Below are 72,089 nucleotides of genomic sequence, written 5' to 3'. Positions count from 1 at the left end.
TTGTGTGTGTGTGTGTCTGTGTGTGTGTGTGAGAGAGAGAGAGAGAGACCAAATGTAATTTTGAGCAATATTTATACAAAAAGACCAAAATGCCTAAATTGCATGGTACATGACTAACATGAGGGATCTTAAATGACAACGACATAAAAGTAGTTACACGAGGGGCCAAATCTAATAACTTAGTTTAAATAAGGGACCAAACTTGCAACAAACATGATATTTGCACCAAAGTTGCTTGGGGTGAGCAAAATCGAACTCGAAAACCCAAAAACCAATAAAAACTGACAAAATTGAAACTGAAATTGGAATAGAAACCGAACCGAATATTTAATTATATATATAAAAAAAATACACATTATATATGTATTATATATTAGCGTTGTAAGACACAAACATTTAGTAGATCAAGTGGTTGAGGCGCTAAATGCATTAAGCAAACCACCAAGGTTTGAATCTTGTCGTCTATCCCACATCGACCCTCACATGAAACTTACCCCTTCTTCATCTATGATATAAGTCAATACCAACTTATCAATTCTCAAAGTTAGGTTTGGAGTCAGTTTGAGTTTAAACTCGAAACCGATCTGAAAAAACCAAAAAAAACCGAGAACTTATACCAACAGTTTGGGTTCTAATTTTTTAAGAGCCGATAAGTTGGTTTTTGGTTCGGTTTTAGCCAAAACCGAGCTTAGCTCATACTCAACCCTAAAAAGTTGCTCTAAACACCCCAGGTTTATTTCTATTTTATTGTAACACATATCATATAATATTCCTCTATGGTAGGGTAGTACATGTTTGGATTTGGCCTTTTAAGTTGCATTATTGTCTAATCTACTTTTGGGACTAGGATTAAACTACTAAAAATTGTTTTTTAACCCGAGGCTAGGCTATAGTGGAGTTGCTTTTGAGTTTTGACGTTTATTGTTTCAAAAGTGCGTAATTTCTGTTTTACACAATTAAATTCTGGCGACTATTATCTCATCGAGTTATGAAAATTCTAAAATCGTTGTTTAGGTAAACTCCAATCTTAATACTAGAATTTATATAATATTAAACTATCTAAATTATAACCATCAGTTAAAACTAGAGAAAGAAACTTATTTCAATATGATTTTCCCCAAAATTGTTAATGTGGTTTGTCATTTTGTTAGATCGGTCTTAAAAAAATCTGCTGGAAGAAAAAAATAATATTATATCAAGGTTTTATTGTGGCTTTAGCCTTTGTTCAAATTGAAATGGCTAATTTTCATTTAGTTTTTTTATATGGCTGTAAATAAATAGCACGAACACGAACAAGAGTTTGGTTATGTTCGTTCGTTTAAGTTAGTCGAACAAACAAACAAACACGAACGAATAAACAAACGAGTTTTCTTGATCATATTCGTTCATTTAACAAATTAACGTGTTCATGTTCGTTTATTTATGTTCGTAAACATGCTGAATGAACATAAACAATCGGAGATAAACATACACAACTGAACATATATATGCTTTTTCATACAACTTTTTTTTATTTAAATAAAAAATATATTATTAAATAAAAAATGGGCTAACACGCCACCTCCCCACCCTACCCCACCGCTTTCTCCATTTTCCATCCATAGTTTGTATGATTTGTTTGTAGGTTTTGTTGCAAATCTCTCATCTCCGATAAGAAGCATCCCCATGTAAATACCTCTCAGTCTCACATCCTATTATACACTCTCCCTCCCCCCCCCCCCCCCCCCCCCCCCCCCAATATCCCTTTGTGTAACGAAGTGATTAATAAACATCATCAACTAACAAGGAGAGAATCAATTATATATAGTATATATGTAACATTCATAAAATTCTAAAAATTTTAAAACTTTTAAAAATTTACTCAAAACCATCATTGTTTACAAATTGTTTTCAAAATAAGTTCAACATCATAAAAATCCCAAAATCGTGAAATAAAACCTGAGGAGGTTCACGATCACGCCTTCGCCTTCTCGTGGTCCTCTAAAGTGCCTGAAACATAATCCAAAACTGTAAGCCCAAAGCTAAGTGAGTTCCCCTAAAATACCAATACATAACAACCATCACAAATATAATAACATGTAATTGGTCCACAACTAACAGATTGGATTACCCTTGAGCCCCCAACATAAGTTTGTCTTGCCCCTGGGCCCACAACTTATGCTTGCCTTGCTCCCCGACCCTCATTAAAAGTCTGGCATGCCATACCCGGCCCTCAGCTCGTATCTGGAATGCCCATGAGCCCTCTGTATGAGTTTGGCATGCCCTTTATGGCCCTCAGCTCATATCTAGTATACTCCAGGGTCTGTTGGCTACAACACAGAGTAGTACAACCTCAACCCAACCCACACCATATGTGATATGTCGACATATAACAGGTAATATCATATTCAGATAACATGAGTACCACAGGTAGTCCTACAGATTTACCAAACTAGCATGCATATCTACTCCATACTCAACATACAATATCAGGTTACCAAACCAATGGGTCGGCCTTGGTGCCTTCGACCTGAAAGTATAGTGAGGAAGACTCACCTCACAAGTTGGACAGAGCTGGTAAGGTATGACTCCGAATCTTAGCTCCTGACTCAAATGCCTATAACCACCATGTGACCAATTCCATCAAAACCCAAATACCCAAAATACCCTTAAAAGTCAAACTTGGTCAACCATTGTCAAAGTCAAAGTCAACGGTCTAGGTCAATAGTCCATGTTGACCCAACACGTCGTGTGCACTAATAAACACGTCATGTTTCTGTAGCAATCAGATGGTTGGGAAACCCCCCGCCAACACGTCGTGTTTTCCTGAGCTTAACACATTCAGGTGTTCCTACGATTCTAGGGACTCCAAGACTCATATCTAAACGAAAATGCCATAAAAAGGATAAAGTTTCCAACTTTATCCTTTGGGGCTACCCCAAGTCTTCAAAAACCCATCCACAAGGCTTGAAGATTCAAGAGATTAACCAATAAGCACAAAAACCTTGAGATCTGAAACCTAACCTTTCCAAAATAGATTCTAGCACCAAAATTGACCTAAAGGTTGGTGCTTTATAAATTCATGTCCAATGCATTTCTTGAACCCAAAATGGGTCAAAAAAGGAAAATATGACCTAAACTCCATGCATGGCATCAAAACTTGGCTAATGACCAGATCCAAGCCACTACAACGTCACCTTGACCTAGAGAGCGGGTGGGTTGAGGCGGAAGGAGAACACACCCATGGTAATCTAATCCGATGACTGTGGACCCAGTATGCATTCTTGTATATGTTATGTTGTGTGTGATATTTTGGGGGAACTCACTAATCTTTGTGCTTACCTAGTTGTTCATGCTTTCAGGTTCTATCACTGATTGTGGCAAGGCGAAGGCATGACCATACACACTCATTAGCAGCATTGAGGATTTTGCATTTATTATATTACTCCGATTTTCGAAAAATGTAATTTGGAATAAATGGTTTTCTTAAAATGGATTTATAATTGTGAAGTTTTACCTTAATAAAAATGAATTTTTTTTGTTGTGAAAATGGAATGTTACAAGTTGGTATCAGAGGGTGGAGGCTGCCAAATGAGGCAACCTTAGAAGCTAGTGTCCTTAAATAGGGTACCAACCCTGAAATTAAGGTTTTAGGCCCAAATGGCTGCCATGTCGTGGCAAACATATTGTCACATCGTGGCCAATCGTGGATGCGCGTTTCTCATCAATCGAGTGCCACGCCATGGCACTCCCAATGCCACGCCATGGCCAGGCCAATTAAACAGATATAAATAGCTAGTACTCAAAAATAAATACGTGGAAATAGGATGTTACGGGTACTTTGGTGAATGATTTATTGAAGTATTCTGGAAATGGTGATTGGTTAAGAGTATCCAAGGGTGCTCTTATGGTTATGAAAGGGAAGATGAATCATGGGATTTATATCCTGGAAGGCATGACGATCAGGGGAACGATGACTATATCCCAATCCATGGATCAATATGATGATGAAAGAAAGTTGTGGCACCATAAGTTAGGACATGTGAGTAAGAAAGGGTTGTTTATTGGAGATGTCATTGTAAACGTTACACTTGGTGAAGCTTGTGTTCAAGAGATACAATGCATGGTGAAGTTTAATTTGATTCAACACTCGAGGAATGAGATCCTCAAGTGTGTTCACTCAGATTTATGGGGTCCCTCTCCTATGAAGTCTCATGGTGGATGTTAATAATTTGTGACTTTTATCGATGATTACTCAAGAAAGACATGGATGTACCTTCTAAAGACAAAGGACCAAGGTGAAGTGTTTAGACGGTTCAAGGAGTGGAAGACCATAGTTGAGAAACAGACCGGGAACCATGTCAGGTCACTCACAACGGAAAATAGGTTGGAGTTCTGCAAGGCTTCGTGTGACAACTTCTGCAAAATAGAAGGTATAGTGACGTATCGCACTGTACAACTAACACCATAGCAAAGCGGAGTGGCAAAAAAGATGAACCAAACACTGGTGGAGCATGCTCAATGCATAAGATTTTCTGCTGATTTATCAGAGTAATTCTAGGCCGAAAAAGTCAACATTGATTGCTATCTGGCAATTACATCTCCATCAACTGCAAATGATTATAAGAATCCTCAAGAGGTGTGGTCTGGGAACCCCTTTGAGAATTCGGGTTTATAAATGTTTGGATGCCCTGCTTATGCTTATGTGAATGATGGTAAACTGGAGTCAAGAGCAATGAAGTGCATATTTCTAGGATATGCATCTAGAGGGAAAGGTCATCGTTTGTGGTGTACAAAAGAAGGAAAGACGCCAAAATTCATTATTAGCATAAATAAGACCTTTGAAGTTGTTGCGTAACAAGATATGAGGTGGTATAAGTGTTGCGGGGAACGATCAGGATGCTAGCCAGAAGGTGGAGTTTGAAACATAAACCCACATAGTTTTGTGATAAATATGGAATAACAGGGTGGCATGGATCAACATAGACGTGAGGAGTCCTTTGAACAACCCAGGGAAGAAGCATCTGGTGATGTTGATGCCAGGAAAAACTACTTGAAGAAGCTTATGGAGAATGAGTTTGTGATGGACAACTTAGGAGCTGAAAAGAAGATAGAATGGATGGAGATTCGGATATATATATATATATATATATATATATATATATATATATATATATATATAAAAGAGCAGGATGGTTATACTTTTTTCACTGTATTGATAAAGTATTGCGATTGTTCTATTGTGATCAGTCCAAACTTGTTGGTACTTTTTTGGTGGTCCTAAGAAATAAGGGAAAAGCTCATTAGGAAGTGATCAAGTGGATCTTGCGACACTTAAAGGGAATGCTAGATGTTTGTCTGGTGTATGGTGCAAATGCACGACATACAGACTTGGTTGGATTGATAGACTCAGACCATGAAAGTGATCAAGAGACAAGAAGATCATTGGATCATTGGAGGGTGTCGTTTAGAGTTGTCTTTTGAAGGTGGAGAAACGTATCATATTCTATGACAGGTTATGCATTCAAAGGTTCGGTACAAAGGAGAATCTGGAAGACATGGTGAAAAGGATGTTGCCCAGAGAGAAGTTCAAGATTTTCTTGGACTTGGTTGATGTTCATAGGAGGTAAGCCCCTTCGAGGCTTGATGGCAGGAAGGGAGAGGAAGTTCTTGTTTAGGGTGGAGTTCATAGGATGCTCAATTCAAGATGGATATTGTTAAATGTGACTCGAGCATTTGGAGCATTCTCATGGATCATTTAGAGTACTTAGAACTCAATGTAACATTTGAGATTCATGGAGCATGTAACAAAGGAACGGATCATATGATATGGATTTGGATCATATGAAAAAGGAATGGATCATTTAAAAGGGGATTTAGAGCAACTTGGAGTGGCTTGGAGTGACTTGGAGCAACTTGGAGCAACATGGAGCAACATGTTCCAACATGTTGAGCCAAGTGAAGATGTTAAGCCAAGTAAAGATGTTGGACCAACATGGAGAATTTATGTCACCTTTGGGAGATGTTGAGGCAAGCATAAAGGATGTTGTGCCATCCTTGCACTAGATGGGCCAATATCATACATGTTGCACCATCTTGGTTTCTTTTTGATCCATGATATTTATGATAATCCACTTATGCTATGAAGTCCATCTTATGATGCTCAGAAGTTGGTGATGCTCAAGGAATACACCATGTTGTGCCACTAGTATTCATGATGCACCACTTGTGCATCATGATGCTCCACTATGGCTCAAGGTGGTCAATCATGTGTGTTGCTGATACTCATGTGTTGTATGTCATGGATGAATGTTCTAGAAAATGTTACATGGCGGATTATGATTGGTTGACACCATTCATAGGCCTATGGTACAATGGGTTTGGCTCATTATGGATTTAGGTCTGATCCATTAACTATAAATAGGGTGTATGCTTTGCCGTTTGAAGTGTCTTGTGTCTTGTATCCTTAGTGAGTAGACGATTATCTGTTGAGTTATACTTGTAAACTCTGTTTAAGAACTCTGTGAATAAACTCTCTTCATGCCTGTGGACGTAGGTCACCTTGACCGAACCATGTAAATATTGTGTCTTTGTGTGCTTTTAGTTTCGTGTGTTATCCACAATCTGCATTATTTCCTAATATGGGACATCAGAACTTGGCAAGTGGCATTAGATTTGTTCTAAGTCTTGACAAGTATCGTCTGATTTCCTAACAATATATATATATATATATATATATATATATATATAGTTAGGTTCATATATGAACCTTAACTACTGTGTGATTGTATGACCAGATTTGAACCATTGATCTCCACAAGGGTATGATCGACATTTTCCTTTTATCTTATCTGTATATCCAAATTAAAATAGAGATATATATGGAAGCAACTCTATCAGACGTTTCGAAAGTTGATATATTTTCCATTGTTTAAATAGGGTTCCAATCGACATCTTTATTTGTCGCCTCCTTTCTTAATCATCTTTTGCAGTAGTTTGTTTGAATTTATCATACACACCCATTTCGAATTTCCTTTAAGAAAATTTCTCGTCGACAATGAAATCAACACCAACATATATGAGGGATTTTTTCGAATTATGTTTGGAACTAAAGGTATGCTTTTTTCTGCTTACTTTTTCTTTTATATTTTTTACATTACGTTAATTTAAACTAGTTTTTTTTTCTGATTATTTTATGCTCATATGAAATTCTTAAAGAATGGTATATTTAATCATTTATAAACCACCATGGTTTTTTAAAGATATGAAGTTTACATCGAAAATTCGTTGAGAAGATTGATACCAAAGTTTTTTTTTTAAGATTTGTGATGAGCCACATATATTCTTAAAGAATGTTGAATTTTTTTTAAAGTGTGGTAGATGTTTATCCCTTTATTGTGATTGAAATGACTTTCAAATATTTATCCATTCTATAAGATTTTTCATAATTAACTTGAATATTTGTGCTTATCAATTTATATTGATACTAAATGTATTGTGTGTTCAATTGATTTTGTCTAGAACATAAAATTCTTGTAGAATAAAAGAATTTTCTTTGTATGTAGTTTTAGTTTGTACAGATTATTCATTCAGAATTAACATACAGATTAATAAGCATTGCATGGGACACAAGAAAACAGAGTATGAGAAGTTGGTAGTGGATATAGAGGAACCCCGTTATCTTACGATCCAAGGATGCATGAAACCACATTATGTTAATGTTGGTGTTCAAAGAAATGCAGTTGAGGAAAGGAAGATATTGTGTAAGATTTGCAATCAGTTGACTGATCATGACATGTGGAATTGTCCATAAAGGAAGATATGATGTGATTGAATTTTAATTTCATTTGCAAGTCATTTTAGTTTTTCATGTTTATGAGAATTTGTTTGCATATTGGAATATGTTTGATTTCATTGAATAAAATGATTACAATTATATATATTTTCATCAAATGTTGGAATATATTTACTTTCAACTCTTTTCTTATTAACAGATAGTCAATATTTCATTCAAGAGTTTCATTCTATAAGAATAGTCATTTATTTTTTGGAAAATGTCCATGTAAATGTAATAATATTTATTACTTAAAACCATATAATTATAAAATATTCTTAGAGATTATTCATGTAAATGTAACATACTATTATTAGACATTGTTCATGTAAATGTTACATCGTGTAAATGCATTAACAGTTGAAAAAATTGTTAGACTAATACCCAAAAATTTCACTTGTTTTTTCAACCATAACTTCAATAAATCGTCATTTTTTGTTCATACCATAAATTCAAAAGAGTAAAAAGTTCCATCAACTAAAGGCATGCATAAGCTAAAACCAAAGACAGACAAAAACTAAGACCAATGACAAACATAAACTAAAATCAAACCAAACAAAATAAAAACCTAATGTTTTGAAAACTAAACCAACATTCAAAAGACTAACATTCTTCTGCAACTATACCCTTTTCAATCATTTTTTCACCTTCCTTTCTTCTTATCAAACTTCTTTCTTTTGTTCCTTGCCAACTCCTTTGCATCATCAAACAAAAAAAACATTTATGTAATATATCTAGCTTTGAAAAATTATCAACTTCCTTCAACAACATGTTTCTCAGTAGGTTGTGATCCAAGGTCATCAATCTGTACATATATTTGTACATCAACCTTGATAATACTCCAACATCTATACGCTTTATTCCTTTAGATTTTGTTTCCCACTTCCCTTCTAGATCTCCATTGTAGCACTACATGTGCCTCATTAGATATAAACCAGAAACCAATATTAGGAACTTCCCAAACCACTCTCATGATTTTAGCTTCCTTTCCGTACAAATCAAAATGCATTGGATGGTTTTGTGTCATCAAGTAGTTGCAAAAGAATCGTTGCTGCAACATAGATCAAATACAAATGTTAAACATAATTCATATACAAAAAGGTTCATATTTCTAAAAATATAATAATATAACTTCTTACCATCATTTGTGATATGCTTCCATATCTACTTTCCAATGTTCTGATACATTTCACATGATATATTCTACAAGAATACATTGTTATATAAGTTGTGCACAACAACAAACCAATGTACTAACTGATCAATGAATACATAATTAGCCTAACAACAAAAAATATTCCAATCAACCAACTCATCTCTGACATTAAATTTTGTAAGTAAGTGTTACGCTCAAAAACACTTTCCAAACTAATTGTAATATCATCGGTTCATCTGAACATCAAAGGCATTGTAATCAACCATTAATTCTTAAAACATTAAGTGTCCATGCAAGGAAAAATCTTTAAATAACTAATACTAATAAGCACCAACACCAAAAAACCAAAAATGCCCTTAACATTTTAAAAAACCAACAAACTTTTCCAAACCCTTACTTGTTCAAACCCTAAATTATTTTAAACTTAATTTCATACTCAATTCTCCAAGAATAAGGCTTCATTCTTACAGAATGAACTACATTTGACAAATTGCATTAGAATTCTTGAAGAATAAATCGAAAAACAAAATATAAGAAGAACCGAAACTAAGAATATAATAAAATCATCAACATTCTTCGCTAAAAAAGAAACAAACTTTTCTAAACCCTAACCTGTTCAAACCCAAACTTGTTTTGAACTAAATTTCATAAAAAAAATATCATACATTACGTTTTCATTCCTAAATAATGAACACTATTTGCGATACATCACTTGGATTCTTTAGAATAATCTGCAAAAGATTACCTGCCAGTGGTGGATCGACAAAATCATTGTCATTGTCATCGATTCGAAGTGGCAGAGTTGTTGTTTGTAAACTTTGATTTGAAGTTCACTCGTAATTGATTTGTTTTCGGGGAAATCGTATATTCATTTGATAAAATCATAAACATTCTTCCCTAATAATAATAAAGAATGATATTAAACAGTGGAACGAAAGAAACAGGGTTGTAGGAAAGTAACGTGTCAACTTCCATTTTTAAAATCCGACAATATTATCAGCTATTAAAGATATAATTTAAATCATAAATTAATAAATTCATCATTCATTCTAAACCACTTGATTATTTTTCACCTGACGGACCAAATTCAGTCCTACATTGACATTATATTTACCATTCATAATTAATCTTAACCCTATATATATATATATATATATATATATATATATATATATATATATATATATATATATATATATATATATATATATATCCGACAATATTATCAACTATTAAAGATATAATTTAAATCATAAAATAATAATTTCATCATTCATTCTTAACCACTTTATTTTTTTTCATCCGACGGACCAAATTCAGTCCTACATTCACATTATATTTACCATTCACAATTAATCTTAGCCATATATATATATATATATATATATATATATATATATATATATATATATATATATCCGACAATATTATCAACTATTAAAGATATAATTTAAATCATAAATTAATAAATTCATCATTCATTCTTAACCACTTGATTTTTTTCATCCGACGGACCAAATTCAGTCCTACATTCACATTATATTTACGATTCACAATTAATCTTAACTATATATATATATATATATATATATATATATATATATATATATATATATAAAGGTGATAGGCGTTTGTATATATTTTTTTTTTGTAAAATATGTTTTTGTATATATTTTTTTATAAAATGGATTTATATATATATATATATATATATACTTAATAAATATATATTTTTGTAACTAGATATTTCATATATAAAAAACTTTTTGAAAAAAGTTTTTATATAGAAAATATAAGATTTTTAAGTGAAAATATGTTTTTTTTTATAAATATGATTTTATAGAGAAAAAACATATTATAAACAATTATTTGAGAAAAAAAATTGTAAAGAAAACTAAAGTTAGGATTAATTCATAATAATTTGGGCAAAAATGATAAAGTTTGGACCAAATTTGTAACAAAGTTTAAAATCTGAGCCAAAAGTGTAAATTTGGACCAAATTTGTAATAAATTTTGAAATATGGGCCAAAAATGTAATTTTTGAAAGTTGGATGACATATTGGCCGGGATAAAGGGTTAAATTGAATACGATTACCAGTATTTGAGACTTAATTGAATAAAAAAATATATAGGGACTAAATCGATTATGAGACCAATATGTAGGGACTTTATTGTAATTTTCCCATTTCTTAATTTTAAAGGGTGGTATTTTTTCTGATTTTACCTCCGACCTCAAATTGACTTGGACCAGCCCTCGTTACCCATTTCTCGTAGGTACACTATCGTATTTAAATAAGTTCTTTATTGAGTGGTTATCTATTAAGATGTCAAAGTAAACCAAACGATGATGCAATATTTATTTTGAGTTATAATATAATATACCTATGGGATACTCTTAGGGGGTGTTTGGCTTAGCTTTTCAAACCCAAAAGTCCTTTTTGGAAAAGTTACAAAAAAGTCAGGATTTCCTGACTTTTCCAAAAAGTTCATTTTATTTATGTAAAAACTTTAAAAGTGGCTTTTAAAACTAGTTTGTCAAACATCTTTTGCTTTTTTTTCTTTTCCAAAAAGGACTTTTGGCTGTGAAAAGTTAAGCCAAACACCCCCTTAAGACTAGAAAGAAAAGGAGGTGCTAAGCTTACATTAACACCGTTCCTTGGGTCTCACGGAGCAACCATGACCATGCAGCCAACAAGAAGATAGAAGGAAGAGAAAGGGAAAAAAAAGGGGAAATGACTCTTGAGGGTAATTAACTTTTGCGTTTGTACTCATTTGGTCCTTTTTTTTGTATTCAATATACCATCGAACTTGTTGTTGGTGTTTACCATAGCCCTTTTGACCGACTTTTGACCTGTGATAGCCGGTCAAAGGGTTATAGTGAACACAAACAACAAGTTCGATGGTATATTGAGTACAAAAAAAAAGTAAAGGGACTAAATGAGAACAAATGCAACAGTTGGTTACCCTCCTGATTCATTTTCCCTTTACTCATTTACAACAAATCCCACGTCATCTTCTACTGATATTAATGACTATGAGATTCATTTTTGCTTCTCTTCAAAACATAACTCACCAAATGACATTATTCATCCATGTACAACTTTTTAATGCACTTGAATATTTATTAGGGGAATCTTGACTAAGAAGGCGCATTTCATGACTACATTTACATTTGCAATCAAATAATTTATTGTATCATGGATTCTAGACAAGTCTACAAACGAGTGGAATCACACGTGCTGTGATTTTTGAGTTTACTTAGCTTTAAGATCGAACTCATGGGATAAGATACAACATCAATATGTACAATATCATGCTGCTTTTGCATGATATTGTACATATTGATGTTGTATCTTATCCTATGAGTTCGATCTTAAAGCTAAGTAAACTCAAAAATTACAGCACTTGTGATTCCACTCGTTTGTAGACTTGTCTAGAATCCATGATATGATAAATCATTTGATTGGAAATGTAAATATAGTCATGAAATGCGTCTGCTTAGTCAAGATTTCCCTAATAAATATTCAAGTGCATTACAAAGTTGTACATGTATGAATAATGTCCTTTCGTAGGTTATGTTTTGAAGAGAAGCAAGAATGAATCTCATAAAGTCATTAATATCAGTAGGAGATGATGTGAGATTTGTTGTAAATGAGTAAAGGGAAAATGAATCAGGAGGGTAACCAACTGTTGCGTTTGTTCTCATTTGGTCCTTTTTCTTTTTTTTGTACTCAATATACCATCGAACTTCTTGTTTGTGTTCACCATAACCCTTTGACCGGCTATCACAGGTCAAAAGCCGGTCAAAAGGGTTATGGTAAACACCAACAACAAGTTCGATGGTATATTGAATACAAAAAAAGAAAAGAGACCAAATGAGTACAAATGCAAAAGTTAATTACCCTCAAGAGTCATTTTCCTAAAAAAAAATAGGTAGTAATTGGTATTTTCTAATTTGCTTTTTCTTTTTTTTTTTTTTTAAAAAAAATCAAACCTATTTCAATACTACTCCACAACTTTTACAAGGTGGTTATTTTTTTTATTAAAGATGCTTTGGCTGCTCACTAATTTTTACAAGATTAACATGTTTTCCCGACAAATACTTTGGTAGATTCAATAAAACAAACTGATGTGATTGCTAAACTCATCACCAAATGTTGATAAAGGAAGTGAGTGGAGAAGGGTATATAACTATATATTCCCTAGTGGTGGTCGGGATGCGGGGCATTTAATTAAGTTTTTAGAATTGACAAAAACATCCAATAAACCTTTTAATTTTAAAAGCTAGCAGTCTCGTTTTACATGTTATGTTTCATGTCTATCATCTAATTTAGTAATCAAAAGTGTATAAAAAATTAGTAACCAAAACAAACCCTTTGTTACTTGGTAGTTATTCAATTATATTAGCCCAGATGATGATTAAAAAACTCCTTTGAGACCGCTTAATCAATTTTAATTCATACGAATCGTATGCAACTAAAACACCATTTTATCGATTGATATTCAATATCATCATACGCTATTATTTTTTCTATTATACATGCGTTGTGGATGATAAATATTTTTAATATTTGATTGTTCTATCACATTTTATTAGTGTTATTCTTGACATTGACATAAAAGAAAAAAAAAAGAAAAAAAAAACTAATTTGAAACTTTTTGTTACAAAAGTTCTTTTCAAACTTTATGCAGATCATAATCTCATATTTTGTTAGATACTCAGATGCATTTATATAGGGTGAAATTGGTATGGTACTACTTATTTTTTATTTCTAAATTCTACTGTACCAATTATAGTTGGTATTAAAAAAATTTATCATTACCGTACCAACTTTTTTGGCTACCAGTAATTTTGGTTGATGCATGTTGCTAATGGTATATACCAACATGAATGCAGGGTTTTTGTGAATGAAGATTTAGTGTTCTTGAATATTGTGAAACATGGATAAGAGATTTTATGAATAAAAGCTTTGTAGTTATTGAGATTGAAATTTTGATCCCGAAAGATTTTATTAAGTTTTATCGTAAGTTTAAAAGTTAAAAATAGTTGAGAAAAATAAGACATACCAACATAGGTTTAAACTTTAAACTCTATTAATACGCTAAATACTAATATCAAAACTCTTAAAATCTTAAACTATATATATATATATATATATATATATATATATATAAGTAGGTTCATGCGAAAATATAAATATCTTGCGAAAACGTGAAAACATATTTTATCTTATAAAAATCAAACACAAGTACTATAAAAATTAAATTTATTAGCAATAAATTTAAGATAATAAGTTTACATTGGATTGTGTTATTATAATATAAATTTAAAGACAGTTTAACAACTATTTTTTTCACGTCCTTAACCATTGTTAAATTCATGTTTTCATAATAAAAATGTCCAAAATCATGTTTTGCTAATATGAAACAATTTCTCATGTATCATCGATTATCATCATGTAATTCAAAGTTTGAATGAATTATTGTCCAAAATATAAGGTTGAGGTGACACAATCTCATAGTTTTCTCTTGTTTTCGTGTTTTCGCAAATTATTTTCATTTTCCCATGAACCCTCTCATATATATATATATATATATATATATATATATATATATATATATATATATATATATATATATATATATATATATATAGAGAGAGAGAGAGAGAGAGGTAGGTTCAAATGTTTTTCATATCTATTGTGTGTTAGAATGCACAAATAGGAATTTAGTATTAATTATATGTATATAAAATGTTATCCATACTTATAACTCATTTTTATGGAAACTAATTAAATTCGTTATTAATGTCAACAATAATATTCGTTATTAATGTCAACAATAATATTCTTTTAAATTCATATCTAGAAAAATGAGAGTGTATTGCAGCAGAATGAGAGTGTATTCTAGTATAATACATTCTCGCTCTTCATATTCCATACAACTTTATTGTATTTTAAGTGATTGAGTGTTGAAACAAAGTACGAACTCATATATAAAACCTATATGCAAATTCATTATGAAAGAATGTTATTGCTGACATTAATAACGGATTTAATTAGTTTCCATAAAAAAAGAATTATAATTATGGATATCATTTAATATACATATAATTATGGAAATCATTTAATATCTATAATTATTTAATTAAATAATTATTTAATTTACTAAATTTCTATCAATGCATTCTAGCACACAATAAATAAAAAACAAAATAACCTAGCCCTATATATATATATATATATATATGCTTAGGTTATTTTGTTTTTACTAATTATTGTGTGCCAGAATGCACAGATCTGGACCATCGGATGAAATAGAATCAAATGTCATGATATGAGAGTCTATGATAACATATACCATATAATCACACAAATTTCAGCATAAGGACATTTTAGTCAATTAACTTATATTAAAAAAGAAAATTTTTGGATTTTTAGGGATAATTAATTACTTTATTTTTAAAAATCTGAATATTTTAAATATTCAGATTAATTAATTCCTTTATTTTCAGGGATAATTAATCCCTAAAAATCTGAATATTTTTAGGGATAATTTTCGGATTTTTTAGGGATAATTAATTCCTTTATTTTTAAAAATCTATATTTTGAATTTCACCGGCTCTTAACATATTTAGGGTTAGAAAATTCACGACACACTTCTTTCGACACCTTCATCAAAAATCAATCCTTTGACATGTTTATCAAAACCTTTAACCTCAAACCCTAACATCTCCCATGCATTCTTATATTTATTTCTTAATTGAGAGTTATTCCTCTGATTCACAGAATCTCTAAAGATGCATTTGGCATGAGATCTCACTCAAGAAGATTGAGATGGTCTTAAAAGCCACATGACATCTTTAAATTTAATTAAGTGAAAGGACCATATGAGAAGAGTTTTTGCCGAGAGCAGAAAATTTGCTAAATCCACTGAATCCATCATAGAAAAACCAATGGAATGCAACCCTTTTTCGACCCCAACCATACTGATCCACAAGCTAGAAGCTTATGACCCTCCAAATATGGACACCACTTTATACAACACCTTAGTCGGGGCTCTTCAGTACCTTACTTTCATGAAATGTGATATTGCTTTTATTGTCCAACATATATGTTTATTCATGCATGATCCTCATAAACAACGTCTACACACTCTTAAACACATTTTGCAATACCTTCATGAGACACCTGAACATGGCCTCCAAATACACATCTCCTCCCCAACAAGCCTTATATTATATTTTGATACCGATTGGGGAGGATGGCCGACCAACAGACACTCTACCCCTAGTTACTGTCTTTTCCTAGGTGACAACATTATTTATTGGTCCTCAACATGCTAGGGTGTTATCTCTCGATCCAACACGGCGATCGAGTACCGTGGGGCAACGAACACAAATAATAAGTCGTGTTGGGCTTATAAACCTCCTTTGTGAACCACATCGTCCCATTCCAATAGTTTATTGTGATAATATCATTGTTGTCAACATGTCTATCAATCCGGTTCGACATCAACAAACCAAACATATAGAGACCGACACTCATTTTGTCAGAGACAAAGTTGTTTTTAGCCATATCCGAGACGCCCACATACCATCAAGCTCCCATTACACAGACATATTCATTTAAGGCGTGTTTGACAAAAGTAGTTGTTAGCTGGAAGCAGGTAGTGGTTAGCTGGTAGCGGGTAGATGGTAGCGTGTAGCAGGTAACTAGTAGCGGAAAGTTGTAACTTTTATTTGTTATATGAATGTTTGACAAAAGTAGTTGAAAACTTTTGAAATATATAAAATTACATAAAATGACAATTGATTAAAAATAAATAAATATATAAATATATTTTTAAGGGTAATTATAGAAATTGATTTCAAAAGTTCATGAGCGTTTTGTTAAACGCTACATAAAGTAGTTTTTAGAATCGAAATGTTTTGTTAAAAACGCTCGTATTGTCAAACGAAGTTTTTTGTTTAAACTAGAGCATATTAATATTTTTCCAAAAATTATTATTATTTAATTTTTATATTCATATACTAATTAATTTATGAAAAATGACAAGAGATATGAAAAAGACGAAAATCCCCATTGTGGAAGAGGCACGTGGTATTTGATAGAGGAACTCAGGGACCACCACACCACCACTGTCGAAAGTTAGATAGAGGGTGTGGGACCCATTTCATCACTATAATCCTAATCCAATCTCAATAAATCCCAACTATAAATACTCCATATATATCTTCCTTCTTCACTTCCCTTAAGTAGGGTTTTGATCTCTCTATAACCCTCGAATCTATACGTATGTAGAGATATATAGAGAGAAATTGAAAAGTTTATCTAGAGATTATTACATATAAAGGTAGAATATGGATGCATATTCGTTGCATCTAGCTATGGCGGCACTAGTCGGAGCTTCATTTGTTGCTGTTTCGGCTTATTATATGCACCGCAAAACCCTAAATCAATTGCTGGAGTTCGCCAAAACTGTTGAGAAGGAGAGAAACGATGGCGAAGATGAATTGCTGCAGCATTACAGGAAGCAAAATAGTACTGAGAAGCCGTTGCAGAGGCGGAACCAGGGAGGTCGGATAAATGGATTTTATCGTCGGGGTTCTGCTTCCTTGCCGGAAATCACATCGATTTCTGGTGGTAGTGGTGGTCATGATGAGGATGCTATTCCAGCGGGGTTGCCAAGACTCCATACGCTTCGAGAAGGTAAGAAAGTGTTGGTGCTTTCACGTTTCTTTTTGTGCTTAATGTGTTATCAAAGCGTGAATTTGGTCGAACAGTTGATGAATGTTATTGTTCATTAACTGATTTCGCAGGCTTTTGATATTATTTTATAATACTAAAGTAAAATTGCTTCTTTGATATCATATGCCTCTGTCAATAGCTTTTGCATGAATAAAATGATACCATGTTTGCATATATCCTGGAGATGAAATTAACTGGGATGCTTTGTGTTGCTCTGAGATTTAAAATCTCCTGCTGTTAACGTTTATCAATCCTCAATGGTATATTCCAATATCCATGAAATGGCTGTGGGATTTTAGATTCGGATCATAGTAAAGTTAGGTTTTCCAATTACCCTTTCTTGCTCTTATTATCTGACTACCTTAAAGGTTTAAAAATTCTTCTTGAGGGATTAAAGAGCTTAACTCTGGAGACAAGGAAAACAAACACAATGTTTTCAGACATATATGAAATAGGAATACTTCAAGACTTTTTTAATAATCACAAAATCAGAAAAGAATATAAGAAGAAATACTGGAGTTCAGCTTTCTTATACTACACTGCTCTATTTATTGTAGGAAAATCTCCCAGCCACACAGGATTGGCAAAGAGAGCTGGACACTTACTTAGACCAACTTCTCCAAAGTCTCCAGTTGCAAGTGCAAGTGCTTTTGAAAGTGTTGAAGGATCCGATGAAGATGCTGATTTAAATGAAAGCATCAATCTAGATCCTACATACCTTCACACAAATGGAAACACTGTAAATTTTTATGAACTTTCCTCTTCTATCTTCCACTCTCTTATTCTGTTTGGATAACTTACAAGTTACAATCTATTTGGACATGAAACTACAGGGGGCAGAATGTGAGGGTGTTAATGCAAATGGTGAACAATTGCCAATTCCTGCATCTTCTATGATACGATCACACAGTGTATCTGGTGACCTACATGGTGTACAACCTGATCCTGTAGCTGCTGATATTCTTAGAAAAGAACCAGAGCATGAAACTTTTGTCAGACTTAAAATCAGCCCACATGGTATATACACTACTCAATAGTATACACATGTCTCTTTCTACTTCATATATGTGTGATGTGTCTACACCTAAGTGAGCTTATTCTTATTCTTTTACTTTTTACAATTACCACTATGATTATTTCAGAGACACCATCACCTGATGAAGCAGAAGTCTACAGGGCTTTACAAGTTTGCCTTGAAATGAGAAACAGTTATGTTTTCAGGGAAAGCATTGCTCCATGGGAGAAAGAGGTCATATCTGATCCAAGCACTCCTAAACGCAATCCAAATCCTTTTGATTATGTCCCTGAGGCTAAATCTGATGTAAGTTCTTCTAAACCAATTTATAAATTATAAATTTTTCTTGACATGACATATATTAATTGTGTTACTACTGCTACAGCATTACTTTGAAATGGAAGATGGAGTCATTCATGTTTATGCAAAGAAAAATTGTAAGACTAAAAGTAAAACCCATGATTTGTTATAAACATGGAGTATTGTAGTGTAGTGTAGTGTCTCTAATTGTTTTCTTTTTTCAGCAAATGAGAAGCTTTTTCCTGTTGTTGATGCAACAACCTTTTTCACTGATTTGCATCACATCCTTAAAGTGATTGCTGCTGGGAATACACGAACAGTATGTCATCACAGGCTTGGTCTCCTTGAACAGGTGGATATTATGAATTATTATTATGTTTTTCATTTATTTTTGTGGGATAAGTTATCATCTGACTTTGATATTCTTCTTCTATATATATATCAAGAAATTCAACCTTCATTTGATGCTAAATGCTGACAAAGAATTCCTAGCTCAAAAAAGTGCACCACATCGTGACTTTTATAATGTTAGAAAAGTCGATACTCATGTTCATCATTCTGCATGCATGAATCAAAAACATCTCTTGAGATTCATCAAGTCCAAGTTGAGAAAAGAACCTGATGAGGTAATAATCTTTTATCTGGTGTTCCTTCTTATTAAACCCTAAAACCCTAAATTTCTGTTTTCTGCTTTTTTGCAGGTTGTAATATTTCGGGATGGAACTTATCTGACATTAAGAGAGGTTTTTGAGAGCTTGGATTTAACTGGGTATTAAAAAAAAAACTTTTCTTTATCAATAAAAATGGTTATAAACTTATAATGAATTAGTCTTCTGATTATATTTAAAAATTGTTGATGCAGATATGACCTCAATGTTGACCTGTTAGACGTACATGCAGACAAAAGCACATTTCATCGTTTTGACAAATTCAATCTCAAATACAATCCCTGTGGTCAAAGTAGACTTAGGGAGATTTTCTTGAAACAAGATAATCTAATCCAGGGTACTAGGTTTAATTTTAACATTTCAATCTGAATAAAATATATATTTTTTTAAATTTTTAATAAACTATTTTTTCTCAGGCCGCTTTCTTGCTGAATTAACCAAACAAGTATTTGCTGATCTTGATGCAAGTAAATATCAAGTGAGATCCTCATCCAACTTCCTCTCTTTAATAATTTCATTTATAATTTATTATATATATATAATCTTGTTTTTAATAATGTTGGTTTTACAGATGGCAGAATACAGAATATCCATATATGGTAGAAAGCAAAGTGAGTGGGATAATTTAGCAAGTTGGATTGTAAACAATGAACTCTATAGTGATAATGTTGTCTGGCTGATTCAGGTACTTATTAAAATTCAAAACTAAAACCTCTCTCATCATCTTTTCATGCTTAGTTTCTGATTTATAAAACTTTTTTTTTTGCAGTTGCCTCGGCTTTATAACATATACAAAGAAATGGGAATTGTGACATCATTTCAGACAATTCTTGACAATATATTCCTTCCTCTATTTGAGGTTACAGTCGATCCAGGATCACATCCTCAATTGCATGTTTTCTTGAAACAAGTAATACTTATATTTTATCTTCTCTCTCTCTCTCTCTCTCTCTCTCTCTCTCTCTCTCTCTTTTAATCTTAATGATAAATTTCAGGTTGTGGGATTGGATTTGGTGGATGATGAAAGCAAGCCAGAAAGACGCCCTACAAAGCACATGCCAACACCTGAGCAATGGACCAATATCTTTAACCCTGCCTTCTCATACTATGTTTACTATTGTTATGCAAATCTCTATACCCTCAACAAGGTAACTATGTATCTACATATACATACATACATACATAAATACATACATACATACATACATACATGAAAGGTATGAATTCTGAGTATGTTCGATGTGATGCTGCAGCTTCGCGAATCAAAAGGCATGACAACCATCCGATTCCGCCCTCATTGTGGGGAGGTATGTTTTAATTTATCAAGTCGTTTTTTCTGCATCATGTAAAAAATAAAACATTTATATATATTTGTTTTATTTTATATAAGGCTGGTGACATTGATCATCTTGCTGCTGCATTTCTTACAACTCATAACATTGCACATGGGATCAATCTCAGAAAGTCTCCTGTACTTCAATACCTCTACTACCTTGCTCAGGTCAAACACAAAACTTATTTTCCTTTTTTTTTTTTTTTTTTGGTTTTTGGTTTATTATCTAATTTATATATATTGTGGTCAGATTGGTCTTGCCATGTCACCATTGAGCAACAACTCATTATTTCTGGATTATCACCGAAACCCTTTTCCAATGTTTTTCCTACGAGGCCTTAATGTCTCTTTATCAACTGATGACCCTTTACAAATCCATCTCACAAAGGAGCCATTAGTTGAGGAGTACAGTATTGCTGCTTCTGTAAGCATATACACTTTTCCCTTTTTGCCCTTTTCCCATCGTTAAACAATTTTTTTTTTTTTGTTTTGTAGGTATGGAAACTAAGCGCGTGTGATCTTTGTGAGATTGCGCGTAATTCAGTATACCAGTCTGGTTTTTCCCATGTTCTCAAGGTACAAATTGATTTTTGAAGTTATGGAAATGGGAATATGTTCTCAAGGGCGTTTATGTCTTTTTGCAGTCGCATTGGATTGGGCCGGAGTATTACAAGAGAGGACCAGATGGGAATGATATTCACAAGACAAATGTGCCACATATTCGACTTGAATTTCGTGACATGGTTAGTATGGTTCAAATTACATAATATATATATTTTTTATTGAAGTGAAAAAAAGATAACATGATTGAATTTTGATACCCAGATTTGGAGAGAGGAGATGCAACAGGTATATCTAGGGAAGGTGCGTTTGCCTGAATACATTGAGACTTAGCTTCCTTCTTCAATCACACGCCCTAAAGCTTAAGAGCTAATGTGAGGGGTCAACTCAGGAGTTCAGTGAAAGCTTTAGGTCAACACTAAGTGTAAACTGTAAATTATAACGTAATGTGAGGTTGTTAAGTACCACTCCAAATATAATTATATAAAAGCAAGATAAAATAATAATCTTAAAGATGATTTTGCGTTAATACACTTATGGTCTAAAGATCTGTTTAATCAGTTTTGAGTAGTAGTGCTATGAACATTTCATGATGTGACCATTTGCTTTCTTTTTTTATGCCTATTTGATTTGATGTATGTGGCAAAAACTAAAATTGCCATTTGCTTTTCTTTTTGTGCAAGTTTTTATCCCATCACTAAAAATAACCTAGAATAGTGAACATGTTTTGATTTGATGGTTGGGATTGAATTCGTGTTTGATTTACGAAAAAATAATGGAGGTAACAAATCCAAATGGAGATTGGGTTATATTATATGTTTAGAACATACAATTTCATGTGAAAAGTTGTGAAGTGTATTGCAAAATCTAGGTCAAAGCGACAATTTAAACCTCCAAATCACCATTAATTTTTATGAGTTTCAAGTCCATGGAATCTTGAACCCGATCATGATATTTACTTGAATGTAAACACAAATACTAAACGTTAAAATATGAAACTAATAGTTTGACAAATTAGTCCATACATATTCGAAATTCCATTAAGTAGTATATGCACAGTTTTTCACTCCTCCATAACTAATAAGGTCTAAACAAATGATTTACAATTCAAAATTAAGAATTCAGATTTCAGAATTCATTATTCAAACAAAAAACTTCATCACAAGACAGCAATTCAACAGTCTAAAAATGGTTTAGAATTCTAAATATTTTGGTTTCATAATACAACCCATAATTTACAAAGTGATAATGTTGTATTAAAAAGAGTGTCTTGTCAATAACCTAAATGCTTCCATGAGCTTACAGGTTTTGACCACAAAACTTTTTCCACAAACAGCCATCAACGGTTCTTGGACTGCAACACACAAAAAAACAAAAATGAGATATGCAAGATTATACTGCATTCGACACGCATTAGACTGGACCAGTGTCAATAGGACAAAAATTGCATCTTTTATCCCATCCAATTTTTTTGTGTAACAAACAAAGCATGAATAAATCAAATCAAAATCCAACCTCAAAGTTGCGAGACATTTCCTTCACCTGCTCAGCAATTTCTTGTCTCTTTTTTGCAGCTGCCAAAAAAACAAATCAAGTAATGAAAAACTTGGTTACATTTATACATGCTAATTTAATTGAAGGTGCATGAATCATGAATGTACCTATGCTTGACATTTCTTCCATTGACTTTGAAGTCTTCACTGCAAATCTTTGAAATGCTCGGCTGAAAAATCACACACAAATACCAATAACACATTGTCAACTTCGTGTAAGAAAAGTAGAATTACAAAGATAAAACATATTGTGTTTGATCACACCATGTAACTATATTTATGGTTGTTTTAAGAAGAATATGGAATTCAATAACAGAGCTTTTGTAATATTGTTCATGAACCAATACCATACCATACACAAGTCTCTCAACAATTGAAAAGATACATATGGAATTGACTTAATGGACTTAATAAAAAGTCATATGGCATTGTTCTCTATAGAACTTTCATCTATGTTCTTGTCATGTTTGAGTAATAAAAAGTCAGCATATACTTCCATACCTAAAACTCTAGACTCTTCATCTTTAAGGAGAACAACAAAAGAATATTTGGATATTTAATTGCAATATGAACCAACCTAGTCCTAAATTAATATAATCCTCCAAAACTATTACAATGAATTTGTTTTACCGTATTTTTGAAATCATTAGTATCTCAAATCGTACGAAAGTGAATTGAATACAAAGAGATTAACGCTATCTTTCAGAAGACAGAGAGAAAAAGATCACCTGTTGGCAAGACTGTCGACGAGGATCTCATTAACAAGGTAAGACATAACACGCTGCACAAAATTTCCTCCCGCCATGATCTAACACAGCCTCGCTAGCTGCCAGATAGATTAACGATGTTACAAATTGATGAAATCAAAACAAAAATCGTAGAAACTTGCGATTGGAAGATATATGAAACCTAATTCTTTCTTGATACGAAAATTGTACACAAACTACGGAATAAAAATCGAGTTAAGGAATGAATAGCAATAAGAATCTTCGAATTAAGGCAAAGGAGAAGGCCTATCAGATATTTGTTCACCTGAGATTTCCGATTGTTGAGCACAAAGGGCAATAGAATCCCTAGCTTCCAGAAACGTCGAGAGAAGGAGATGGAAAAACGGGTTAAAATCGGTTATTAGTTCGCTTATGTGTTTGTGACTAGGTTCGGGGTTGGGCCGATGTCCCATTAAGCGTTTTTTGACACTTGAGCTGCAAGGCATTGACTCCGGAAACATTTATTTATTTATTTTTAAGAACAAATTTTCCAAATAATTGAATATTTATTTATTTATTTTTAAGAACTAATTTTCCAACAATCGACCATCTTAAGTGAAGGGCATTATATTACTCTCATATATTTGTCTGGCTATATATCGGTCTTTTGGTACTTACACATATCTCTTACCTAATAAAAATATTGATATAAGAAAGCGACCCTTAACAGTTAGAGTGTATCAGTAATGTGAAGATTTGATTGACTGAATAGCAAAGTGTTTTATTGAGAAGTGATAGCGAGGAGCTGTATGGTTTCGACTGAAGACTTAGGGGTCGTTTGATAATTGCTAACTGGGTTAGAGCTGATTGGGTTAGAAGATGATTGGGTTAGAAGTTCTAACTGAGTTAACTTCTAACTGAAATTTGGTGTTTGATTTTGCATCTGACCAATTGTGCAAAATGACTATATTACCCTCAAACGACATTTACTTTTGGTTTCATATGCACATGCAATAAATCATAAATGATTCCATGTTCTGTATATAGATGATGATTTCAATCATTTGTGTGTTTTAAACCATAAATATTTACATAAAACAACTTTGTTTCAACTGGAATGTACAACTATCCAACTCAATTTATCATCTTTTCCATTCCATAGACCACTTATGTTACCACTATTCGAAGTTTCCCCAATCAACTTCTGGATATTCGAATTAAGGAAAAGTACTAAATCAACAACATTAAAATGTATTTTAAAAAGGATAAAAGCACACACTATTGATGAAAGATCAGACACCATTGTCATCAAATTACTTTTGGATATTCGACTTAAGGAAAAGTACTAAATCAACAACATTAAAATGTATTTTAAAAAGGATAAAAGCACACACTATTGATGAAAGATCAGACACCATTGTCATCAAATTTAGATCATATACATAAAGAAACAAGAGCCACCTCTTTACACAAACATCTACTATTTTAACATGCTCTACTGCCATCACACTCGGTATTCATTAACGAGTCTTTGTCACCCAAAACATATGAGATAAACAAACCTAAAAAGCATATTCTGTTAGAGATAAACATGGACCAACGTGTAGAAAAGGTTTAATTGTAGAGCAGGTTGAGAAGAACACCACCAGTTCAATTTTGCAGAGCGGGTTGAGAAGAAGACCACCAATTCAATTTTGCACTGCAATTCAATAAATCTTTTTACCCTCAATTCATGGCTTTCATTTCATTCAGAATAGTTTGGAACCAATCGAAACATAAGCTTATTTGACCAAGACAATTGAAATTGCTTAACCAATTCACAGTTCCAGTCAGTTGAGCAATTATAAATTTGTGATCCAAAAATCATAATAAAAAGCTTGAGATCAAAAACCCCAAATAGAAATAAAAAGCTTGAGATCAGAAATCCTAAATCGAATCAAAAACCTTAATTTTCTTTGAAAAATTGAGAAATTGTTGTGAGAAATCACAAACCCCATATGAGATGCGATAGGGAGGATGACGGCGGAGGAGGTAGTTGGCTCTGGAGAGAACGCTGGTGGATGAGGTTATCGGCGTTGGAGATAAGGGCGGTCGAAGAGATGGTTAACAATGTTGAAGACTGAAGATGATCGAGAGAGATGCGGTGGAGAGGATGGAGTGAACTCCGTTCAAAAAGAAAAGGGAAGGGCCAAATGGGAAAATGAGTCTCTCCTTCCAGTCAGCTTCATTTTTTAGATCGACCGAGTCAAAACAAAACAACCGACCGAGTCATCTAGAGTGTCTGATTGTTTACGAATCAAACATACTGACCCAGATTGGGTCAGCCAAAATGTCTGACTGGACCCGGTCAGAAGTAAATCAAATAGCCCCTTAGAGAGACCGGGGATAAGGAAGAAAGTGCGAAGTGAAGAAAAAAGCTATTGTCTGTTGTGGATACCGCAACGTAAGAAAAGTAATAATCACCTTTTATAACTTTGTGTGTTATTGTCACACCCCCGAACCAGACGGCGAAAACGTCCGGGGGCTTGCACGTGACTTCATCTTGAAATATCATTACAATGAATACAAATGAAACATAACATCATCATTACCATGCATAATATAATACAATTGTCATTGTTTACATCAAGTACAATATTTTAAATTACATGGCCATAACATTCAACGTACGATGTTTAACAGTACACAAAACAAAATCTCATATTCTTGTTGACTCTTCCGCTTAACGAGTTCTTGAGAATACACGTCATTTTGAAAACGGTCAACATAACAATATTGGTGAGTTTATAAGTGTATTTTAATGAAAACTTTTGTATCGATAGTAAAACACTAGAAAATCCGATATTTTCTGCAAAAGAGTTTGAAAATGATGTATCAAATCAAGTATTAATGCATGTGTGGTTTCCATTGTAGAAAATATGCAAAAATAAGTTCCCGAAAATCCTGTGTGTTTCTATTGTAAATTGAAGGTGGTGTGCAAATGTATATTTTCCCCAAAAAATCCGATATTTTCTGACTGTAAAAGTAATGTAGTCTTAAAACCCTAAGACTAGGTATTAGTGTGTATACGTTTTGTGTCGCCACAATTTGTATTTGTATTCCGTAATATTCTGATGGTATTGATATTTATGTGAGTCGTTACAACCATGCTTAATAATGACTAATTCACCTGTCATGACGTATCAGACGCCAGTTTGTCGAAGGTAAGGTTTGTCACCCTAGACTGGCCTAGTCTAGCTATAGCGAACAGCTCAGGTGTGGGGTGTCACCCCGTATAGATCTATACACAAACTCCCGCTCTCCCTCCAGGAGACTCTGGTTATAACTACATGCTACGATCATACACTCGAGGGTTTCAACTGACAAGTCTCACTAGATCCTTAACTGGTTCACGAGTAATGTACTACACCAAGTATATTGTTTACATGTGCGTTTTAAGTTTTCAAATCAAAAAGTATGTATGTGATTGTATGTAGTCCAACAGACATGTAAGGGGCATTTAATGTCCACTAAACATATGACTTTTAATCCAAGCCCAATTAGCATGTGGATGGACCACTAAGCCCAATAAACATGTAAGGGGTAATTCAGGCCCAATAGGTATGTAAATGAGCCACCAAGACCCAATAAACATGTGATCCATAACATAGGCCCAAATTAACATGTAAATGGACCACAAAGGCCCAATTAACATGACATGGAAATGTAGGCCCAATGTACACTTAAATGGACCCCTAAGGTCCATTAGCCATGTAACGAGAGTATTAATGTAACATCCATAAAATTCACACCAAATTTTAAACTTTTTCAATCATAAATAAAAACCACATTGAATTGTTTACAAAAAAATTTCAAATCATTTTCCATCAGAGTGTCCCAAAAAAAATCATAACATAAGGATGAGGAGCGATACGGTCACGCCTTCTCCTTTCCACGATCTCTTGAAGTACCTGAAACAGTAAACTGAAAACTGTAAGCCCGAGGGCTTAGTGAGCTACCCCCAAAATACCAATACCACACTGACAATACCATAACAGTAATAATCAATCGATCAACATGCATACTGGGCCATCAGCCTGACTGGACCGCCCTATCGGGCCTACATTCTGTTTGGATCTATCCCGAGCCTTCGGCATGACTGGTCCGCCACGTGGGCCTACAGTCTCCCCGAACCGCTCATAGGGTATGTTGGCCTTCAGCACAAAGCATGACCGCCTCAACCCAACCAACAAGCAAATAACCATGTGCGCATAGCTAACATATACTGGCATATACAAACATCAAACATATCTATCTCACTGATCACAATCATAGAATTCTCCTGTAACTAGAGTACCGACCTAGCAGGTCACTAACACACCAACCCCTACGGATCATAAAAGCATAACATACTATCTATCTCGATTCTGAACTAACAAATCATAACCACATGCAACATACCATAACAATAACAACTAAAGGGCCGACCTTGGTGCCGTAGACCCTATCGATATAGTGAGGATAACTCACCTCGCAGATGTCGACTCGGAAGGTAAGGTCCAACTCTCGGATCACTCGACACAGGCCCCACCACCTATAACCATAGTTCAATATACGTATAAGTCTTTAACCTTATAAGGTACTCCATAACCCAATAGTCAACCCCTGATGAAGGTCAAAGTCCTCAGTCAAGGTTAACAGTCTATGTTGACCTCAACTCGTCGAGTACACCCAGCTACTCGCTGATTCTCTTGAAGCACAATCCAACTCGCCGAGTCATCGAGGTGACTCGTCGAGTTCCTTCAAATCCCGATCAGACCTTAAGGCCACCCGCCGAGTTCCCTCCCTGCGACTTTGACGGATATACTCACGAACATATTCTTGGTTAAAACTCATCCGACTCACCGAGTTGTTCTTCAACTCGTCGAGTCTCATGGCAATCTTCATCGGACTCGCCAAGTTGTTCAACCTGTTGGAATGGTGTCTAAGGCTACAACTATATTAGGCAAGTATTTGACCCGGTTGTGCATGGTCCTTTTGGGTTGCCTTCACCATAGCAACTTGACAGGATGATTTATTATGAGAGAAGGAATATTATTAATATATTATGAGAATAATATAAGGAATAATAATATTATTATTTGATTAATATAAGTCATAAATTAATTAGGAATTAATTTGATGACTTAAAGAGATTAATTGAATAAAGGGGCATAAACTGTCAATTGTATGATAATTGGACTTTGGGCTATAAAATCCGTTATGGATAATGGTGGACGATTTCTAGGGCTTAGGATAGGCTTAGAGTTCGTCCAAAGGGTTATCAATTAGGGTATTGGATTGCTTAGGGCCTAAGTTATCCAATTAGGGTTTAAGGGTGAAACCCTAGGAGCCTTACAAGTATAAATAGACCCCAAGGGTTAAGGAAATCGACACTTGTGATTTAGAAAGAAACCCTGGCCGATTTTGATTCCCTCTCCTCTCTCTCAAATCATCCTCTTGCTAGTTGGTGTTTGTAAGCAATTAGAGGAGTGACAATTGTGACTCTAAAGCTCCAAGGACAAGAAGATAAAGCAAGTGATTCAAGGTAAACTTCTAATTCTGATTTCTTATTGTTATTATACTCTATTAGCCATTAGAAGTCTTGGATTCAATGCATGTTTAATTAGAGAAACCTAGATCCAAGCATTAGGGTTTGCATGTGCACATAGGAATGTTCATATGACCAGTACCCATCAGTGGTATCAGAGCCTAGATTGGTTTCTATTGAATTGATGCATTGGTTGCTTGTTTGATGCCTTCAAAATTCGAATTTTGTGGTTCTGTCTGATGGACTCGGCGAGTCCCATAGTGGACTCGGCGAGTAGGCTCGGCTCGGCGAGTCCATTGGGGTACACGACGAGTCCAAGCGTCAGAAAGAGCAAATGTCGGGATTTCTTGCTGTTTATCTTTGAGATACTTGCCTTTATCATATTAGATCAATATAAATCCGATTTTATGATATATATATATATATATATATATATATATATATATGAGTATATTCTTGATCTAATTGAAGATATTTATCAATTAATAAAATATTTATTTACTTATGTGATAATTGATTAATTATTTTGATTAAATTGGTAAATTGTTTTGCAAGAAATTATTAAATAAATCAAATATGGATAATTATGAGATTAAATGTTAATTTAGATTCTTTGTTATTTGATCCTCTATGTTTTGAAAAGTTTAAAACTTGCCCTCAAGTTTTGAAATTTATGTTTTGTGATTAAAAGTTTAATTTAGACAATTTAAATTTCAAACCCTAGAATTTTACAAGTTTAAAATTCAACCCTATACTAATATAATATTACAAGATTAATATATATATATATATATATATATATATATATATATAATTAAAATGCTAGTCTTACCGTTAGTAGGCCTCATTCACGAAGCCGGTCTATAAGGTGGGTATAAGGTTGCTGCCTATAAAATGGCGCTTAATGGGTGTACACTCACACCCACCGCTTGCTTGATCGGTGGAGGGTCGTTAGCCGAACGAGTAGGATAGGGAAACCTCATCTTCTCATTAAAAGTATAATATGAAATACAAAGTAACTACCTGTTTTTCAAAATTCCCAATCTTAGTTACTTTAGGAAAAGTGAATTGATGCAATCCCATGAAATTACACTAATTGGTTCTAAGCAAAGGTGGCAAAGGGTGATTCATTGTTTATCATAGTTCGATGCAGCGTGTGTGGTTTGCCGACACATCGAATAGGTGATTGTTACAATGAAGGCACCATGTAAATTTGCATGGTAATTCACACCCACTTTGTGATCCTCGGTATCCCAGTCACAAACGAGAGGGGCATATCGAGATTTAAACATGCCATTGAAAAGTTTCAATGAATCTCATCCAAACCTAGGAATTCTCAATACATTTAGAACTTAAAGTTATGTTTTCATGGTGGAGAATTAGTGAATCGTCATTCACTTACCTTCAAATTGTTTGCATGTTAGATTATGGCATCCCTTTTCTAATATGTAAATATTGTTGTTGGATCCTAGCCCTAATTTTTCTTATTGGGTGATAATTAGGGATTCAAATTCTAATCTATCTTTGTCCTTTCTATTTGTAGATGTCGAACGCGAACAACGCTACTGCTAGCTCGTTCACATTGATGAGCCTTTGCCAAAAGGTGACTTTCGATGGGACGAACTTTAGCGAATGGATAAGATACATTCGCACAATTGCTCGCTATGAGGACAAGAAGTATGTCCTCGATGAGAAGCTCGAGAAAATCGACCCAGAAATCGCTACTCCGGTTGAAATGACTGCTTTTGAGACTCATGAACGTGATGCGACGAAGGTTCATTGCATCATGATAGCCACAATGAACGTCGAATTCCAAAAGTCCTATGAGGACATGTATCCGTACGAAATGCACCAAGACTTGTTGGAGAGATACCACCAGAACGCGAGGCAGGAGCGTTACGAGATTTTCACTAACATGATTTCCGCCAAAATGGGTCATGGAGAATCTCTAACCGTGCACCTGCAAAAGATGCAAAGGTATGTCGATCGTCTTCGTAAGTTGAATGTTGACTTTGGGGAAGACTTGGCGATCGACACGGTGCTTCACTCTTTGCCTCCGTGTTACAATCAATTTAGGATGACCTACCACATGAACAAAGAAGAGGTCACCCTAAGTAAGCTCCAAGGTCTCCTTAGGGTTGCTGAAAGCAACCTCAAGGACAAGTCTGTTGCACCCACTCCCAATCCACCCGCTGCTCTTGTGCTGGCCATTGGGCAAGGAAGAGGCAAGAAGAGGAAGGCGTCGTCTAAGAGCCACCGCAAGGGCAAGTCCCGAGATGGTTCCTCTTCTAGTGGGACCAAAGTTGATCCCGCTAAGCCTAACCCTAACCCAAAAGAGGCAAAGTGCCATCATTGCCACAAAATAGGGCATTGGAAGAGAAGCTGCCCAGACTACCTGCAAGCCATCAGGGAAGGAAAGATCAAGCCGTCTTTCACAGGTATATATACAATTAAATCTAACGATTCATCTCATGCTATTTCTTGGGTCCTTGATACCGGTTGTGGTTACCACATTTGTTCTGAATTGCAGGGACTAAGAAGAAATAGGGATGTGGAGCATGGAAGAATAAATCTAATCATGTGGAACAGAAGATCATCGCCTGTGACCAAGATTGGAGTGTAGTCTTTAGTGCTTAGGAATGGTTTGTGTTTAGATTTGAACAATTCTTGCTATTCGCCAGAAATGGCAAGAAACATCAGTTCATTTCATGGTTTGTTTAGACAAGGTTTTAGATTTTCTTTTAATAATGAGAATGGTTCTATTCTTGCTTATCTAAATGGTGTCTTATATTTTGAAGCAATACCGTGTAATGGAATTTATGAAACTGTTATGATTGTAGATAACTTAGGAAATGATGTTTTATGCATGGATTCTTCCAATGGTATGGATAGAGCATCCTTATGGCATTGTCGTCTTGGACATGTCAACAAGAAGCGCATAGCACAACTCCAAAAGGATGGAGTGTTGGAGTCATTCGACCTTAGGGAAGATGACACATGCGAGTCTTGTTTGCTTGGAAAAATGACTAAGTCACCCTTCACTAGTACGCGTGAAAGGGGTGATGGTCTATTGGACCTCATACATACCGATGTATGTGGACCGTTTAGATCAACCACAAAGGATGGGAACCGCTTCTATGTGACTTTTACCGATAACTATAGTAGATATGGGTATATTTACTTAATCAAGCAAAAGTCAGAAACGTTTGAAAAGTTCAAAGAGTTCAAGAATGAAGTGGAGAATCAATTGGGCAGGAAAATCAAGATGCTTCGATCCGATCGAGGAGGAGAGTACCTAAGTCTTGAATTCCATGACTATCTCAAAGAGTGTGGAATAGTTTCACAATTGACGCGACCTAGGACACCGCAGTTAAATGGTGTTGCAGAAAGGCGTAATCGAACCTTGTTGGACATGGTTCGCTCTATGATGAGTCGTGCTTCACTACCTATCTCTTTTTGGGGGTATGCCTTAGAGACTGCCGCCCATATCCTTCGCCGAGTCCCTACTAAGAAGGTTGCCAAAACACCTCACGAGATGTAGACAGGGAAAGCTCCTTCGTTAGCACATATCAAGGTTTGGGGTTGCGAGGCTTTCGTAAGACGAGATACTCACGACAAGCTCGAACCTCGTAGTGAGCGATGTATTTTCATCGGCTACCCGCAGAAATCCTTTGGATATCTCTTCTATAGACCGAAGGACAATGTTGTCTTTGTTGCGAGGAGAGGAGTTTTCCGAGAGCGAGAACTCATAAGCCAAGGAGACAGTGGGAGGCAAATCGAGCTTGAAGAGATTCAAGAGTCGATAGATGAAGGAACCTCTACCACTGGCACTCAACCCGAGGAGGAAAATCCGGTTGAACCGATTGACGTGTCATTACCTCTTAGACGTTCCGAAAGAGTTAGAGTTCAACCCCTGTTATATGGTTTTCATATTACTACCGAAGAGGACACGTCTATTAGTGATAGTACACTAATAAATTTAGATGAACCTAATAGCTATAAGGAAGCCATGGCAGGCCCAGAGTCTGCGAAATGGAAAGAGGCGATGGACAGCGAGATCCAATCCATGTATGACAACCAAGTTTGGAATTTGGTTGATAATGTGCCCGGACGTAAGACCGTTGGGTGCAAGTGGAATTTCAAGAAGAAGACCGACGTGGATGGAAACGTGCACACATATAAGGCGCAATTGGTTGCGAAGGGCTTTACTCAAACTCCCGGAGTTGACTATGATGAGACCTTCTCACCAGTTGCAAAGATAAAATCTATTAGAGTGATGCTAGCAATTGTCGCATTTCATGATTATGAGATTTAGCAAATGGATGTCAAGACCGCTTTCCTTAATGGGAAGTTGGCTGAGGATGTTTACATGGCTCAGCCAGAGGGTTTTGTCGATCCAAAGCATCCAAATAGAGTGTGTAAGCTTGAGAAGTCCATTTATGGACTTAAGCAAGCGTCTCGCAGATGGAATCTTTGCTTCGATGAGAAAGTCAAAGAGTTTGGATTTGTACGAAGCGAAGATGAATCATGTGTATATGTCAAAGCCAGTGGGAGTATAGTAAGCTTCCTCATTTTGTATGTCGACGACATACTACTCATAGGAAACGACGTCCCGACTCTGCAGGAGGTTAAGTCCTGGCTCGGGAAGTGCTTCGCTATGAAGGACCTCAGAGAGGCTTCCTATATTCTGGGAATAAGGATAGTGAGAGAACGAAGTAAGAGACTAATAGGACTTAGTCAGAACACTTACTTAGATAAAGTACTGAAACGTTTTAGTATGGAAAATTCAAAGAAGGGAGAGTTACCAATACAAAGTAATGCCAAGTTGAGTAAGACTCAAAGTCCGAGTACCGAAGCTGAAATAGCTGAAATGAGCCGAGTTCCATATGCTTCCGCAGTTGGCTCAATCATGTATGCTATGACTTGTACTCGCCCTGATGTAGCCTTTGCTTTGAGCATGGTTAGTAGATATCAAGGGAACCCTGGCAGAGCCCATTGGATTGCGGTTAAGAATATCCTTAAGTACCTTCGGAGGACGAAGGAATGGTTCTTATTCCTCGGAGGGAGTGATGACTTGAAGGTGCGAGGGTATAGTGACGCCAGCTTTCAGACCGACAGGGACAACTACCGTTCGCAGTCGGGCTAGGTCTTTACCCTGAATGGAGGAGCAGTAACTTGGAAAAGTTCCAAGCAAGAAACCGTAGCTGATTCAACGTGTGAATCAGAGTACATTGCAGCGAGCGAGGAGTCGAAGGAGGCAATATGGTTGAAGAACTTCATCGGTGATCTTGGAGTTGTACCTACCATAAAGGAGCCCTTGGAAATTTTCTGTGATAATGAAGGGGCGGTTGCCTTGACCAAGGAACCGAGGGATCATGGTAGATCTCGACATATCGACAGAAAATATCACTTTATTAGACATCGTGTAGAAGAAGGACAACTCGTGGTGAAGAGGATATCATCAGAAGATAACCCAACAGATCCGCTTACGAAGGGACTGAGTAGGGTTAAGCACTTGCAGCATGCTAGGAGTATTGGGCTGAAGGGTGATATTAGTATAGATTAGATAGTATTGGAAACGTGTAATAGATAAATGTAATTAACATTTGATGATTAAATAAAAGAGTATTATTTATTAGTAATGTTATTGTCTTATGTTAATTGTTTCACTTTGCATGTTTTGACTTCCAGAATAATTGAGTTTATTAAGAATAATCGAATTATTCAAATTGTCCACAATCGTTCATATGTTGGAAGTAGATATGAATGAAGATTGTCATGAATTGGTGTGTAGATTGTCTAAATGGTATTAGACATAGCAAAATGTTGCTGCAACGTTCATGAGTGCTTATGAACTGGTTTTGAGCATTGGAACAAACCCGCGCTTGCTGGAATCACCTTATGGAATATGATAAATAAAGGGTGATCGCAAGACGATAATATCATATGGTCTTAAAACCTAGATATATGGTTTGTTATTTGTTAATTGGTTGTACATTGATAATGCGAAACCGCATCAGTAACTTGGTGTTATAAAACGCATTGTTGTGTATAGTTGATTAATGAATAAGTAAATGCATATAAGTCGAAGTTTATCTGTTACTTTTATCCTAAGAAGGTAAAAGTGATATCTCGGCCGCTCGATGATTTAATTTGACTTATGTGTCGGGCCCGGTCAGAACTGAATTGATGTGTTCGATTAAGTTCTATGTCAAATAAATCGGAGATCGAGAAACCAAATGCTAGACAAATTGTTCCATAGAATTGTCAGGATGATATCTAAACAGATGACTATACGATCCCTTATCTAAAGGACAAGATTGATTAGATCAGAGTTTGACAGCGTCTTTGAGAGCTACGATTGCTAATTGGATTGTACTTGTATATATAGTTACTAGACTTATCCAAGTGGGAGACTGTTGGAATAGTGTCTAAGGCTGCAACTATATTAGGCAAGTATTTGACCCGGTTGTGCATGGTCCTTTTGGGTTTCCTTCACCATAGCAACTTGACAGGATGATTTATTATGAGAGAAAGAATATTATTAATATATTATGAGAATAATATAAGGAATAATAATATTATTATTTGATTAATATAAGTCATAAATTAATTAGGAATTAATTTGATGACTTAAAGAGATTAATTGAATAAAGGGGCATAAACTGTCAATTGTATGATAGTTGGACTTTGGGCTATAAAATCCATTATGGATAATGGTGGACGATTTCTAGGGCTTAGGATAGGCTTAGAATTCGTCCAAAGGGTTATCAATTAGGGTATTGGATTGCTTAGGGCCTAAGTTATCTAATTAGAGTTTAAAGGTGAAACCCTAGGAGCCTTACAAGTATAAATAGACCCCAAGGGTTAAGGAAATCGGCACTTGTGCTTTAGAAAGAAACCCTGGCTGATTTTGATTCCCTCTCCTCTATCTCAAATCATCCTCTTGCTAGTTGGTGTTTGTAAGCCATTAGAGGAGTGACAATTATGACTCTAAAGCTCCAAGGACAAGAAGATCAAGCAAGTGATTCAAGGTAAACTTCTAATTCTGATTTCTTATTGTTATTATACTCTATTAGCCATTAGAAGTCTTGGATTCAATGCATGTTTAATTAGAGAAACCTAGATCCAAGCATTAGGGTTTGCATGTGTACATAGGAATGTTCATATGGCCAATACCCATCACAACCAACTCATTGAGTTCAATGGCCATCTTCATGCGACTCGCCGAGTCAACCTTGCGACTCGCCGAGTCCATTCAGTCCTCTTTCCATACAGATCCATTTTGAGCCATGCAGAGGCTCCAAATCACAGATCCAAGCTTCTAGGGCATGCTTATCACGTAAAGTTGCAAACTTTACGTGCATGCGTGGCTTTAAGGGCTCAAAATGGCAAATCTAAGCTATTGATGGGTCTTTATGCACAAAGGGGAACTCAATCACGACTAAAGCTGCAACTTTATCCTTCTAGAACCCAAAGAGAGTCCATATCTGAAGTTACAACTTCAGATCTGGCCCATAGCTCATCATACCAACTTGATATTCCATGAAAACCCTAAAACTCACCCAATAAAGGAGATCTATAAGGAGAATAACGGTTTGGGTACCTTTTGAAGTTGATATCTGAGATGAGTGTTGATTCCCACACTCTAATTGCTTCAATCTTCTTCTCCTCCAAGTCTTCTCCCTCTAAGGACTCTCTTTCAAGCTTCAAACACACACACAAGGCACACACACGAATAAGGCTCTCAAGGGTTCTTTGGAACGGTAAGGAGGTCCAAGGGAGGCTAAGGTCCCTTTAAATAGGGGTGCAACCCTGAGAATTGGGATTTCACTTTCCAGCTCCTACTCGTCGAGTCCCAATATGGACTCGTCGAGTAGGTCACTTAACCTGCGATCCTTCTCGCTGCTACTCGACGAGTAGGTAAACCAACTCGTCGAGTAGGGCCTAATTCAAAAACTCATATTAACGATACCTGAGAATCGGGGCGTTACAATTAAGCCCAATAACTCAATAAACATGTTATCAATGTATTTCGTCCATTGTTATTATTTCGTTGTTTGTTTTTTATTACGGGTTAAACGGAGTAACATAAAAAGGTTTAATTTTTGTAATAGTGACATTTTTGGCCCACTAGATCGAAAATATACAATTTAATCATATTTTTGGAAAATTTGACACTTTAGGTCCCTTAAGGCTAAGAGTTTTCATTTTATGGGCTTAATTCTAATAAAATAGCTTTTATGGCCCATTTTAGTTAAAAATTTCATTTTTGGTCCAAAATCATAAATATTAACATCTTTGGCCAAAATATATTTAAATTGCTGTTTCGGCCCTTTTTCTATGAGTATTTACATTTTTAGCCCATTTTTGATAAAAATGACAATTTCGGTCCAAACTTTATGAAAATAACATTTTTGGCTCAAATTCGAGGAAAGTTACATTTTCAGCCCCTATATCCGTAAATTCACATTTTTTTACTCAAATTTGTATATAATGACAATTTAGTCCACAAAAACCAAAAGTTTTACACTTTAAGCCCAAGAAAACCGTAAGGCCCATTTTATGGCCCATTATGCGAAAATTTTCACTTTTAGCCCCTTGAAAACTATGAATGTTATAAAAACCCATTTTTATGTAAAAGAGACCATTTTAGCCCTGGTAAAAAACCGTATATGGCATAGAAGTCTCAATCTTTTGTTTATTAGTCATAAATAGCCCTCTTTCAAGTGTTGTTTAGTTTCTTATGGATCTTCATATACTTAGCATATTTATCCTTATAGTAAGTTGTATAAAGTGTTGTAGTTTCAAAATATTGTCTAGATCTATGAATTTCTTTACACCATCACAACATACACTTATAAAACACACATAAACATACACAAAGACATAGATCTAACACATATCAACTTGTATTATCCTCCAAAAACATTGTAAAACCGAAATCAAGGGGGTATGAACTCACTGTGGGGTTTGGATTCGGTTTGATGAAGATATTGAAGAAGATCTCGACTTTAGCAAGTCTCTTGAAGAGGTTTTCGAACTTGGATGGTTCTAAGAAACATGATCTACAAAAATATGGGTGTAAGAGGAGTGATTTGAGTTTAAAGATGTAGTAAATTAACTTAGTTTTGTGAGATCTTACAAAGGATGATGATTTCTGATGAAAACTCCTCTTGAAACACACCCAAAATCTCGAAACTTTGGTGGAAGAAGGAGAAGTTTTTGAGAGATTTCTTGAGAGTGTTTGAAGGAAAATCTCGAAACATTGGCAGACAGCTTTGTTATCATTTTTTTTAATTATATATATATATATATATATATATATATATATATATATATATATATATATATACCCTAAAATCTTCCAACCCAAATGCTTTAAACCAAAATGCTTCCAACACATTTGCACTTTTCGGTTACGATCCAACATCACCACCACCTTATCGGCCACAATGGATAGATCTCAAAACCAAGCGTTTGTAGGTGGTGTTCTTAGCTATTATTCACAATTCCTAACGCCACAAAAATTCCAATTGCAATCCCCACCACCTCTAACAACATCTCAAATCCAAATGCAAACCCAATTCCAATTTTAATCTCAACCGCCTTTCACACCCGCAACCAAAACTCTTTCTGATTATGAGCCCGAAGAACAACCTCAAAAAAGGGAAGGTCGATCTAAGAAGATGGAGTAAAAAAGAAGAGACGAAATTAGCAAAGGCATATGTCGACATATTATAAGATAGCAACACATGAAAAGGCCAATCACGTGATGAATTTTGGTTACGTGTTATGGAGTGGTTTTGTAAGGGTATAGGTCGAGAACCAGATTACCAAACGTCCTACCAATGTAACTCAAAAATGGAATCTTGTTAACAAACTTGTGACACATTGGAACAAGATTTACACAAACTTCGAAAAGCAATGGGCTAGCGGTGAAAGTAAAATGAGTTTGTTGAAAAAACGCACACGACATTCCAAGATGACATGTTGAAGCCTTTTAAGTTCATTCTGATGGGTTTTATCCATAAGAACTTTACTATGTGCGCATGCAAAACCCTAATGCTTGGATCTAGGCTTTCTAATTAAACATGCTTTGAATCCAAGACTTCTAATGACTAATTAGGTTTAAGAACAATACAAAAACAGATCTAAAATCATACCTTTGCATCTCTTATTTGATCTTGTTGTCTTGGAGCTCTAGAGTCACAATTGTCACTCCTCTAATGGCTTACAAACACCAAATAGCAAGGAGGATGATTTGAGAGAGAGAAGAGGGGAGGAAATTCGGCCAGGGATTCTCTATTCTCAATGAAGTGCTGATTTCCCTTTGCCATAGGGTCTATTTATACTTGTAGACTCCTTAAGGGTTACAACTTAAACCCTAGTTGGATAATCTTCTCTTAAAGCAATCCATATTCTTTCCTTAGATAACCTTGGATGATTTTAAGCTATCCCTAGCTTCTAGAATTCGTCCATCCTCTATCCAATAAGGATTTACAGTCTAAAGTTTAACTATCAAACAATTGACAGTTTATACCCTCTTATTTAATTAATCTTTTTAAGTCACCAAATTAATACCAATTAATTTATGACTTATATTAATCAAATAACAATATTATTATTCTTTATAATAATATTTATTCTCTCTTAATAAATCATCATATCAAGTTGCTATGGTGAAGGCAACCCAAAAGGACCATGCACAATCGGGTCAAATACTTGCCTAATATAGTTGCAGCCTTAGACACTATTCCAACACATTCATGTGTGAGAAGTTGTCAAAAGAAATATCAGGTGGAAGGAGTTTGCAACACATGAAGACATTGCTAATCCGCCAAAAAGAAGCCGACCATCTTCATATTCAAGCTCACAACAAATATCATTGGATGGTCACATTGGCGTTGATCTTAATGATGATAACGACGACATCGAAGAATTACGTGTGCCTCTTCGTCCCATGGGAAGGGACAAAGCAAAAGCTCGAGGAAAAGGAAAAGGAAAAACGACATCATCAAATCGTCAGTCGGAACAAAGCGGTCAACTAGATCAGAGGAAATGATGACACAAATGACACAATTGAATACAACTTTGGAGAAGCATATGGTTGAAATCATCCGATTCATAAATATTCGTTGTTGATGCAAGATGTGAGATACCTCGACCCCAAAGATTAGGAGACGACTAAATTGGTGAAGACGTTGATTCTCGAAAAATATAAGCTAATATGCAATTGTAGCTTCGATCTTATGTTTTTTTTCTAGGATTTTTTTTTTTTTAATTTTCACTTCATGTTTTATTTTTTATTTTTTAGGTTTTAAATGTAATTTGTAATTTCATGTTATATTTTTAGAAATTCTAAAATGTAATTATTAATTTTATGTTATTTTTAATTTTAGTATGATTTTTATTAAAAAACTGAAATTAAAAAAAAAAGTTTATAGGTAAAGGGTGTGTTCGACACAGAGCTTTTGGGAGCGTTTGAGAGCTTCTAGCGTTTGACAAAACGCTTTGTTTTAAACAGAAAGCCTCGTTCGGCACTGCAATCTTCTAACGTTTAGTTTAAACAAAACGATCCAAATTCAAATGCTACTTCATGTAGCGTTCAACAAAACGCTACAAGCTACAAACTACCCGCTACAAGTTACCCGCTACCAGCTAGTTTTGCTGAATACGCCCAAAACCATTATAGTTTGTAGATAAAAGATGTGTTCGGCATAGAGCTTTTGGGAGCGTTTGAGAGCTTCTAGCTTCTAGCGTTTGACAAAACGCTCCGTTTTGAACAGAAAGCCTCGTTCGACATTGCAAGCTTCTAGCGTTTAGTTTAAACAAAACACTCCAAATTCAAATGCTACTTCATGTAGCGTTTAACAAAACGCTACAAGCTACAAGTTACCCGATACCAGCTAGTTTTCCCAATACGCCCACAATTTATAAAAATATTAAAACTATATGACGCCTAAATTACATCTTTTTACCATTAAAAAAAAATACACTACACCCTTTAGCTTTGTAACCTCTCAAAAATTAAATATTGTCAAAATTCCTTAAATTTTGAATAGTCATGAGGCCTCAATTACCCCAATATATGTGTCCACCCCCAAAGCCACTCCTCTTGGTTAAAAAGAAAATCAACCAAGCATTTTTTTATCCAACTCGAGCACAAATAAACTCGGGAACCGCATCCTAAAAGAAGAGCCACCAAGCCAATTTTCAACCCAAATCGCGGCTAAATTCCCTTTACCGACCTTTTTATGTAATAATAATCCATATCTATGTGTTGGTATTGAATATGATTTAATATAATAATAATATAATATTGCTCCAAATGCCTTGAAATTTGCATCTTAGTGTTCCGTTAACAAAAAGTACACAACCCCTACGAATTGCTAAAAATGAGCGAGACCCAAAGAGCATTCATCTCGGTTAAAAATCTCCACCTCCATTTTACAAACATACAAACACAACATGGTTAAAATCTACTATTAAATATAATGAAGTACTTTTTAAAATTTAAACAAGTTAAAAAGTATATATTTGAAATATTCGTTTTTTGGTATACAAAATGATGTGATGGTTGTTGTTGATTCTTTTTATTTAAAACCATGTTTAATATATATGTCAACCTTGTTGTATAAAAACGTGCACGATCAACCTAAGAAAGTCATTCAAGCCCTATCCACATAGAAAACACAAATCTTATCAAATTGCCATAGGCAAATCATGGATGAGCCTCACTACCATACGCAACCCCCCATCAACGTAACCAACCCATGAATCCTGAATGGATAACTTCCATTTGTATAGGAAAATTCATTACTACATACTGACAATTATCGTCGATTTGACGGTGATTGATGCTAACATGTGCCGCCGTAATTACAGAAATACCCCTAGTGTAATAGAATGGTTACATGTTTAGTCCCCTAGATTTATAATTATAGTTTTGGTCTATATAGTTCTAAATTGTATAGATTTAGCTCCTGTGGTTTTCTTTTTCCATGATTATTACATTTGGCTCTTTATGTATTGCCTTAACTACAGTTTTGGACTCTATATATCTTTATTACAATACAAATTAAAATGATAAACATTGGAATTATGGATTATATTAAAATCCAAAGTTACTATAATAAGTAGCATCCGATTGTTTGGTAATTTTGTTAAGCAAAAGCGATTGACCAAATATAGTCAAAGTTTTTGTTCATCGCAACTACCAATACCTTTTCATTGAAGGAATATTATTGCTGGTGGTTTAATCACCTAATCCCCCACCTGCATTAGCCATTTCAATTTAAATTACTCTTTCCATCTTTAATCATTCACCAATCAGTAGCTACCCTTCTTTAATCAACTAGTATTCACTCAATCAAACAATCGTATTTGCTAAATGGAAATCGAATCGCCTTCTTCAACTGGAAAGAGTCATTTCAAGCTATGGAGCGAACTAGAGTTGCACGAATTTCCAGATAAATTCGTTATCAGACCAGTTAAATCTCCGGATCAAGGCTTCTCTATCGCTCGCTCTGATGGAACCTTTCGTAATCTTGACGGTTTGTTTGATTGCTTTTTTTCAATTTTCAAGTTTCTCCGTTTGTGTATGTTAGATTTGGTTTTTTATTTATGCAAAATTGAGACGCTAGAGGAGCTAAGAGCATGTTTAATTTTGCGTAGAATTGCTAAACTTCCTGGCATTTGCCCAGTTTCAGAATCAAGTCGCCTGGCTTATTTTCTGTAGACTAGAATTTAAAATTGAATCAGTAATTCAGTATGCTGAAGTTTCAGAAACATAAATTTGTTACTTACCTAAATAATTTGAAAAAGGTTCATGGTAAATCGAAACAACGAATCAATTGAAGATGTAAATATATGCATTATCCTATTTATAAGATGTGCTAACATGGAAATTCTTAACTTGTCACAGGTGAAGTTAATTTGGAAACTGCTTCCAGGATGTATACTATATTTGGAGTTGCTGGAACAATTAGATTGCTTGCAGGTGATAATTGCTACGTATTATACAAGGGTTTGTTGGACATATACATTAAATACAGGCATAGAGCCATTGAACCTTTTAGAATTTGGATAAAATATCATTTTGCATCCATAACAATGATACTTATAGTTGTTTTTCCATACATGGACAGTTGTTCAACTTCTAGTAGGCCCAAATTTGATGAATGTATTGAACTTTTTGTGGTTTTTATGTAGGGACATATGTATTGGTTATAACTTCTCGCAAGGAGGTTGGAACTTACCTTGGTTATCCTGTCTTCAGAGTCATTTCTATGAAATTCTTATCCTGTAATGAAGGTTTAAGTAATCTTAATAATCAACAAGTAAGTTCATTTATTCTGCAAGCTGTTCCATTAAGTCCCACACCTTAATTGTTTCATAAAACCATCATTATACAGAAAAAAGACGAGGCTTACTTCCAGACATTGTTGAGAACTGTAGAGGAGACTCCTGGATTGTATTATTCCTACGAAACAGATATTACATTAAAGTACGTTTTCTTATTGAATGATGAACTCCTATAATTTGGTATTTGGATTAGAAAACCTTTTTGATTTCAAAGAAATTTAATGTCTTACAGCTTACAGAGAAGATATAAGTTGGCTGATGGGTGGATGAGTAAACCAATTTGGAAGCAGGTAGATTCTCACATATGATATTCTGTTTTAATTCCACTGTAGCATGTATTATTTGGAATTTCGTGTCCATTTTCATTATAAGACATGTAGTCACTTGTTTAAACAACTTCATTTCCTTCATAACAATACTTCTTGAAGATCAAAAACTTCCCTGTTTGTATTTCAGGCTGACCCACGGTTTGTTTGGAACAGGAATATCTTGGAGGAGCTAATTGAGAATAAGGTTAGACAATAGACACCACATTTTCATTTTTTTCATGATTATGATATTAAATTGTTGAAATATAATCTTCTCTGATATATATTCATATTTCTTACCACAGCTTGATGAGTTCGTTGTGCCACTCTTACAAGGAAATATCCTTTACAATTATTCTTATGAATGCATTCTGTCATTTTCCATACAATAGTAGTTAGATTCCATGCTATTTATGATGTTCTCCTTAACAGAAGATTACGTTTCCAAACTGGACAGCTGAAACTGAATAATTTAACATCCACAATTACATTAATATCAAGGAGGTGCACAAGGCGTCTTGGTAGGTTAAATTGAAATGTTCTGATTTGATAACTTTAAGGTTGTTATTTATCTGTGTGAGGAGTTTGAGGTATTTGATATGAATTAGGTACTAGAATGTGGAGACGTGGAGCTAACCTAGAAGGTGACACTGCAAATTTTATTGAAACTGAACAGTTGCTTGAGTATAATGGATTCAAATCATCATTTTTACAGGTAATTACTACAATTACATCATTTCAGAAGATAAATTTCAAATTCCCAAAATAATGGTTGTTGACTTGTGTTAATCTTCTGAACATATGATCTTTCAGCAGCTTATTAACATTCATTTTACCAGATATATTGAAATTGTATATCTTAAAAGACATTGAAGATGTTATATTACTTTTTTGATTTCAGGTTCGAGGTTCAATTCCTCTATTGTGGGAGCAAATTGTTGATTTAAGTTATAAACCGCGTCTTGCTGTTATTGAGCATCAAGATACAGTATGAATTCCATCATAATAACATCATTTACTTTACTCCTGAATTCATGAGTTATACTTTAATGAGAATATTATATTATGTATTATTTCCTTAAAGTGTGTGAATGTTTTATTTATTTAACTGAATGCAGCCAATGGTGGTGAAACGCCACTTTCATGATCTTATGCAAAGATATGGAGATACTATTGCTGTTGACTTAACTGACCAGGTGCCCAAAGCATTAACTGATAAATGATGTTTAACTATTTGACTATTTGACCAACCCTGTTTAAATATGTATCATATGTTGATATATTTCTCTACAATTATAGTAATCTTTTTATGTTATTGTGATAATGTAGCATGGAAATGAGAGCCTTTTAAACCTTGCATTTGCCACAGAAATGGAAAAGCTTCCTGATGTTAGGTGATTCTCTAATCTTTATTCATGTCTTTTTAATAAGTTATATCATTTGATTGCAATTTTAATGTGAAGTTATTATTGATTCAGATATGTCTCGTTTGATTTCCATCAACGATGTGGCAACCGAAATTTTGAGAATTTGAAACTTTTGTATGATGAAATAGCCGATGACTTTGAAAAGCAGGGGTATTAGCAAAAACTTAACTACACTATTTACAATTTTGCCACCTGAAATAGTTTCCTTAAAAATGGAGCTATAATATTCACTTTTCCAGCTCAGCAGATTCTTCCTCCAAACCACACAAGGAGAGTTGGTAGCAGAGCAGAAAGGAATCATCCGATCCAACTGCATTGACTGCCTTGACCGCACAAATGTTACCCAGGTATTACCAAAAGACGTGAATGCCCTTGTCATTCTTCTAGTCCTAAAAGGGTAAACATGTAAAATTCGTGTTTTTTTTTTTAATTGTTGCAGAGTTATCTTGCAAGGATTTCTTTGAATCAACAATTGCAGCGGATGTGTGCACTAACACAATCAGAAAGCATTTGTAGTTTCACAGCTGATGAAGATCTTGAGATCTTCAGGACTTGTAAGGCCTTTTCCTTTTTTTTTTTTTTTTTTTTCTATTTTTTTTCCATTAAGTTATGTCTGGATAAAGTGCTGTATGGATAAATTATGTTCATAGTGTGGGTGGATCAAGGTGATGAAATCAGCCTCGAGTATTCTGGAACAAATGCTCTAAAAGGGGACATTGTCAGGTAATAATAATAATAATATTAAAATTTCTTATGTTTCCTTTCTCATTCATGATGTTTTTTTAAAGATATGGGAAACAGACTATATCCGGATTAATCAAAGATGGGATGAGTGCCCTTTCAAGATATTATTTAAATAATTTCCAAGATGGAGTTCGCCAGGCAAGTTTCTCAATCTCTTGTGTGTGCAAAAAGACATGAATGCCCTCGTCATAGAAAACAGCTCTTCATCTTTTTTCATGATTATTATTATTATTCTGTGTGTTTTTCAGGATGCAATAGACCTAATAAGTGGTAACTATACTGCTAACGGAAACAGTCCTTCCCCATTTCAACTAAACAAATTCGAAACACGCACTGTAAGTTTATATTATATTTTGTGTTAACTTTTTTTTTTTTTTTTTATTTCAATTACTAAACAATTATTATATATTTTTTGGATATATATATTCAGTTGTTTCCAGTGGCCTCAGCTTTATTGATCGGAGGGTTGACAGTGACATCCATCACACTTAACCGAGGTATGGTATTCCATGAACTCCATTTTTAACTTTGGATCTACTACTACATACGTGATTTAAAAAAATATATAATATTTGAGAAAATGGAAGGAAAAAAACACATGAGGGAAAAATTGTGAAAAATGAGGGACTTAAATGGGTTGAAACTGAAACTTCACAGCAGGACAAAACGCACAGAGTATGATATCTTCAGTAATATGTGTTGGTGCAACTGCTGGAATGATGGCCCTGGTGAAAGCCAACGGAAGACAAATCTGTTCTAGGCCTCGTTTGTGTGGCCTTCTATAATTTCGTCTTTTAAATATTCCTATTAAGTGCTGAATAGATAATGATGTTTGGTTGGGCTCTATCAACAAGGGCAGTTTATATTCTCTTTTATTTTTTGTACCAATAATAGCATAATGCAACTCATAATAGCAATGTGCTTACATCTCTTCACACATAATAGCAGTGTTCCTAAACAAACATTTTTTTTTTAAAATTGTGTGTTATACAGTTCATATTGTTGAAAAATAAGTGATGGTATAGAAAAAAATATATGTGTTAAAAGGAGTGGGTCCCATTAATAAATTATAAGGAAAAACTTTTGTATTATGTACACATGTTTTTAGGTTGTTGGGGTTGGGTGGGTATAGTGGGGTTAGAGGTGTGGTGGGTGGATGTATGTATGTGGGTATGCATATGTGTAGGTAGGTAGGCAAGGATGGGTGTAGGGTGAGGTTGTAGGGAGTAGGGGAGTCTGTGAGTGTAAAATAGGGATGAATAGTTTGTACCAAATACCGATCTCGTATCGAAACAGGTATCGAATTTAAAAATATGGAACAATACTCGGTACTATGAAATCATGAAATTTGGGATTCTGTACAGGTACTAGTACCGAAAACTTGTACCATTCTCGGTAACGGAAATGTTAATTCGGTTCAGTACTCTGGATTGACTTTCGATCAAATTCGATTTTCAGAAAATCAGAAACAATATTCGGTACTCTTAAGCAATTGGGACCTCATTTTTATCACTCAAAATCCCTTCAAGAGTCTAGAAGGATAGCTTATTTTGTCCAAATCATAACATGCACCAACTTGGGGACTTTTGGGACAAGAATGGTTTCATAAAGCTAGAATGACTAGATCTATATCATATAAGCATAAAGTTTGAAGCTTTTTTTTACCTTCTGAAGCTTCTAGGGCACAAACTAACTTTAGATCTACAAGCTTGATCTTCTTATCCAACTCCTTTATGCAACACCTTCTTCTTAAAACACTCAATAAGCTCATACACTCAAGGAAATTGCTAGGGTTTGGGGAAAACGACTCTAAGTAGTGGAGGCTAGGGTAAGGGAAGGTCTTGTGCTCATAATGTTGCTTATATGGTCCCCAAACCCTAAATATTAGGGTTTCCTTCTGCCATGAGTACGCCCAAAGTACATAAGTGTACGCCCAACGTACTAGGGTGTGCCTAGTACGCTCAACGTACCCTTATGTACGTGCAACATACTCCTCCTGATCCCAATAATTGCAATTTAGCCCTTAGACTTTTATGGCTTCATCCTTTTATCCCCAGGGACCATAGATGGCAAATATTGGGATGTTACACATAAAACCATAAAGGGAAAATCAGAGTATTTCAATCAATCATTCGAGTACATCAAAGTCAAATAAAGCGGAAATCATGGTGTGTGCAATACAATCACCCCGAGCCCTTCCTGTTCGATCTGAAAGTACTTGAAACATAAACTGAAAATCGTAAGCATGAAGCTTAGTGAGCTTCCTAAAATACCTCATTTCATACATATCATGCATACATACATACATTGATCCCCGCTCGGCATCGGACCCTGCCCGATACATCCATCAGGCCCCGCCCGACATCGATCATCGCCCGATATACACACAACCACATACAAAACATGCAAGAGTTACATAGACAACTAGCAAACTAATAACCAAAATCAATCGGCAGACATTGGTGCCTTCGACTCGTTAAACACTGGGAGGAGACTCACCTCAATCTGCTGGAAAATCAGGTAAATGCTCGGGTTGCTGAAGCGGAGAATCCCCACACCAACCAACCAAATAATATCCCAATTAATAATTGTGTCATAAACCATAACCGGGAATCTAGTTCATTTGTTCAACACTCAGGGTAAAAGACCATTTTACCCTTCCTCACTTGGCCCAAAATCGAGGCCCAAACTCTAAAGCCCAATAGTGGACCAATTCCTAAAGGACCCCAAAAGCCCAATATGGGCCCAAAGTAAGAAGTGATCTAATACCATAAAAAGTCTAAGGTCCAAACCCAACAAAGCAAAGCCTAACTAAATCCGAGCCCAAAAACTCAAAACATTTAATGGCTAACGTACGCTCGACGTACCTAGCTCGTACGCCCGACATACGTGGCTGATTCAGAATCGGGGCTCGCATCCAGTACATCTAGTATACTCAGAAGTACGCCCAACGTATTGGTTTGAACCCAATTCTTGCCCCAAGGTCTTAACCACTTAAGAACTTAACGACCAACCCTCAGAACAACCTCATAGCAAGGTCTTAAACCATAAAGTCGAAGACTTTAAGCCTTTGCATGGCTAAAAACACCCCAAAGTCCGAATCTAGCATTCTAACTTCATTAAATCGACATTAACCCTGCATGGATGAGCTAAACCCATCAAGCTATCATTTTTGTGCACAAGGAACCTCAGAAATGCTAAGATCTACCATCCCTAGCTTCTTCTGGAGTAGCCTATACTCCCAAGCATGACTTAACGGACCATAAAATTCACAAAATCAAGCCCTAAACTATATTTATCGTAAAGAGCCATCAAGTTAAGTGCTTTAGACCTCCAAAAGCTTTCCAAGTTGGTGATAGTTCTGGATCCACAAGCTTCAACTACACCAATGTAACTTCCAAGAGCTCTCCTTCCTTGAAGATCTCTAAAAACACCCTCAAAATGGAAATTAGGGTTTCGTTCTCAGGGTTTGGAAAGGTGGAGGCTAGTCATATGAAGGTCCAAGAGCAACTTAAGGTGTTTAAATAGGGCGAAAACCCTAAAAATCAGGGTTTCTCCCAGGTGACTGTACGCCCAACAGACTCCAGGTACGCCCAGTGTATGTGGATGCCTCCACGACCAACTTTTTGGCCTAGTACGCCCAACGTACTCCTAGCGTATGCCCAACATACTAGCCGAGGACCCAAATGCAAAATGTTTTAAGTTTGAGGGCAAAAGAGGAATACCCAAAATGCGAATGTTACGATGCATACATTTTACAGTTCAATTTTGGCCCAAACACACAATGATCACCCTAAAAAAGAGTTAATTGACAAAAAAGTCCTTAGGTTTGTCAAGTTTGGTTGGTTTTGTACTTACGACGATTTTTTCTTCGTTTTTATCTTTAAGTTTTTCAACCTTTTTTATTTTTGCTATTTTTACCTATAATAACAGGTTTCAAGGTTATCATGAAATATTATTTGCAAAAAAACACTTAAGTTTATAAAATATTTTGCAAAAAAAAACCCTTAAGTTTACAAATCTTAATCATGGTTTTGGTATGTTGTTTATGATGCTCAAATTCGTATTGATGAACACATGGTGACATCACTTCTTATCAAGACCGAATGGAATAAGATCTTTCCAAGTAAGGTTAATATATTTCCATGGAGAGCTACATTGGACCGTTTGCCTGCTAAAACACACTTGTCTAACCGTGGTATTAACATTCCATGTTCCTTATACCCGATTTGTAACAACTCTATAGAAGATATTTGACATGTGCTCATCAAGTGTGAAGTTGTGTCCCAAATTATTCTCAAGAGAATTTGTTGGTGTGATATAGACTTATTTAATTTTATTCTTATTTGTGAATTACTTGGTTTTTTTGGATTCGTTGCATGTGTATGTGGCTCGTAAAGCAGTTTTGGAACTGATCATAGTCACTACGTCGTGGTTCAGTCTGGAATTTCAGAAATAGATGCATCTTTAATACAAATAAACCTAGAAAGGATAAAATGTTTGATGACATAGTTTTGATTGCTTTTAGTTGGATAGCTCATAGGAAGTATAAATTCCAATTTAAATGGCACCATTGGTTTCAAAATCCTCTCTTATACTTGATGTAATTGGTTCATTTTTGCTCTAGCTTCTTGTTAAAATGTGGTTTTTAATGTACTCAACCGTTCAAAAAAAAAACTTTATTCATATACTATGTAAACATAGGGTAAAAAACGTAAATAAACCCTTTAAATCTTTGTGAAAAAAACATATTTATTATAAAAACATAAAATATTTATAAAAGTGTTTTTATACAAATAATGTCATGGTAATTTGTTATTACAGTTAAATTTTTTTTTTTTTTTGAAAAACTCACATAAATAAACGAAAAAAAAATCATCACATAAACAAAAAAATATAAAAAAATATAAATCTTTGAAAAGCTAAAACATAACCCAAAAAAAAAAAAAAAAAAATACTAAAAGAGTAAGCAGACATAGATAATCGGAGTCCGATTAAAAAAATGGGGTGTCGGTGGATAAGCCTCGTACGTGCCACTCGCAGCTGATTTCCCTGTAACCAGGGTTAATTCATACGTCACCTTTGCCTGCATATTCCACTTGTAATCGCAAGCATTCCAGAACCATCGGCAAATTTCTCTTCCACCGCCCTCGTATAAATTTCAGCAGCTCAAGCAAAATTTTCCGGTGTCATCGTTCCAAATGACGAAATCCAGAAGATCAATCGACACAAATGCAAAAGAGTTCGAGAATTTCTTCCAAGGATGGTTAGTTCGTCAGGAACATTACCTGGAAGACCTCCGATCGGCTATGCAAACCTGTGACGCCTCCGACGATGATCTCCGTGATTTGATCGCTCGTGTTCTCGCGCATTACCTGCAATACTTCGAGGAGAAATCTCGAATCGCAAATCATGACGTGTCGTTAGTTTTCTCGCCGCCGTGGTTCTCGTCTTTTGAACGGAGTTTCTTCTGGATTGCTGGATTTAAGCCCGCATTAACGTTCCGCGTTGTGGATCGTTCGGTGGAGGATATGAACAAGGAGCAGGTGGAGATGATGGAGAGGCTGAAGGCGGAGACGAAGGCTGAGGAGAGGGAATTGGAGAATGAGTTGGCGATGATTCAGGAAAGCGTAGCGGCGCCGCCGATTGTTGAGGTTGCTAGGAGAGGAGAGAATTGGTTGGCGAATGGGAAGTATGACAAAATGGAATCGGCATTTGAAACATTGAAAGAGCAGTTGGAGGTGGTTGTCGCGAACGCGGATATGTTGAGGTCGAGAGTGGCGGAGAGGGTGGTGGAGATATTAACGCCGGTGCAGAACGTGAGGTTTTTAGCGGCAGTGACAGAGTTGCAGCTCAAAATAAGGACGCGTGGTTGGCAGCTTGATTCCCAGCGAGGAGACAAAGGACGATGAGTTATGCACTTTACTTGTAATCCGTTTTGCTTCTTTACCAAAAAAGAAAAAGTTATCAATTTTGGTCGTTTTTGTTATAAATTAATTAAGACTTCTCCTAAATCTTTTTGAATTAGAGAGTTAATAAATTTTGTTTTAAATGTGCGTTAGTATACCTTAAGATCACCAACTTGATTTAACTATTTTATGATTTTACAAACGAAACAATCTCAATCTTATTAGGATTTATCTGATCTACAATGAGTTTTTAGGACATGGATTAGAATATTAAAATATTAAAATCTTCACATCGATTTTAACACGATCTGATACCTTTCTTTTAGTTTTATAACTTTATTATCTAGTTTAATCTTAAAAATCCATTTGATTTGGGAAAAAAAAGTTGCAAGGAGCCTCATAGAACTTTATCAATTCATTTTGAATTATACATGTTACACTTATACTTATGATATTCCTTTTGTGATCAAAGCCTTTACTTGTAAATATCAAAATTCCTTTTATGATCAAAGCCTTTACTTGTAAATATCAAATTGATCTTGATATTATTTATAATTAACATGTAACAATCCAATGATGATGTATTTTTAATTTTAACCTAAATATGAAGATTAATTGCATTTTAGCCCTTATATATGAGAAATGTTGCAATTTGACCCATAGTGTCATTTCTGTAATTTTGGGGATGAGCTCACGTACGATGGGTGTATGTGCCTGATCCACAAACCCTAATTTTAGGGTTTGGACCCTATATAAACATCATTAACTCTCAAATGCTCATTCCCTCACCAGCCTTAAAACCTCATTTCGTCCATTGCAACCCTAAAATATCTGTAAGGTCTTGTGTGTGTTCCTTTGAGCTCAAAACTGAGTTAACTCGGCTGGGTTGAATCGGTTGATTTTGTTAGGTTTGACCAATCATGACCAAAGGGTATTTTGGGTAAATTGTTATTAATTTTAGTTGGGAAATATTTTGGGTAATAGATGTCGAGTAGAGCCAATTTCGAAGTAGAGATTTATTCAGCTTGCATTCAGACTGAGAGGTGAGTTTTCCTTATTATGCCCATGGGTCGAAGACACCAATGCCAACCCACTAGATTATGTATCCTGGTTAGGATAGTGTTATGCTAATATGTGGCTGATTAGTAGATCTGCATGATTATCTGTATTTTGCTGGTTCTGTGTTTATGTTTGTCTGTTACATATGTCGACATATTGTGTTTGGGTTAAGGCGGTCTTGCTTTGTGTTGTAGGCCAAGACACCCGAGGACGACCAGATAGGTTGTAGGCACTGCGAGACAGTCTAGTCAGGCCGACGGCCCACAAAGCGGTCTGGATAGGCTGCAGGCCTTAGGAGGCGGTCCAGTCATGCCGAAGGCTCGTAGAGCGGTCTGGATAGGCTGTAGGCCCTACGAGGCGGTTCAGTCAGGTTGGCTGCTTATATATGTATGCTTGTTTGTCATTTGGTGTGTTGGTACTTTAGGGAACTCACTAAACTTTGGTTTATAGTTTTAGTTTATTGTTTTCAGATACTTTAGAGGATCATGGGAAAGTAAAGGCCTGATCGTGCACATCTTCCAATTTTCATGTGATTGGTTTACTTGGGACACTATGATATGATGTTACTTTTGAAACAATGAGTATTATTGTAAACAATGTTGGTTCATGGTTGATTTTGAAAATTTTAAATTTATTGTGATTTTTGGAATGTTACATAACATGTTTTTATGGTCTTAATAACAAAAATTATGGTTTATGCTTAAAAAGTTATGGTCTCAAGAACAAAAAGTTAAGGTCCATGTTTAAGGTGGTAAATTTCATTCCATATCAACGTCTTAATCAACATCAAACTGTAATCTATACTGTACATCCAAGACTTACAAACAAATTTGAATGAGTTTATTTTCCTATGAACTTACGACCCCAATCTGATCTTATAATCATGATCTTGCAACACATAAAACGATCATGCTAATATATTAATCTTGACAACCTTGTTATCAAGTTATTATTTAAGGCGATTACTTGTGTATGTAATGATATTTTAAGTTAAGGTTATTGTCAATGTAGCCCAACAATTTCTGACATACATACAATTAAAACTTTCACTACAAGAATATCGGGATTTTGTGGTGATATCATTAGCATCAACAACAACTATTAACAGCAACATCCAACATTAGAGTTAGGTGTCGTCGCTAATAGTGGTTGTCTTTGTTAATGACGTTTCCACTAAAGTTCACCAGCCCTAATTTGCGTGAATCTCTGGGGTTAAACCTTATGTGGTTATTTTGTGCCTAATCAAAAGGTAGAAACCAAGATACATACAAAATAATAGTGGCGATCCCAATACACACGAAGGGTATCGTCGTGACGTCGTTAATACTTGGAAAAAAAAAGACCGCCAACAATTCCCTCCAAAGTTGTCGTCGCTATCAATAACCCGTTGCCGCTAATACATGTTGCATATAATACCCCTCCATGCTAATTCCTTCCCTCTTCTGTGTTCTCTTTTCTATATCAACACTCGGGTGAAATTACGACCCTCCCGTTGATTTTTCACCGACAAAGACCACAATCTACAAACTATCAATACTCTGGCAATGAGGTAGCTCATCACCTCCACGACAGTGTCGACAATGACAGGTGACGGATCCATGTGAAACCTCCGTCTTTTTTTCTTTTTCATTCTCATTTTCTTTCTCTTCTCTGGTTCCCAAAGACCAAACTCGTTGATTTTGTCAGATTTTATCAGTTATCTGTCAATACTGCTGCTCTTTGCCAAAATGTAATGACCCAATTTTCAAGTCCGAAATTCTCATTTTAATTAACAGACTCATAAAAACATTCATAAGAAAATACTGTGAAATCACATCATCTCATAAAACAATGTATCATGTCTGAAAACCCAAGCCATAAAATTACTAACATGTCAGAGTACAATCCCAGAATATCCATAGTGCGGAACACAAAGAATGTGTGTATGATGTGCCGCTACCGCGCCAGCTCCTTCCCCTTTGCTGCAGAGGTACCTGAAACCAAAACTGTAAACTGTAAGCACGAAGCTTAGTGAGTCCCCCCATCGTACCACATACCATACAATCACATAGCATACATACTGTCGGGCAATTCCGGGTGCCCGACCTACCCGATACGACCATTCTGGGGTGTCGACCTACCCATGCGGCCATTCTGGGGTGTCGTCCTACCCATGTCAAGTCATTCTGGGGTGCTAACCTACCCATGTCAAGCCATTCTGGGGTGCTGACCTACCCATCAGTCCTAACAACCGACCCTTGAGGACTATTCCACCCCCTACTGCTACTATCACATATATCATAACATAAACATACTATCAGACATATCTGGGGTGTCCAAACTACCCTTCGGTCCTTACAACCGAACTTGGGGACTATTCCCCCTCCTACTACGACTATCACGTATAACATATCATGCCAGCATATAAAAATATCATCACATACTGTCAGACATATTTGGGGTGTCTGACCTACCCTTCGGTCCTAACAACCGAACTCCACTACTATCACATATAACATATCATGCCAGCGTATAACATATCAGGTAGTAGCAAACCTAGATGATATCACAAAGACAATCATCTAACATACAACTCCTACTGGTGGGCCGACATTGTGGCCGTAGACCCACCGCTACTAGAAGGTAACTCACCTCGTACGAGTAACTGCTGAAAATCTGTGTGGGAAACCTCTGTCTGCTACTACTCCGGAAATCCTCCGACTATAATCCCCACAAAACACTCAGTCAGAATCTGATATCTGCTCTTAGGGTAAAAGGGCTATTTTACCCCCAACCAAGTCCAAGTCAAAGTCAACTTCCAGTTGACCCGACTCGCCGAGTTGGGTCGTCAACTCGTCGAGTCCCTAACCCTTTTCCCGTCCTTATCCGCGACTCGACTCGTCGAGTTTGGCAACGACTCGACGTGTTCCTCTTCTATATGATCATCGAATGAACCTTCATCTGACTCGTCGAGTTGTATGAACAACTCGTCGAGTTCACCATCATCTGATGAACAAGTCCTGTCCTTGACTCGCCGAGTTGTATGAACAACTAGTCGAGTTCGTCTTCATGTTTTGGGAGATTGCCTTGGACTCGCCGAGTCTGTTCTAGCACCCGTCGAGTCCCATGAACTCCAGGTCTAAGGCTAAGTCCAATACGTTGGGTCACTCCTTCGGACCTTCTGCAACCCTTCTAACACCCAACTGAGTTCTTTTGACCCTCAGCAGATATGGGACTTTATGCCTTGGGCTCGTCGAGTCCCAAGAACGGACTCGCCGAGTCAATAACGTCCACGACGTATTTCCTCAATTTCTGTTGTATAACCTTTGACCGAATGATAGATCCAAGCCCCTAAGCTCGATCTAGCACGTAAAGTTACGAACTTTACGTGCATGCATGGGACTTTTGAACCTAAAAGGCTCTAAAATGGCTCTTATGTTGCATGGGACCTTCCTTGAGTGCAAAAGCAACCCAAATCTGCCTTGTGACTCCTCCCAAGACTTAGATCTGAGGTCTTGACCCCTAACCATGCTTGCAATCATGGTTGGTTACCTCATATGGCTTAAAAAGCCCTAAATCTTCCCCAAAAAGGGCTCTAACAATTGAACAAGCAAGGTATAGACTTTATACCTTTCAAAGACTGCAAATGATGTACAAACCTCGAATCCTTCAGTCTCCTCTTGATCCTTCTATGCTCTTCCTTCTTCCTTGAGGTGAAAACCCACAAAAATCACTCAAAAGCCTTAGATCTTGCACCAAAACACTTAGGGTTTGCTATGGAGGGTTTCTGGAGCAATAGGGACAAGTGGTGACTGAAAGAGATGATTAAATAGGGTGCAAACCCTCAGATTAGGGTTTTTGTCCAGTCAGAGCCTACTCGTCGAGTCCGGGACCCGACTCGACGAGTCTAATACTTAAATCCCACACTTTATCCCGCTTTTACTCGGCGAGTTGGTCCTTCAACTCGCCGAGTCCCAGGCCAAAAATGCAAAACACTTAAATAAAAATACATACCAAGAACCAGGTGCTACACAAAATTTCTAGCTTTCTACCGGAATATCGGTTCTGCTGCCGGAGTACTGCCACCACCACCCTTCGTTGTCGGATTACGTCACCATAGGTTCTATATAATCTGTTTTTTTTCATATGTATACTATATATTTTGTGTATGCATATGTGTATATTATTTGTATGTGCATTTGTATGAATGATGTATATATGGAAAAAAGATAATTATGTATGTATATATGTTTATGTATATGTGCATTATGTATGTATAATGTATATATGAAAATAGAAAATTATGTATGTATATACGTATTTATATGCAATTTGGAATGTATGTGTGTATAATATATATATATATATATATATATATATATATATATATCATGACCTTAATTGTAAAATACAATGCTATACTGAAAAAAAAATACTATAATTCACAAATAAATAAATAAATAAAAGAAAACTATATAATATGTAAAGTGAAATTCTATAATAGGAAAAAAAATAAAAAAAAAATACAATGTTATAATAAAAAACAATATAATATATAAAGTACAATGTTATAATAGAAAATTTAAAATAAAATAAAATGTCATAAATAGCAATAATAATAATAATAATAATAATAATAATAATAGTAATAATAAGATGCTATAAAAAATATGATAATTCACCTTTTTGCAACGACAAATGTCACCACTAAAAATCGCTATTCTTGTAGTTTTTTTCTTATTTTTATGATATGATCCTTGTTGAATACTATGTGATACTACATTCTTCACATTTTGTAGCGATAAGTGCTGCCATTAAAAATCGATATCCTTATAGCGTTTCCTTACTTATATGATATAATTATTGTTGAATACTATGTGATACGCCAAAGTATCAATATAATAAGTTTAAAGACTTGTATCAAAAACTTAAAACTTTTATTTATATTGAGGGAAATATGTAGAAAAGTTCTATTATTTTAGGAATTTTTTTATAAAGTTTTAATTTTTTTATATAAAAATATCGATTATTTAATATTTTGCTCAAATTAACAAAAAAAATCCTTATATTTATTTTAACTGAAAATGACATACTATCATATAAAATTAAATAATTAAAACTTTTATATTATTTTCTTTTAGAACTATTAACAAACTTTTTTTCTCAAATACGTGCGTATCGAGATTAGGGTGTTTGTGGTACTAAATAAAAAATAAAGTAAAATGGCACTTGGTCAATAACGTTGTACGCCCTTCGTCCTTCGTAAGTAATGACTTTTTGGGTTGCAACTTGCATGTTAGTGTTCTATCTAGAATATTCTTTTTTTACTAAGAATAATAGTAAGTCTGGAAAAGTATAGCTCAATAATCACAAAAAATAATACATATTCATGTCACAAATTCGATCACCTAGCCACATTGTTGGATTAGTGTCTAAGTCCATAACTACTTTGGTATGTACTTGACCCGATGGTGCATGGTCCTTTTGGGTTGCCTTCACCAAAGCAACTTGATAGGATGAATTATGGAGAGAAATGATTAATTATGATTTATTAATATATTATGAAAATAATATATTAAAGGAGAAATCATATTGTTTAATTAATATTAGTCAAGAATTAATTGGTAATTAGTTTTATGGCTAAAAGAGATTAATTAAACTTAAGGGACTGGAATTGTAATTATAAGATAATTGCAATTGGGCTGTGGATTACCTTATAATATAAGGTTGGACGAATTCTATGGGAAACCCATTAGAAATCGTCCAAGGCTTATTAAAGAAGGGTCCATGGGCTACTTAGGGCTTAAGCAGTCAGTTTAGGGTTTCCTAGTTCAAAACCCTAATAGCCTACGTGTATATAAAGGACCCTTAAGCCCCAAAAACGTGGTGGACATGTTCCTTACGGTTTTCACACGTTTTGGACAGCCTCCTTCTCTTCTCCTCTTCATCCTCTTGCTCTTGGTGTTTGTGAACCATTTGAGGAGTGACATTTGTGACTCTAAGCTTTCTAAAGTCATTACAAGGAGGATTTGAGATTGTTATTGCTACATAACAATCAAGGTAATATCTTAAACCCTATTTTACCTTAATATGATTAATTGCATGCTAGATCTAGGGTTTATAGCTTTGGATATTCAATTGCATGTTCATTAGACAAACTAGATCCAAAAGCTATTAGGGTTTGCATGTACACCATAGGAATGATGTATAGTCTAAAACCCATCACACATGGCCTCAGTCGCTTCTAAAATTATGCCTATTTAACGAGATCCTAAACAAATGCTACAAAACATAAATTAAACCATAATAAGTATATAAATAAATAAAACTCATTGTCATTTATTTTTATCTAAAAATGTTTATAGTATATAGTCATACAGAGCATGAAGAACATATGCCTTGATGCATGAGTTTATGACTTCAATAATGACAAATAAATAATACATGATAACTTCTTAGAAGATCTTCAATAGTCTTTCTTTCAAAAACTTTTTATGATGTGAAAAACCAAGTAGATAATAAATTTACGATAAAATAAAACGAGATTCCATAACAAATAAATAGTTAATTTTTCGTTTCCATTTCCATAAGCACCAAGCAGAGTCCAATCTCTAAATATTATTAAAAGAGAACTTTTAATTCTAAATTGAAGAAATCAGAGCCATTGATTGCATTTCAATTTTATATTTTCCACCATTGGATTATTTGCTGATATCATCTTTGTCAACCCTTTATTTTTGTCCACAAATTTTATAAAATATATACTACATTTAAAATTAGGAAGTCTATTAATGACAATTAAATCTCACCAAAAATAAACTGAATTAAATTAAGAATTCTATTAATGACAATTAAATCTCACCAAAAATAAAATGAATTAAATTAGGAATTTTATTAATTACAATTAAAATCTCACCAAAAATAAAATGAAAAAATGTCTCGCCCCATCCCTCGTTACCAGTACCTCTACCTTCTCTCCCTTTTTTTACATAATTTATCTAACCTGAGTTTTGTAGTGGGAAAGAAGAAATAAAATATATGTGGGCTTCGATCTATGTAGTGATGTTTTGTGTTCGGTCATCATGAAAGAAGGAGGAATGATATAGAGATAAATTTCTTTGGATTTTACTTTAATTTGATCGTAGTTTAGATCAATTTTGGGTACATTTTAGATTATGTTTCTTTTATTATGTTTCAACTATGAAGTTCCAATCTATAAAACCTTTCGATTTAAGTTTAAATCCATAATGGTTATATTTTCTGAATCTGCTTCTATTTTTGTTCTTATGATTTGTATTGTTGATTTTGATTTTTTAAGTTATGAATATCTGAAGAGCAAAAGGATGGACACAACAGCACCGCTACCTCTCATCCATTGTTTCGATTTGGAAGATATGTCCACTAGGTAGTGAGTTTGTATATGTCAATTTTCTTTTTTATTTTTACATTTTTGTATATGCATTTGGTCAATGATTTTGTTGTGGCTTACCAAGTCATGAATGGAAGATATACTCGAGTCAATATCTATAATGCTTTACCCATTCGATCCTTTCCTGGATTTGGAGATGGAATTTAAACCCTTATACCAGTGAGTGATCCACATATTCTACAACTCAACAAAACCCAATGGTGATATGTGTTTTGATTTATTTAAAAAACATCTTTTAAAGATACAAATTGGGCTCTCAGAAATAAGTTATTCACCTATCCTTTTTTAATATTATAAAAAAACATCTTTTAGACTTAATAGCAAAGAAAAGACAAAGTGTTAGTATACCATGTAAATAGATTACATCGATAAATCTTAATGAAAAATGTTTGGGATTGATTAATTTTTGTTAATTAGCATGTTTTTTTTGTTAACTTGCGTTGTTTGGGCATGCCGAGGAGCATAGTAAAAACCTTTCACAACCTTATTCTTTCGTTTAACTGGTTTGAATCTTTTTATTGACTTTACTTTCTCAAGGATAAATGGGTACACCATACACTTTTGAAAATAGGGTTGGGAACATTGTGAGTATCAATGTTTTCTCAACAATAAGAGAATATATTAGTATAAAACTTGCAATATAAATCATTTTTAATTACATAATAATAACTAAACAAATATATGGGAAGGATTATTTTTATAATTTAAATTGCAATATATAACATAAAAATCGTATGAAATTTTCATTATGTTCCATTCCATGCCTCACAAACATGTTTCGGGAATGAAATTACTTATTCTATTATCTTGCTTTTACGATTACATATCCATTCCATTTCTTTGTTGTTCCACTCTTTGCAACCTCACATATCTCAAAAAATTAATTTAGAAATCCATCATACAATAGAAAATGTTTTATAAACTCCTATAATGGAAGAAGAAAGATAAGACTAAATGAGTGTATGGTGTTAATCTAATTATGATGTTCTTTCATCTCTATTTTGCATGTTTCTAGCTTGTTTGTAGTATTGTCTATAAAATATTGTTGTTATATTTGAAAGTTTATTTTACCCTTTTCATCTTTTTATGTGCATATTTTAATCTTTCAGGTTTTTAGAGTATTTGAGGAACCGTTTTTTCTTGGGAGTGACATAAAGTCAAGGGCCCTAAAACTGGAGGGTAGTTGTATTTAGAGCCACTTAAATATTGAAGATTTTTGTTGACATTAATTTCAATAATCATATGTACCTCAGAAGAGATATCATAAGTATAGTTTATTTTTTATAACGTTTTTTGTATTTTTATTAAATGTTGTACAAGTGATGTCTACAAGGTATTGGTATTTTTTTGTTGGCAAGTTATTATGCTATCTAACACCACAATAGTCTATAATATTTGTATCAGATGGTAACAGTTATTATTTTTTTATTGCAGCTTCTCTTCATATTGATTATCCAATGTGGTCTGAGTTCTAGAATGTTGCCATTAAGGGGATTCCACATTGTGGGGCGTTGGAATTCATTACAAAATGAGGCATGATTTGTATCCCTTATTGGATATTGATGGAAATGTTTAATTATTGCTCATGTAGATCATTTATGTACTTTTATTCACAAGTGAACCATTTATGTAATATATAAATTTAAATGTTAATTAGTAGGTCATTAATATGACAACTTTCTAGGGAAAATTTGTTTTTAGTATTGAAATTTGAAAAAAAAGTTCATTAACGGCATTGTACTTTTAAAAAAAATATTATTTTGGATTATTTTTAGATGATATTGAAACATTTCAAAATTTCCTACATTGAAGCTCATTTGTAGGACAATGTTTTAGATGCGAATTTCATTAATAGCATTGAACTTTGCAAAAAATTCATTAATAGCATCGTCCTTTTAAAAAATAACTTTTTTGGAATTCTTTAACTGTAGGTAGATTCCTTGAATGCCTACCTTGATGAACATATTTGGAGAAATCTTTTTGTAAAAGGATAAAATCCTGATATGGCAACCCGAACAAGAAATAGAAAAACCCAATTTTGACTAACCCAATTTATTCAAAATTTTGATTCATTTTAGTAGCTTACACACCATTTAGATGCTCTCAAAATAACATATGAAATAACTTATGTAATAATGCTTAAATGTTATTTGACATGTTTTGTACTTTCTAATGATCATTACCAGGAAACCTTTGAAAGATTTTTTTACCAGAAATAATGTGATCAATATACAAAACGATGTTGCATATTCAAAACCTAATGTTCTTAATTTACTGTAATAAGGTCTTACTGTAATAGTTGATTGGCCCTACCCAACTATCCCATGCAAGGTAATGGATTTATGTTGTTCTAAATGTGTTAAAATGTTTCACTTAGGTGTTACTCAACACATGGTTTACGGACTATCCACATTGCTTTCATGATTGAGACGAACACATCATATCGACCAAGATCAGACCATCAACCATATTAGTGACCCCTACTGAGATTAGCAATGTAATTTGAGTAATCATCCAAAACAGGCAATGAAATTTGAATTGTAGTAAATCTAAAATCAATTCCTAAATTGTACATCAAACTTCTAACATTAAACCTTGAACATTTTCAATTAATGCTATCGAGTTGATATGCATTTGATTATTTAGGTATATCGTAAATTGCTTAGCTTCCCCTATTGAATTATGGCGTGAATGTAAAGTTTTACGTTTAACCGTAAACATGAGGCTTTAGTTTGGTTGTCTAACTAATGATTTGGATGAGACAAAAGCATTTGATGAGTGGATTCTTAACATTAGTGAAGGTAATATTGGTGGCCCTAATTATGGTGAAGCTGAAGTTGAATTTCCAGAAGACGTTGTTGTTCGCTCTACAGGTGACCAGATTCATTTAATTGTATACATCATTTATCCATCATTTGAAAACCATCTTAATGATCCATCATATTTTCAGGATAAAACTATTTTGGTACCTAAAAAAGAATTCGATGCTACCAATGACTACATTTTAGGATTGGTGAAAGATGAAGGGGAAGTATATATGAGTTCAAATTCTTTATGTGAGATAGAGTTACCAGATTTTTTTGAGAAATCAATCTACTCTTTAGTTGTGTTGAATGGTTTTAAGGCATCTAGAATTTCCAACCATAAACTTACACTAAAAATAGGTGTTCCAGTCATGCTACTTCGTAATATCGAGCAAACCAAAGGACTATGCAATGGTACTATATTACATATTTTTAGGATTGGAAGACATGCAAGTGAAGCTTGAATCATATATGTTAGATTCTTCAATGAGACTACTTATATACTTTACAGGAAGTTAACTTCGTCTAATAAAAAAATCTCATTCCGTTTTTAGCGGAGGCAATTCCCCATAGTTGTTTATTTTGTTATGGCCATTAACAAAAGTCAATGACAATAATTATCAAATGTTAGATTATACTTGCGTATACCCGTCTTCACTCATTGTCAGTTATATGTTTTTTGTTTCTCGCGTCACAAATGAAAAATGATTGAAGTTACTCATATATAACGAGGAAGGTCATCCAACTAATAAATCTTTAGGATGGGCACGAAAGCTACATTGATTTGACTTCTTTGCTTCTGCTATTGAAGCCCAAGAAAACTTTATCAATTCTCATTCTTCTTTGGCGACAAGGAAGGCTACCCCTGGGTAAAAGTACTAATTCGTCTATCTACTTACTCTCTAACTAAGACAATGTTATTTACTGAGAGAAGTAGTACAAATTGTTGTTGTCTTCTTTTTGGCGGTGAGGACTCAACTTTCACTTTCTTACTTGAAGTCATAACTCTTTCTCTTTTTATCTTTTGAGAGCTGTATGTAACAAACAAAAAGTTATGTCTACAAATAAATCCTTCAACGATTATAGATATTTAGGTGTTCCATTGTTTTTTATTATTTTTTCAGACATTTCAATGTTACCAATAATGTTAAGTCTGTTTCTATTACTTTAATTTTTTTATAGTGTCAATTTTTTTTATATCTTTATACGTACATTTTTATTTGTTTTCCGCGTTTTACACGGGTCATAATCTAGTTAAAAAATAAAATAATCTTAAAAAATAAAATAAAAAAGGGGGCTGGTGGTCAAAAAAATTCCTGTGATTTTCCCGCTTAGGTGTCACTCACAGTTGATTTCCCTCTAACCTATCACCCAAAATATCAAACTCCATCATCACCTTATAAGTTTCAATCGCACAAATCAAAAAAATTCCTGTGATTTTTCCGACATCAATCACTCAAGATGTCGCCCAAATCTCGAAGAACAGTCGTCACAAGTGAAAGTGAGTTCGAGAATTTCTTCCAAGGATGGTTAGTTCGTCAGGAGCATTACCTGGATGAGCTTCGATCGAATTTACGAACTTCTGATCATAGCTCCGATGATGAACATCTCCGTGATTTGATCGCTCGTGTTCTCTCGCATTACCAGCAGTACTACGAGGAGAAATCTCGAATCTCGAATCATGATGTGTCGTTAGTTTTCTCTCCGCCGTGGTTCTCGTCGTTTGAACGGAGTTTCTTCTGGATTGCTGGATTCAAGCCAGTATTAGCCTTTCGAATTGTAGGTAGTACGGTTGGGGATATGAGTCCGGCGCAGGTGGAGAGAATGGAGAGGCTGAAGGCGGAGACGAAGGCGGATGAGAGGGAATTGGATAATGAGTTGGCGAGGATTCAGGAAAGCGTAGCGGCGCCGCCGATTGTTGAGATTGCAAGGAGAGGGGGAAATCCGCTGGTGGATGGGGAGTATGATGAAATGGAATCGGTGATTGAGACGTTGAGGGCGCAGATGGAGGTGGTTGTGGCGAACGCGGATATGTTGAGGACGAGAACGGCGGAGAAGGTGATGGAGATATTAACGCCGGTGCAAAACTTGAGGTTTTTAGCAGCGGTGACGGAATTGCAGCTTAAAATTAGGATGTGCGGTTGGCAGCTTGATGCGCAGAGAGGACGATGAGATAAGCAGTTGACTTCGTAATCAATTCTGCTTCTTTTTTCCCCTAAAAAACAAAAAATATTTGTGTCTTTTTTTTTGTAAATTAATTAATTATAAGAGGTATACCTTTTCCTATAAATATTCTTTGTGAGGGATTTTCACGGGTATCTTTCAAAGAATGTTTTGAAATAAATAAGAGTTGAAATGTAATATGTTTTGACGATAAATCTAAATATGTTTAATAAGTACCAAATTGATTTTCTACTTTTGAGAATACCGCAATTTTGATTATGAGGCTCTCTTGGTTGAAGGATGATTAGGTTTTATAATGGAGGTGGTGGTTAGGCTACTATTGATATACTCATGTTTCTTCTTTTATTTCCAACTATCGTCTTGTATCATTATCTCATTTCATAATTCATTTTCATTTAATGATATCAATCTTTCAAAAAGAAAAAAAACAAAAGAAAATAAAGATTAGATTCCGTTGTGATACCATGGTAAGGTATCACATGTTATTGTGGATGGGGGATAGGTGAAGTAGATGATGATGATGAAAGGTAATGGTTCGATCAGTATGAGAACGACGAACAATGAGGTATATTAAACGGTACATCAAGATGATTTTATTTATTTATTTTAAGATTTAGACCGTCATAATATCAAACATTTTTTGAGATTTCAAGTTTTGTAACAAATGATGATTACTATTATTCATTTATTCCATCTTGATGGGGGTAAAAAAAATCTAAATGGTGGTATTACCGAAAAGGGTCAGGATGTAACTGGGCCTAGTCGAATCGAATATTATCAAAGCTCGAAGCTCGACTGGACTAAATAACTCGACTTCGAAACTTGAATCAAGCTCGACTCGAGCCTTAATTTCAAGCTCGATAAAGTAATTGTAGTTTCCAGCTCTGCTCGACTCGACTTAATTAACTATTAAAAAAATAAAATTATATTAAATCACAATAAAAACGTGATTAAGCTTGTGAGCTCGATTCGACTCGTTTCTATAATATGTAAATATGAATAAAATAAAGGGTAAATATATAAATATAACAATGCTAGATGATCGTGAGCTTCAAGAGTCCAATATTCCTATACTTAAGGTCGACTTCATTTGTGACTTGAGCCGAGTTGATTTCGAATATAGTGGTCTCGAGTATCTTACGAACTTGTGCGATACGGTACATCCATATCAGTCAGCCAAAGTGGAACCAAAACAAAAGTCAAGTATTGCCTTCCCAAAAGTCAAGTATTGCCTTCCAATTTATATCGAAAAATGATTACTTGATTTGTAGAAATTGTCTGTGAATTAAGAAAATAGAGAAGAGAGGTTCCACGTCCTTTAACACTTTATGAACTAAGAAAATAAAGAAGAGAGGTTTCACATCCCTTAAACACTTAAATGATGTGCACATGAGAAAATACATTTTTCATTATCTTTTTGACAATAACGGACAAAAAGTGATCCATCATTCCAACTTTTCTATCCGCTCCGAACCCATTCTTATGATAAGTTTCAGTCCGCTTAATTAAATAGGTAGATATGTTTAATGACTTTAATCTATTTATTTGGGTTAAGACTGATGCTGGAATTCTTAATATAATTATAATTAGTTGTGACACCGGTATATTAAATTTATTTGAATTTAAAAATTAAAATAAGTAAAAATTGTACGAAAAAAAATTAAAAAACAATTTTCACTTTAACTACTGCATATACCATTATTTTGAATATCGTTTGCAATTATACTGTGATTTGGAGAAGCATGTTAGTAACTCCTTTTTTCTTTTTTGCAATTATATCGTTTGAATAAAGGAATTTTCAGAAAAAAAAAAAATCAGCTTGCCAAATTAAAATATGAAATTGGAGATGCGGGGTATCGATCCCCGTACCTCTCGCATGCTAAGCGAGCGCTCTACCATCTGAGCTACATCCCCATTCGCAAATGCCATCTAGTTTTATCAAAATAATCCAATTTCACAATAAATTGCATAACGCACTTTTGCAAAAGACACGTAAAACGATTTACACACTGTCAAAATGAGAAATTGCTTTTTCTAAAATCTGGTAGGCTTTATTCTTTTTGTGTTAGTGTTTTTTCTACAATCTACCATTATATACATATAAATTGCATGATACTTTACAATTTTGCCACAAATGTTTTTGGCTTTTAAACATTTGCCACAAACACTTTTTGTTTTGGGTACAGCCTTTCCTAGGTAATTCATATTATAAAAATCAACTTGTAACACTAGCAAAAAACACAAGAATTTTAAACTTGAGTAAATTACTAAAATCGTCCCTATGGTTTGGTCAAAATTACACGTTTGGTCCCTAATTTTTTTTGCATTCGGATCGTCCCTGTGGTTTGATTTTGTTGCGTTTTTCGTCCCTTACATACATAAAGGTAGGGACCAAACGTGCAATTTTGACCAAACCATAGGGACGATCCGAGTGCAAAAAAAAAAAGTTAGGGACCAAACATGCAATTTTGGCCAAACCATAGGGACGATTTCAGGCGGCATTCGAGACTTTGAGGTAGAAGTTGTGCGAGGCACTGATATTGACTCTGCCAGAGGGCGTTAAGGATTTCGTAGTGTATTGTGACGTGTCTATCACGGGCTTAGGCGCAGTATTGATGCAGAAAGGGTGTGTCATCGCTTACGCCTCGAGGCAGTTGAAGCCTCACAAGGCAAATTACCCGACACACGACCTGGAGTTAGGGGCAGTTGTTTTTGCCCTCAAAATTTGGCGACACTACCTCTATTGGGTCCACTGTACTATCTACACATACCACAAGAGCCTGAGGTACTTGATGGATCAGCCAAATCTGAACATGAGACAACGACATTGGTTGGATGTGGTGAAGGATTACGATTGCGAGATCCTCTACAACCCGGGGAAGGCCAATGTGGTGGCCTATGCACTCAGCCGAAAGGAGGTCGCGATTTCGATTCAGGATATATGCCTAAGCATGACAGTGATTACTCCGCTGTTGGAGCGGATTCGGGAGGCTTAGGTCGAGGGTATGAAGGAGGAGTTCCGGAAGTGTGAGCGAATCATAGGACAGGTGGCTTCATTTAATTATGACAGTCGTGGGTTGTTGACCCTGCGCCGAAGGGTCTGGGTTCCTTACTGGGGCGGTGTACGCCGGGTTCTAATGGAGGAGGCTCACAAGTCTAGATTCTCCATTCATCTCGAGACGACGAAGATGTATCGGGATATTCACCTGATTACTGGTGGCCCTGCATGAAGCGGGACATAGCTTGGTATGTGGAGCAATGCTTGACTTGCATGAAAGTCAAGGCCGAGCATCAACGACCTCATGACAAGACGCATCCGTTGGAGATTCCAGTGTGGAAATAGGAAGACAACACTATGGATTTCATCACAAAGCTTCCCAGTACCGCACATGGGGTAGATTCTATCTAGGTCACCATGGATCGATTGACCAAGAGTGCCCATTTCATACCTATCCAGGAGAGCATTTCGGCTGAGAAGCTGGCAGACATCTACATCAGGGAGGTAGTAGCTCAGCATGGGGTGCCGGTTTCTGTGATTTCTGACAGGGATATGCGGTTCACTTCCAGATTCTGGAAGAAGTTTCATGACGAGTTAGGCACTCGTCTACACTTCAACAAAGCCTTCCACCCGCAGACGAATGGTTAGAGCGAACGGACCATTCAGACTTTGGAGAATATGTTGCGAGCGTACGTTCTAGACTTTGATGGTAGCTGGGATACCTACCTTCCTTTAGCAGAGTTTTCCTATAATAATAGCTACCACGATAGTATCGAACGACATCCCTTTAAGATGCTATACGGGAGGAAATGCGGAACCCCGATATGTTGGGGTGAGGTCGGTCAGTGGGTCATGGGTAGCACCGAGGTGGTGCTCAAGACGACTGAGATGATCTAGCATATTAGGAGTAGACTCCAGACGACCCAGAGTCGGTAGAAGAGCTACGTTGACAGACGCAATCGGACCTAGAGTTTCAGGTCAGGGATATGGTTCTCCTGAAGGTGTCACCTTGGAAAGGTGTCATTCACTTCAGGAAGCGGGGCAAGTTGGTCCCCATATATATCGAACCTTTTAGGGTTACAACCGGGGTGGGCAAGGTGGCATACCGGTCGTAACTTCCGGAAGAGCTTAGACAGATCCACAACACCTTTCATGTTTTGCAGCTACGGAAGTGTATAGCCGATGATTCCGTGGTGGTTCCTTGGGAGGACATTTAGTTGGATGACAACTTGAACTACATCGAGAGAACAGTAGCCATTCTCGACAGGAAAACGAAGGATCTGAGGAACAAGAGGGTAGAGTTGGTGAAGGTGCAGTGGCAGCACCGCAAGGGCTCAGAATGGACATGGGATCTAGAAGACGAGATGAGGGAGCACTACCGAGAGCTATTTCCAGCCGCAACAGACTTCAAGGATGAAGACTAATTCAATTGGGGGATATTTGTAACGCCTTGAATTTTTCAGGTATTATGTTGCTTTCTATTCAAGTTATAATTATGAAATGTTGGAATTTTGGGGCGGGGACGTACGTTGGGCGTACAAGGCGTACGCACGACGTACACATATGAGGCGTGGAGCAGGGAGTCCCCATGAGTACGTTGGGCGTAGGTTGATCATATGCAAACCCTAAATTTTAGGGTTTGCCCCATATTTAAGCAACTTATAATCCTCCAAACCCTTATCCTCTCATCCTCCCTTGTCCTCACAGTGCCAACTAGAACTCTAAATTCGTTGCATGTATCTTGAGCCTACTTTAAGCATTTTGGTGTTGTTTTGGTGGTTTTAAACAGCAATGAGTTTAAAGAAGGAGCAAGGACTTGAAGAGAGCTTGTAGAACCAGAAGTTTGGCATCTTTTCTGATTCATTTGAGGTATCAAGCTCCAACCTTGACCATTGCATGCTTAGATGTAGTTTTGGGGTGTTTTATGTCACATATTGGTCCTATATTTGAGGTTCTTTTGATGGGTTTTTAGCATTCTAACACTCCTATGGTGTACATGCAACCCTAGATGCTTTGGATCTATGTTTTCTCTAATATACATGCAAACTTTCAATTTTCCAAAGCATCATCCTAACTAGCATACAATGGAGTATCTATACTACAAAATTCTAGTTAGATGACATACCTTTTAGTGTAGTTGAAAACCTTGAAGTTTTAAGAGCCTAACACCAATAATGTGAATGCCTCAAATGGAACCATAAATCACCACCAACAATTTAGAGGACTTGAGAGAATATTTCTTGCTCACAAAATCAGATATGCTCTTCTAAAGACTCACTAGTGCCGATTTCATGTGCTAGAGGATCTCTTATATAGTGTGTCATGATTAGGGTTACACCATGCTAACCCTAATGTGCATGACTTTCCACATTCCTTAGGCTCCATGGGTATTAACATCCATGGAGTATCCATGGGTCACCACATGGGTTTTGCCCAACATAGAGAATTATGGATCACAAGCCCACAATATAAGAATGAATGATTTACACAATCAATCCCCATATATTTAATTTGTGTCTTTTGATCACAAAATTAATTCCAAATTAATTCTTGATCAATACTAATTAAATAATATGATTTCATATTAATATATTAAAACTTATAATATATTAATAAATCATAAATAACCTCTTCTCAAAAGTCCATCCTTACAGATTGTTCCGGTGAAGTGCAACCCACATGGACCATGCTACTCTCAGGTCAAGTACATACCAAATATAGTTATGGACTTAGACATCTTATCCAACATCTTTGAGTTTTGGAAGAATTTTTCCATAAGAATTGTCCTTTTGAGCTCTTGGAAGCATTTAGGACCATAAAAATCAGATCTTGATGGTTTAGCCCTAACCATGCAAGTGATAGTTGGCCACAAAGTAAGCTTATGGACTTAATGGGTGTCTTAATCCCCATCTATGCATGCAAAAGCATAAAGTTCATAACTTTATGGTTAAGGACGTTGTTAGGAGCCTATATCTATGTTATGGACGTTGAGACTTAATGGATTAAGTCAAAAGAAGGATTTTAGGTTGACTGGCAGGAACGTTGGGCGTACCCCCTATTACGTTGCGCGTTCCGGGTCAGTTTCCCGCTTCTGGTCAAGGCCAACGTACATCGGGCGTACGTGTTAGGTACGCCGCGCGTATGCATGCAGAGTGGTTAACATGGTTTTCTGGCCTTGGGAAATTGGGCCTGAATTTTTTGGGCCGCATGACCCACTGCGGAGTAAGGCCTCTGGGCCTAGGACTGGGATTTATGGTATTGGGCCTTTTTGGGCATTATTGGGCTTTAAAGCCTAAAGGAATGGACTTGGGCCTTAAATTGATTATAGATTGGACCTTGGGGAAAAGGCCCATTAGGGCAAAGACTAGGGGACCTTGCCTTGGGACATGAATTAGAAGTTGGGCCATAAGGGAGTCATACTTGGACCCCATAACTAACTAGGGGACTTATTATGCT

At 35.2% G+C, this 72,089-nt stretch overlaps 3 protein-coding genes, 1 long non-coding RNA gene, 1 other non-coding gene and 1 pseudogene across 8 annotated transcripts; 4 read left to right on the top strand and 2 right to left on the bottom strand.

Moving 5' to 3' along the window:
* Positions 1-17,208: 17,208 nt before the first annotated feature.
* On the top strand, positions 17,209-22,125 carry LOC145072369 (AMP deaminase-like). The gene is made up of 19 exons (XM_079018782.1): positions 17,209-17,680; positions 18,277-18,458; positions 18,553-18,736; positions 18,862-19,040; positions 19,120-19,171; positions 19,259-19,386; positions 19,481-19,660; positions 19,736-19,803; positions 19,897-20,039; positions 20,119-20,180; positions 20,274-20,387; positions 20,472-20,612; positions 20,698-20,850; positions 20,956-21,009; positions 21,093-21,203; positions 21,286-21,459; positions 21,531-21,611; positions 21,680-21,778; positions 21,861-22,125. The coding sequence occupies exons 1-19, from the start codon at positions 17,332-17,334 to the stop codon at positions 21,927-21,929; spliced, it is 2,523 nt and encodes an 840-aa protein (XP_078874908.1). The 5' UTR covers positions 17,209-17,331; the 3' UTR covers positions 21,930-22,125.
* Positions 22,126-22,695: 570 nt separating this feature from the next.
* Positions 22,696-24,335, bottom strand: LOC145072371 (uncharacterized). The gene is made up of 5 exons (XR_013690996.1): positions 24,182-24,335; positions 23,878-23,975; positions 23,258-23,319; positions 23,112-23,170; positions 22,696-22,950 (listed from the first exon to the last, which is right to left on the bottom strand). It is a non-coding gene; the product is annotated as an uncharacterized LOC145072371 (long non-coding RNA).
* Positions 24,336-42,580: 18,245 nt separating this feature from the next.
* On the top strand, positions 42,581-47,249 carry SAC8 (SAC domain-containing protein 8). Of its 4 annotated transcripts, none has more exons than XM_079020932.1 (20): positions 42,589-42,981; positions 43,353-43,427; positions 43,640-43,767; positions 43,843-43,934; positions 44,025-44,082; positions 44,249-44,305; positions 44,406-44,439; positions 44,541-44,621; positions 44,709-44,815; positions 45,002-45,088; positions 45,219-45,296; positions 45,430-45,494; positions 45,579-45,677; positions 45,772-45,874; positions 45,967-46,081; positions 46,178-46,250; positions 46,316-46,409; positions 46,520-46,606; positions 46,702-46,768; positions 46,932-47,249. In XM_079020932.1, exons 1-20 carry the CDS (start codon positions 42,819-42,821, stop codon positions 47,054-47,056), a joined length of 1,788 nt encoding a protein of 595 aa, XP_078877058.1. In that variant the 5' UTR covers positions 42,589-42,818; the 3' UTR covers positions 47,057-47,249. The 4 variants fall into 4 exon arrangements, 3 of the variants coding, with proteins under 3 accessions (XP_078877058.1, XP_078877056.1, XP_078877057.1); XM_079020930.1 differs by having other exon boundaries at positions 42,592-42,981; positions 46,929-47,249; XM_079020931.1 differs by having other exon boundaries at positions 42,593-42,981; positions 45,775-45,874; positions 46,929-47,249.
* Positions 47,250-51,227: 3,978 nt separating this feature from the next.
* LOC145073713 (protein ZW2-like) lies at positions 51,228-52,314 on the top strand. Its single transcript, XM_079020221.1, has one exon. It carries the CDS (start codon positions 51,473-51,475, stop codon positions 52,181-52,183), a length of 711 nt encoding a protein of 236 aa, XP_078876347.1. The 5' UTR covers positions 51,228-51,472; the 3' UTR covers positions 52,184-52,314.
* Positions 52,315-64,846: 12,532 nt separating this feature from the next.
* LOC145074148 (protein RESPONSE TO ABA AND SALT 1 pseudogene) lies at positions 64,847-65,798 on the top strand (annotated as a pseudogene).
* A 1,678-nt stretch (positions 65,799-67,476) lies between these two features.
* On the bottom strand, positions 67,477-67,549 carry TRNAA-AGC (transfer RNA alanine (anticodon AGC)). Its single transcript has one exon. It is a non-coding gene; the product is annotated as a tRNA-Ala (tRNA).
* Between the last annotated feature and the right edge of the window lie 4,540 nt (positions 67,550-72,089).

This window comes from Lactuca serriola, chromosome 9 (genome assembly GCF_051521515.1).
Source record: "Lactuca serriola cultivar US96UC23 chromosome 9, Lser_US96UC23_V15, whole genome shotgun sequence".
Taxonomy (NCBI): domain Eukaryota; kingdom Viridiplantae; phylum Streptophyta; class Magnoliopsida; order Asterales; family Asteraceae; genus Lactuca; species Lactuca serriola.
This window is presented reverse-complemented; position numbering and strand designations above follow the sequence as displayed.

What these genes read in the sequence shown, in the direction of transcription:
- LOC145072369 (XM_079018782.1), top strand. Translation starts at nt 17,332, where the DNA reads ATGGATGCATATTCGTTGCATCTAGCTATGGCGGCACTAGTCGGAGCT. An exon ending in TCCGCCCTCATTGTGGGGAG is followed by an intron (nt 21,010 to 21,092) that starts GTATGTTTTAAT and finishes ATTTTATATAAG; the next exon opens with GCTGGTGACATTGATCATCT. An exon ending in GTTTTTCCCATGTTCTCAAG is followed by an intron (nt 21,612 to 21,679) that starts GTACAAATTGAT and finishes GTCTTTTTGCAG; the next exon opens with TCGCATTGGATTGGGCCGGA.
- SAC8 (XM_079020930.1), top strand. Translation starts at nt 42,819, where the DNA reads ATGGAAATCGAATCGCCTTCTTCAACTGGAAAGAGTCATTTCAAGCTA. An exon ending in GTAAACCAATTTGGAAGCAG is followed by an intron (nt 44,083 to 44,248) that starts GTAGATTCTCAC and finishes TTTGTATTTCAG; the next exon opens with GCTGACCCACGGTTTGTTTG. An exon ending in AGGAGCTAATTGAGAATAAG is followed by an intron (nt 44,306 to 44,405) that starts GTTAGACAATAG and finishes TTCTTACCACAG; the next exon opens with CTTGATGAGTTCGTTGTGCC.
- LOC145073713 (XM_079020221.1), top strand. Translation starts at nt 51,473, where the DNA reads ATGACGAAATCCAGAAGATCAATCGACACAAATGCAAAAGAGTTCGAG.